This window comes from Pecten maximus, chromosome 5 (genome assembly GCF_902652985.1).
Source record: "Pecten maximus chromosome 5, xPecMax1.1, whole genome shotgun sequence".
In the NCBI taxonomy this organism is placed as follows: domain Eukaryota; kingdom Metazoa; phylum Mollusca; class Bivalvia; order Pectinida; family Pectinidae; genus Pecten; species Pecten maximus.
Window position 1 is genome coordinate 39,784,488 of NC_047019.1, and position 72,089 is coordinate 39,856,576.

General features: G+C 37.5%; 3 protein-coding genes across 3 annotated transcripts; 2 read left to right on the plus strand and 1 right to left on the minus strand.

The window, feature by feature from the left end:
* The first annotated feature begins 8,064 nt into the window (after window positions 1-8,064).
* Window positions 8,065-31,583, plus strand: LOC117328003 (inhibitor of Bruton tyrosine kinase-like). Its single transcript, XM_033885307.1, has 26 exons — window positions 8,065-8,200; window positions 9,208-9,356; window positions 9,506-9,856; window positions 10,286-10,382; window positions 10,503-10,627; window positions 11,101-11,211; window positions 11,519-11,604; window positions 11,768-11,858; window positions 12,045-12,162; window positions 13,269-13,440; window positions 14,135-14,258; window positions 14,474-14,675; window positions 15,067-15,256; window positions 16,213-16,318; window positions 16,623-17,086; window positions 17,327-17,416; window positions 18,438-18,558; window positions 19,015-19,111; window positions 19,662-19,763; window positions 20,713-20,830; window positions 21,421-21,805; window positions 23,019-23,380; window positions 23,903-24,061; window positions 24,237-24,383; window positions 26,205-26,427; window positions 28,124-31,583. Exons 3-26 carry the CDS (start codon window positions 9,536-9,538, stop codon window positions 28,244-28,246), a joined length of 4,134 nt encoding a protein of 1,377 aa, XP_033741198.1. The 5' UTR covers window positions 8,065-8,200; window positions 9,208-9,356; window positions 9,506-9,535; the 3' UTR covers window positions 28,247-31,583.
* A 14,019-nt stretch (window positions 31,584-45,602) lies between these two features.
* LOC117328004 (7-dehydrocholesterol reductase-like) lies at window positions 45,603-48,774 on the plus strand. The gene has a single exon (XM_033885308.1). The coding sequence runs from the start codon at window positions 45,657-45,659 to the stop codon at window positions 46,851-46,853; it is 1,197 nt and encodes a 398-aa protein (XP_033741199.1). The 5' UTR covers window positions 45,603-45,656; the 3' UTR covers window positions 46,854-48,774.
* A 513-nt stretch (window positions 48,775-49,287) lies between these two features.
* LOC117328005 (ufm1-specific protease 1-like) lies at window positions 49,288-57,532 on the minus strand. Its single transcript, XM_033885309.1, has 5 exons — window positions 57,387-57,532; window positions 53,346-53,561; window positions 53,070-53,166; window positions 50,581-50,651; window positions 49,288-50,282 (listed from the first exon to the last, which is right to left on the minus strand). Exons 1-5 carry the CDS (start codon window positions 57,504-57,506, stop codon window positions 50,148-50,150), a joined length of 639 nt encoding a protein of 212 aa, XP_033741200.1. The 5' UTR covers window positions 57,507-57,532; the 3' UTR covers window positions 49,288-50,147.
* Between the last annotated feature and the right edge of the window lie 14,557 nt (window positions 57,533-72,089).

Genomic DNA, 72,089 nt, shown 5'->3' on the forward strand with positions numbered 1-72,089 from the left:
CTGATGGTGACCTAGTCTTACACAGGTACATGACAGTCCTGATGGTGACCTAGTCTTACACAGGTACATGACAGTCCTGATGGTGACCTAGTCCTACACAGGTACAGGACAGTCCTAATGGTGACCTAGTCCTACACAGGTACAGGACAGTCCTAATGGTGTTCTATTCTAGTCGTGTAGCTATGTATCCAGTAAAACTACCAGATGACCTCCAATACTCAATATATTTTCATGGGCTCATAGCCCAGAATTCATAAGTTAACTGGAGATATTTTAAGCTTGGATATAATTCAGCAATCTGACCCAAACTTCTGCTTTACAGACATCTCTGTAGTAAAATGAAACATGCTAGAAAAATGTAATGTGTAGATCGTTTGTATCGTGCCATCTTGCTTACCTTTTCACAATTGCAGCTGGCATCTCTACTGCACCAAGATCCCAGCCTCTGTAGCTCCACACACAGTACCAGTGGATGTCTAATCACATTCCTCACAAACCCAACTGCAATTAACCAATAGGCACTTCATATGATACAAAGCATTTGAAAACCAAGGTGAAAAAATATCACGACGAATATTTCAGATATGGTTAGAATTACAGTGAGACAGTCAGTGTAAAGGATTCGTGGCCAGGGAGTACTTCCACCATGTGCCTATAACTGTCGTTGACACAGTGACATCCATCTCCGCAGTCTCGCTATTGATTTCCCTACTCCTGGTCTTCCAGAAGGACTAACAGACAAAAGCTAGCAATTAGCACAACTCCTTAGCTCTATTCCTATCTAAACCTCAAAACACAACTCAAGCAAAAGTTGTCACCCATTAATCAATGGAATTTATCACATATTCCAGTGTTTTTACTGTTCTCTGAAACCTTTTAGATTCAGTTTCTCTACAGGAATGCAACATGTGATATGCCATAGAGAAATGTTTTTCAAATGAAAACAATTGACTACACAGCTCTAATTCTGTCTGTATGGCAATAAACATCCTACTATGTTTTAGCTGAGTCGATCTTGACACAAGTGACCCTTACCATAAATCTAAACTGACAATAATGTATCATGTATGCTTGAACTAAAAATATTGTTTAATATCAAAGTTAAATATCAATAGTATTATAGTTCTTGTAGTTCTTAATAAGAAGACTGTACATCTGATCCCGTGAGAGTCAGTGGATAGAGGTGATTTACATCAGACTAGTAATCCAGCAAGCAATTGTGTATATTTGATGTTTACAAAATCAGTTAAAGACACATCTTGTGCTTCTTGATATACAGCAATGTACAAGGTAACAACTAATTACTGTCAAAATTAAAGATGAATCTACACGACATGGCCAACTTTGGGGCTGAAAACAGTACCTCATGACTATAATAATAAATAGTAATCAAGGCTATGAAGTTCACCATACTCTCAACTTTTAACTATCCCTTAGGCCTTTTACAAATCACTTAAAACTCCAACACAACATTTTTAGTTCTTCAGTCTTTTACATCTTATTTACTCTTGGAGTGGTCAATGGCACAAATTCTATGATATAAAGGAAAATGTCAAATATTTTGCCTACACTGGGGTTCAGCTATACTGATCTCTAACTCTGTAATTTGGACCCAATCACTGGAGGAAATTCACATCAACTGGAGCGACTGAACCAACAGGACATGTACTTTTTTCTGTTATCCATTTATCACCATTAAATCTTGTTATATTTCACTGGGTAACTGTTTCCTCTATAAAAGACTTTCAGCTGCATGCCAACAATTTGATAAACAAAGCTGATAACTTCTTAAACATAATCATACAAAACTTACTGTATTTTAGTCCATCTGTAATCACAGCTATCTCTGTACGTTGTATAGCTCCAAATTTTACAATGTGAACAACTTTAAATTATATAGTCTTCAAAAGTGTTCCTTGTACTTTGGTGTCATAAATGTATTTAAAGAATAATTTAAAGGACGAAACTGTTCATCTTTTTCCTGATTTGTTATGTTCACCATTTTGTAAAACGCTAAAAACTTTTTCTCCAAAGTTTTAAAATCTGTCTAAATATATTACATTATTTAGTGATTTAAAACAATTAAATAGTACAATAGTACAATAACAATATCTTCATTTCATCATTGTTAAGATTTAGCTAACTATATGCACCTACATAACATTCTGTAATTTATACAATAGAATCAGACAAAAGACATGTCTTCTGTCAAAACCTGGGCTTGGAGAAACTTCTGTGATTTAGCTGATGGACATAGAACAGGAATTTCTGTTGATGAAAGCTGTTATTTTAGAGACTATATTTAGCCATGAATCAAGATCAATACTTTCATTGAATGAAATACTCTGATTAATATAATTGAATCAATTAATCTTGCCTGGTTTTTCCCATGTTACCATGACAATTCATATCTTCAAATACACTTATGACAAATTGACAAAATTGACAATCAAGAGATGGCTTTTCCCCTATGTTATACATGTAAATGAATGGTCCATCAAAAAGATAAAAGGTTCCTTCATAAAACACTCTCTCCTCTGCCATACTTAAATCACAGCATCCAGTCATTTCCTGGGAATCAATACTCACAACTCTCATCATTTCCCCATGCAGTCCTCGTATAGCTTCCCTGTCATACCGACATATTAACAATTACAATGGACAAGAAAAAGTGCAATTCAATCAACGAAACACATTGATGATATGTAATTATCTGTTTATTAAGATCATAATATCAAAACTAAAACAATAATAAAAGTTATGAAATAGAACTAATTCACACAGGAGGAAATTAATTGATGGTTGTTTTTACATCATAGAATTGAAATTATCAATTATGTAAATCTATCAAAATACCGCAGTTATAATTGGGTTATATCTGTGGACCTGATAGTGGTTGGTACCTATCCTTCTGTCCTGTCTTGGTCTTGACAGTGGTTGGTAGGTATCCTACTATCCTAGCTGTCTTGGTCCTGACAGTGGTTGGCACCTATCCTTCTGTCCTGTCCTGGTCTTGACAGTGGTTGGTAGCTATCCTAATATCCTGTCTTGGTCCTGACAGTGATTGGTAGCTATCCTACTATCCTGTCTTGGTCCTGACAGTGATTGGTAGCTATCCTACTATCCTGTCTTGGTCCTGACAGTGTTTGGTAGCTCTATCCTATTATCCTGTCTTGGTCCTGACAGTGATTGGTAGCTATCCTATTATCCTGTCATGGTCCTGACAGTGTTTGGTAGCTATCCTATTATCCTGTCATGGTCCTGACAGTGTTTGGTAGCTCTATCCTATTATCCTGTCATGGTCCTGACAGTGATTGGTAGCTATCCTACTATCCTGTCTTGGTTCTGACAATAATTTGTAGCTATCCTACTGTCCTGTCTTGGTCCTGACAGTAATTAGTAGCTATCATATTATCCTGTCTTGGTCCTGACAATGATTAGTAGCTATCCTATTATCCTGCCTTGATTCTGACAGTGATTGGTAGCTATCCTACTATCCTGTCTTGGTCCTGACAGTGATTGGTAGCTATCCTATTATCCTGTCTTGGTCCTGACATTGATTAGTAGCTATCCTATTATCCTGTCTTGGTCCTGACAATGATTAGTAGCTATCCTATTATCCTGCCTTGATTCTGACAGTGATTGGTAGCTATCCTACTATCCTGTCTTGGTTCTGACAATAATTTGTAGCTATCCTACTATCCTGTCTTGGTCCTGACAGTGATTTGTAGCTATCCTATTATCCTGTCTTGGTCCTGACAATGATTAGTAGCTATCCTATTATCCTGCCTTGATTCTGACAGTGATTGGTAGCTATCCTACTATCCTGTCTTGGTCCTGACAGTGATTGGTAGCTATCCTATTATCCTGTCTTGGTCCTGACATTGATTAGTAGCTATCCTATTATCCTGTCTTGGTCCTGACAGTGGTTGGTAGCTATCCTATTATCCTGTCTTGGTCCTAACAGTGATTGGTAGCTATCATATTATCCTGTCTTGGTCCTGACAGTGATTGGTAGCTATCCTATTATCCTGTCTTGGTCCTGACAGTGATTGGTAGCTATCCTTTTATCCTGTCTTGGTCCTGACGGTGATTGGTAGCTATCCTTCTATCCTAACTTGGTCCTGACAGTAATTAGTAGCTATCCTACTATCCTATCTTGGTCCTGACAGTGATTGGTAGCTATCCTCCTATCCTGTCTTGGTCCTGACAGTGATTGGTAGCTATCCTCCTATCCTGTCATGGTCCTGACAGTGATTGGTAGCTATCCTAATATCCTGTCTTGGTCCTGACAGTAATTGGTAGCTATCCTATTATCCTGTCTTGGCCCTGACATTGATTGGTAGCTATCCTATTATCCTGTCTTGGTCCTGACAGTGATTGGTAGCTATCCTACTATCCTATCTTGGTCCTGACAGTAATTGGTAGCTATCCTACTATGCTATCTTGGTCCTGACGGTGATTTGTAGCTATCCTTCTATCCTAACTTGGTCCTGACAGTGATTGGTAGCTATCCTATTATCCTGTCTTGGTCCTGACATTGATTGGTAGCTATCCTACTATCCTGTCTTGGTCCTGACAGTGGTTGGTAGCTATCCTATTATCCTGTCTTGGTCCTGACAGTGGTTGGTAGCTATCATATTATCCTGTCTTGGTCCTGACAGTAATTGGTAGCTATCCTACTATCCTATCTTGGTCCTGACAGTAATTGGTAGCTATCCTACTATGCTATCTTGGCCCTGACAGTGATTGGTAGCTATCCTATTATCCTGTCTTGGTCCTAACAGTGATTGGTAGGTATCCTACTATCCTGTCTGAGACCTGACAGTAATTGGTAGCTATCCTACTATCCTATCTTGGTCCTGACAGTAATTAGTAGCTATCCTACTATCCTGTCTTGGTCCTGACAGTGGTTGGTAGCTATCCTATTATCCTGTCATGGTCCTGACACTGTTTGGTAGCTATCCTATTATCCTGTCTTGGTCCTGACAGTGGTTGGTAGCTATCCTATTATCCTGTCTTGGTCCTGACAGTGATTGGTAGCTATCCTATTATCCTGTCTTGGTCCTGACATTGATTGGTAGCTATCCTACTATCCTATCTTGGTCCTGACAGTGATTGGTAGCTATCCTACTATCCTGTCTCAGACCCGACACTGTTTGGTAGCTATCCTACTATCCTATCTTGGTCCTGACAGTGATTTGTAGCTATCCTACTATCCTGTCTCAGACCCGACACTGTTTGGTAGCTATCCTATTATCCTGTCTTGGTCCTGACAGTGGTTGGTAGCTATCCTATTATCCTGTCTTGGTCCTGACAGTGGTTGGTAACTATCCTATTATTCTGTCTTGGTCCTGACAGTAATTGGTAGCTATCCTATTATTCTGTCTTGGTCCTGACAGTGATTGGTAGCTATCCTATTATCCTGTCTTGGCCCTGACATTGATTGGTAGCTATCCTATTATCCTGTCTTGGTCCTGACAGTAATTGGTAGCTATCCTACTATCCTGTCCTGGTCCTGACAGTGGTTGGTAGCTATCCTACTATCCTATCTTGGTCCTGACAGTGATTGGTAGCTATCCTATTATCTTGCCTTGGTCCTGACAGTAATTGGTAGCTATCATATTATCCTGTCTTGGTCCTGACAGTGATTAGTAGCTATCCTATTATCCTGTCCTGGTCCTGACAGTGGTTGGTAGCTATCCTACTATCCTGTCTTGGTCCTGACAGTGGTTGGTAACTATCCTCCTATTCCTGTCTTGGTCCTGACAGTGATTGGTAGCTATCCTACTATCCTATCTTGGTCCTGACAGCGGTTGGTAGCTATCCTATTATCCTGCCTTGGTTCTGACAGTGGTTGGTAGCTATCCTATTATCCTGTCGTGGTCCTGACAGTGGTTGGTAGCTATCCTTCTATATTATTCTAGTTTTAGACCTGAAAGAAATCAGTGGCTATCCTACTATCCCCTTTTTCTTATATATGACTATTGTATCACTTCTATCTGTTTTACTCTTAAAGATTGCTCACTACTGAAAGTGATAAGAATATTGTTTTTTCCCCAACAGCACTTAAGAAACTCTTTTTTTCTCTAGAAATGAGGTCTTAATTGACCTCATTTTTACTCCATTTATAACAATAGATGTGGTTTAAGAGTTTCCCCAATAGTACATCATTGTACTTTGTTTTGAAAAATGGCATGCAAATATTTCTCATTCATATTTCCTCAAAAAAAAAAGAAGAAAAAAAGAGAACATCAGCTACAAGTTTATAAATACAGGAGCATTAATCATGCTATCATTTGGAAAAGGCAACTGGACAACAGAGGTGAATCCCCACTGTAAATAACTGCAGACTGATGAAGAGTATGGAAAAGGTTTATGTTGAAAATTATTGTCATTGAGAAATATTATTTTTTCTTGAAGTTACAGGCATTTGATGCTCACTGTGGATATGCAGGGTGGTTCACTTGTCACCTGGCATTTTGTGGATTTGACCTGTATTTACATTGTCGTCAGTAAAAGCAAAACACCTGGTGTTTCTCTCCTTGTACTTTAAAAGTCGAGCTAGCTCAAAAACTATTTTTTGTTCATATATTTAGCTCCATTTTATCGACTTTGAGTAATAACTATTCATATTTATGAGTGTTGTCTTGTTTATTTTTTTTTTTTTATTTTTTTTTTTTTTTTTTTTGGAGAATTCAAAACAAATGCAATAAGTTTTTTTCTCACACATTAAAATTCCTTGTCATCATAAAATCTGAACATGCATCAATTCCTTATTTTCTTACTTTCACAAGTTTTCCAACTCCAACAAAGTCATTCATTTTCTTACACTGTAGCTTCCACTTTGAGGGGTCAACCGCATCACTAAACCTAAATAGGAAAGATTGGAAATTATCTAGTCCATGCTGGTGTTCAATCTAGTAACACCTCAATTCTCTTAGCAAATGCCCACAATTCAGTCAAACTTTGAAAGGTAATCTGTATTTTTAACTTAGTCCTGTACCTCAAATCTGCATGGTTAACAGCACCAAACCAGAAAGGCAGTGTTATCCAACATAAGCCTGTACTCTTTTGAACTCCATAGTATATATATACCAGCAACAGATATCAAAAAAGGATGTTTCAAAAAAGTTTTTGATACTTACAACAATGTATGATATCTCAGACTGATAAGCCTATAATATCTCAGACTGATAAGCCTATTATTACCTAGAATGATCGGTGAAAGTTATATATAGATAACTTATACTTGTACATTGCACATGTATTCCAATGGATATCTTAGACTGATAATAACATTTATCACTTCTGTCCTGTATACACTTTGCTTTGAATATTGTCATTTATGCTTAATGTACTGCATCAAAAAAGTTATTTGGCCAGAGATCAATAGCTCTGATTTGTTCTAATAAGGGTTTTCCAGTAAATTTTACTGTAATACAACCATACACTGCTAGTTTAAATGGTATTACTACGTCTATGAATCGGAGAAAATTCTTTAAAAGCAATTTCGCAAGATTGATATTGCCTTCTCCTTCTGTCTTCATTTTTTACCAAATTGTTCCCTCCATCACAACTTTTTCTTCAATGCCATTATTCGTTTGTGATAAGTCATCGAAAAATGAAAGTAGACAGTAATAAAAATCACGATAACTTATGAGAACATTTTGATCCGGATTGCATTTTATGACAAGCAATTTTGCATAGAAGTATAAGTACAATAATTGCTTATTATTTATTTCCCATTATTGTAATTATTTACTTCGATAAATATGGCTACATGCTGGTACATTATACATAATTCATAAAACCAATCACCCATTTTCCTACATTTCCGGATATTTACTTACGGTTTTACAATTTGACTCATTTTTTACTATATTTTACTCTCTATGCTAAAACATAATTTGACAAATATCAGTGTAGCTCGAATATTTTTAATGGACTAACTATTTCGATTGGAAAAACATACTTAATTAATATAAAATGATATCAGATAACCGATTAATTTCTTAAATTTAGCCATCAATTTGCCTCCATCTATTTGGTTTGGAGGCTATAGGTCGTGTGGCATAAGATTGGAAAATTTTCACCTGTAGTCTAATAATTTGAACGTATTTAGGATGTCTTCCAAAGTTGTTATAATCGCAAGAAAATATGTTTGCTTCACTTTCTACGCATTTGAAGTTTAATCCAGGTAGCATCTTTAATATATGTTTACTGTAGATTTTACGATTGTTTACAAAACGATGTTGTTCCCAGTTTCCTGGCCCGATTTCTCATCTCTCTTTACTGTTACTGATGAGTCCTGTCAACTTTGTGAACATCATAATAAATTCAGCACTTATGATCACAAAAACAAAAACAAAAAGCAAAAATTCAGTGAATTGGTTGAGCATCTTTTCATCCGTCGTTTATCTGTTTATAATGTGACCAAGTAACCGATCGGTTGCCTAACATTGTGCAATCGAAATGATAAAAGTTCGCTCCTAAAGGGGGGTGTCGTTCTTTTGACATTAATGACTCGTCTTTTTCACTGAAACTAGGAAATCAGTAGGTATTCACCATCTGCAACTAGAATAGCAAAAATGTTAATGATGTATTATTGTGTATTCACAATGTAAATAATGTGCAATTCACACCGGTACACGTGTATATACATGTATGTTCCTTGGGTGCATTATAATCTAGTATACTTGAAACATTTTGGGCATTATTGTGTGTGATGTTACTCCTTTGTCTATTTTAGGGATTTCACGAGATGATAAAAGTATAAGGAAACGTTAATAAACAGTATTGAAATTATTGAGGTCCTCTGCCTCGTATTTATATACATGGACACCTAGTCCAGAAAACTGTGTTTCATAATTTAAGATTGAACTGTATCATTATAAGTCTTCTCCAGTCTACCATCGGACCACTACTTAAATTTCTGGAGAAAATAAAACAATTGAAATGTAAGATATTTTCAGTCGGTTTCAAAATAGGTAAAGATAATATTTTATGGATATATGTACACCTAAAATTGTAACTGCATGCATGGGTCATTTGATATTGATTTGAATGTACTTTTCTAGTACATGTAGCTTAATAACAAACAAACAAAATGTAATCTTTGCTTGTATATATACTTGCTTAACTGAGATATTTTCCAAGAAAACATCTTTATGTATCATGTTTATTTTAATTTATTACTAATTTCAGGTTCTATGAATGCAATTATGGCTGTTTGAGAAGGCATCTCAATATGGTTGCCCTATAATGGGCATCCATTAGTTTGGCTGGTATCCAGCTATCACATATCCAGGTTACCAGGTTGCTTGAAACCGTACTAGTGTTGGCAAGGTTACCTGGTAAGTGTTGTGCAGCATTAGGGAGGAAAAAACTTGAACGAAAGAAAAGGTGTCATGGTTGCAATGATAAGACTCTTTGCCATATTGATATGAAGAAGGGTAACACATGCATTATATTTAACTAAAACGAACATATCTGTTATATCAAGTTGAAAAGATTTTATGAAGACACCTGCAGAATGCCTGGATATGAACCCGAGTGTGGGCCAAAATGCCGGTCACGGAAGCATGCACTGGAGTTCCTCTGTGCAATTACGAAGGGTACCTTACAGGAGGTTCAGGCCTACAGTAAGATGTGTTACTCGGCCACTCAGTTTAGTGACAGTTACGGACGCTGGCCACTTCATGTTGCTGCAGCCTGTGGTAAAATGGACATTGTGGAATGGTTGTTAAATGAAAAACATGGAGACCTCACATCCAAGGACATGGAGTCGAGCTGGACAGCGTTACATAGGGCTGCATTTTATGGTCATCTCTCCACGATGCGACTCCTTATTCAGGTGATAAAGCACACTTCAGAGTGTTGATCAAATTTCACAAAAAATTCACACAAGTGGTTAATACTAAAAGATTAATTTAAAATTCTTGAGAATGGAAGAGAAAACCTGATAATTTATTTCCATGTATTGTAGGGAAATTCTGGCTGCAACATTACATGTTCCTTTGTTGAGAGAATTGTATAACATCATTTATTTATGATAAACAAATATTATAACAGATGTATTTGAAGTAGAACAAGCCATTTATGTGAGCGATAGCTATAGCTAATAAGTGTAGGTCGCATGACTTCTCAAAAACAATAATTTGAATGCATTTTAAAAAACGTATGGTTTGACATGTATGGAGTATACATATACATTAAATTTGCTATGATTTGAAATCTCTAATATAATGTATGATTGATGTATGTTTGTATTTTAATGTGACAGTACAACAGTGACATGTACACCAGAGATAATGAGGGACTAGGGCCTCTCGACCTGCTGTCTAAAGATCGACCAGATTATGTTTCCTTTTCATCGACAGGTATCTATTAAATGGTTTTAAATTTTCAACCTATAATTCTCAATTATATTTTGATAATCATACCAATTGCAATCTTAATAAAAATCTTTTTATTGAAAACTATATCAATTTATGTTTCAGATCCAACTGAAACTTTTACATGGGGAGATAACTCCAACATTACTCTCGGACATTCTAGTGAAAACCGTCGATCCTACCCAGAAGTTGTGGAAGTTTTCAGAAAGCAAAATATCACTATAAAAAATGTAAGATGTGTGGAATCAAACAGGCAAAATGTAAGATGTGTGGAATCAAACAGGCAGCAATGAGTTATTTTTATTTTTAATAGAAATGAAAATTTATGTATAAATTGATGCTTTTCTCGCCTCTTTAAGAACACCTCATTTCATGCCACATGATGATAACATAACCAGATAATTTGATAATCTGATGTCACAAAATGTATAAATTCAAAAAAACAATTGCCATTGTGACAAATTCGGAAGTTAAAATACTTTGTTAATCAAAAAGTATAATTTTTTCTGCACACATTCTCTATCCTTGATTCTCAGCTATACTTACTGTGGGAGCTCCCATAAGATAACAGAGGGGGTAAAACTCAATAGAGATTTATCCTTTTTCAAAGACAAGTCGGGTGAAATTTTTTTATACTTCATACCTGGACAGGAAAGAGCCTAAGAATATTTTGAAACTAATGTTACATATATGTGTGTTACAGGTGGTCCTATGTAAGTATCACACCATGTTCCTGTCATCAGTTGGTCTGGTCTACACATGTGGACACGGCCAGGGAGGCCGCCTCGGCCATGGTGATGAGGAGACTTGTGTTGTAAGTTTATATGTTGCTACGTGGATGTAACACTATGCCCAATTTCTACTTAAAAAAGAATAATTATGCTTTTGTATTAAAAGTATGCGCCTTCTCTCAAATTGGAGCAAGCTCTAGGAATATTCAATTTTGTATGGATTTGACACTTCTTAATGACTAGCTATGAAGTCTTGTATCTGTCAGCATGTTTAATTAGTGTTCACTGTGACTGTCTCTATACTGATGTGTTATATTCATTTGTTTTCAGATCCAAAGTAAGCATGGTTTTGATGAGATTGTAATGCAGGGTAGTTTCTTTGTATTGCAGGTGCCAAAACTTGTAGAAGCCATCAAGGATGAAGTTTGTATACAAGTAACAGCAGGGCAAGATCACAGTGTCTTCCTGATGCAAAGGTTTGGATATTATCATAATCCTTCATTAATTGATGGTAAATCAATATCCGGAAAATTCAATTCTTAAATCAAGTAAATTATTCTAAAAAATATTATCTGTGTCTGTCTGTTGTGTAGTGTGATAGAGTCTTATATTATAACATGATATGCTTTATGTTGACAGTGGTGTTGTGTACACTTGTGGAATGAATGATAGCCATCAGTTAGGACAGTTCCCCATGCCTTCAACAGGGAAAAGTTTGATTCCCAAGCAGGTTTGTTTCAGTTTTAAAAACCCTTGAAAGAGCAAATTTTTAAGGCAATATCAGTAAATCTAACATATTGTAACATCTAGCTACTAGAGAGAGGCATTATAACTTACCTGTAATTCAAACAGTTGTACATGATACATTTTAGCTCTGACCCAACAGTTATTGCAAAAGTAAACTATATCTTGACAGGTAACCACAAAGAGTCACAAAAGTAAGAAGGTACAGAGTGTTTGTGCCGGTCGCTTCCACACAGCCATGCTCACCTCAGATTCTGTCTTCACTTTTGGACTTAATGCTGGACAACTTGGTAAGTTGGCCATTCACTAACAAATACAATAATACCAGTAATCTACTGTTATGAATATTTTCCAGTAATAATTATAAAATATTGTTAGGGCCCTGCATCTAGACACCTATAGGAATGAGGTTACCTGTTTGTCTGTTTTCTGGTTTGGCTGTAGACTTTATCCAGTGCTTCCTTGATATAGATTTTCAGGCCCAGAGGTCAATGGTCAAGGTCACTGGTATGAGAAATGGAACTAAAAACATACTTAGTCTGTCAAAATACATCAAATGAATCCCTTACCGAACTTCAACTAGGCCAAATTTTCTCCCATGATGACATTGTGATAAGCAGATGTAGGGTTTATAAGGTTTGGGTGGGATTGGTTCAATGTTAGGGATGAAGGATCACACTTGACCACTTTTGAAATAAAACATTTGTTTACACGATAACCGATGAACCCGGGACCCCCCTCAGATGTTTTAGTTCAATATGCATTATATCATATAAAATGTAAAAATGAATATTAGGAGCATTTTAAGAAGTAATTCAGTATCGATCTAACATTCAGGTCAAACTCAGATTTAACACACAGACAATAATATTGCATTGACCTTTTTGGCCCCTGTTTCAAGATAATTCTTTAACTTTTCATAGGAAAGCATTAAATTTCCTGAACGTAAATTTTCCTAGTAGAAAGCATTGCAAAATTTAAGGAAATTTCCTTAACATCATTGTTTTTCTGAACTCGAATAATGTTTTCCAATGAAAACAAATTAAGTAAATTTGACAAAACCACAGCCTGATTATAGTCAGTATTCTAGGTGACTCTCATTACTGTTAATTCCAATACCATTCATGTCTTAGAAATCAATGTTTGCTTTTACAAAATGCTTGCTAATTTGGAGAGTTTGATATGTTTCAAAATGAGGAAGATGCTTTATTCCAAATTTGTCTTTTATGTGCATAATAGTTGTATATTATTGAAACATTATATGTTCACAACACCATGAAGTGTCGCAATGTGCATATAACATATAATTTGAATTACCAAAATAAAGACTCTTTGTCCAGAAATATCCTATTGATAATTATAGCAGTTTATAGTTTTGAAATCCATTTATTTGAAGGTCATTCCAAAGGCACAGAAAAGCAGAGCCAGCCCAGACAAGTGGCTGCCCTCAATCACAGTGACATGGTGATAAGCCTGGCAGCAAGTTCAGATGCTGCCATAGTTATTCTGACAGGCAAAGGGGACTTGTATGTCTTACACGAGTACCAGTGTAGGAAAATAGCATCAAAGTAAGTACAGTGGAACTTTTAAAACCGATCATGCACGGTATATGAATATTTGGCCAGTTTAGAGAGGGTTCAGTTTGGAGAAGTGATCATTTTGATTGGTCAGATCTGAAACTCCAGCTTTCTAGCTCTACTTGTTTTCTTAATGGTAAACAGATTGCACTGCTTCAATGGCATATGCATGGTGATTTGGCTTCCTCTAGACTGTTTTAATTAGTAAACAATTAAATTGTAATGCTCCCTAGTTGTAGGTGTTGGGTAACAATTCACCTACTACAGTATACAGGCATATGGCCCAAGAAAACCTTACAACAGGGTCAGTTGGCCAGGCACCTGTCATGATTGTTCAGGTTAGGTCGGTTTGCCGAAGTAATTTGAGGTATATTTTCACCATTCTTGACACAAAATTGGTTCGGTATTTGGAATTCAAAGAAATCAGTATTGGGAAGTTTTTTATTGCAATAATAAAGAATGGATCAATTTGTACATCATTATTTTAATCCATATCAAGAGGTGATCGGTTTTCAGAAGGATTTGTTCATGGAAGTTGCACTGATAGTATATCATTCTGCTAACACAGTGTAAGTGGGGTATACTGGAATTATCCATATTGGTTTCCATGCTAGTTTGGGAACCTTTGGAGTTTCCATGCTGTAGCTTGAAATCTAAGAATCTTTATTGTTTGTGCTATTTTTAGGTTACAGGAGGTCACAAAATTGTTGGTGTCCGGAGGAAACCTTGACCACAACACTGATTTAGACATCATCCATGAGAAAGGGGGATCAGAGTTGATGGTTGTTCTGCTTAGTGAATCTGGCTCAGTAAGTTCTAAAAACACATGGATACTGCTTTTGTAAGGACATGACACAGTTTGGCTGTGATGATCTTTAATATTAAGACTTATCTTGGTATCATTAACTGCAGTCAGTTTGCTACTGTTCTAATCAGCAGTTTCAAAAGTAGAAGATCGGGAAATTTGGTGAAAAACAGAGATCATAATTTCTACCAACAGATAATAATGTTTCTGCCTTGTTAGGTGATGATATGGCGCGCATCACTGCCCAAGCTGAGACAATGTCAGTGGTGTATACGTCGTCAACTCATCATTATGGACATGAGTCTCAGTAGATCTACAATAGGGATCATCACGGAGAAAGGCGAGGGTTTTCTGGGGACCATTGCCGCAGCAAAACCCAACAGTTCTAAAGATGCCAGCCATCAGCATACCAAAATTAAAGGTAAGTAATCTTTACTTTGTACAATGAATTAAGGGGTTGAGAATATACCAATATCTGTTTTCTATCTGTCCATCTCTGTAATATAACCCATTCCATAATTTAAAGTCTATTAATTTGTGTTAAAAAAAGTCATCACTATGCCAGCTACAATTTTGATTCACTTGAAAGAATTTGTTGTGAAGTTTTGAATGCTTCATGTGAGATAAATATATGTAGACAAATCATGAAAGGTTTATATATAATATACTCATATTTATAGATTTTTAAATAACTAAAGAAATTTATTTTATCAAATAAAAGATAAATAAAGTTCCACTTGTAGAATGTATTTATTTCAGTCATCCAGAATCTAATCATCATTGCAATGTAATATTTTGGTGGCTTGCTGTAGGTGAGCGAGGCCGTAGCCATGGTGACCACCGTCCTGATGAATTTGGCATGAGCCTTCTAGACCTGATGCTGAAAGATGGAGATGAGGAGGTCCAAGTCCACAGAATTCCTCACATTCATCGTGGCCTCACCATACAAAGTGACATCAAGGGACGTAACTACGCTGTACAGCAGGCACAAGTCAATCTATGGTATGACATTGTCCACAGTCCATAAAAGGTTAACAGAACTTACCAAGCCACTTTATATTAAACTGTGGCTGACTTAATCTGATTAAAGTCATCTGTTGATGGTATACTATGCTTGAATGTCTGGAAGCACCGCGGTCAGATGAGCTCTGAGCTCAAACAATCAGCCTAGGAAATTGTCAGTGTGGTTACATTCTTTGCAACTTAAGCCTCTGTAAAGATCCTGAGGTATTCTAAGGCAGATATGAACAAGGGTATGGCTCCCTGCATCAAAACAATGTTTCTAAAAGTTCTATAAATTGACCATTGTATGCTGCTTGTGTGCATTTTCCTTTCTTATACAAAAAGTTGACATCATGCAATAGCAACAACTTAGTTGAAAGAAATTGTTAGAATTAAACTTGAAATTCACAAATGACCTAATATCTTATTGGTCAATATTGATCTTGATTAAGGTCATCTGAATGTGACCCTGATTGTGTTGACTTCAGATGTTCAGACGTAGTATGTGATACTGTAATAAGTCCTAAACAAGTTAATCAGAGAGAAATTGAAATTCCTTTGTTTTCTTATTGTTTAAACAGGTCAACCATTTGTATTGTAATCACCCTGATAAGCTCTGTATTTACATGAACTACTTTTACACATAATTCTTTTGTGAAAAAAAATTAAGAAAGTTATATTTTTTATTTACATGTTAATCATCATTAATAGTTTTGATATCTAATCATTGTCAGGTCTCTATACACAGATCAATTCCGCTTTTCTTTTGGCATCTTCTCCTGAGACATTTGTGTAATTAATACAACCAAGGTTGTTTATGCTGATACTATAGATTACTGGTCAAGCACTCAAGGAAATTAAAGAGAATCTGTGTCTAATCAAACTCTTATCATAAACTAGTGACTATCGGGTAATGTCACCATGATAATATCCATAAATAGAACACTCAATTTCAGTATCACAGATGTCCCTTGTGTCAGCTCCTCAACATTTACCGAGGACTTTGCTCAACTTCTGGAGGAAGCAGATGAATATGATGTGATACACGACATTGTTATACAGGTAAACCCATCTATTTCACAGCAGTAATATATATAATATGTTACACTATCAATTTAAGACAAATAATTTAGCTGCAGGAATTTGAATATACAATATTTATTATAAATGTTGATCTGACATTCGGCAAATGACTGAGTTTTGCATCATAACATAATCAGAATGAATCTTGGCATAGAGTTTATAAAGAGATTCTAACTTAAAATACCAAGAATATATATTAAATCTTTGTCTGAGTTATAAGAAGTAAGACTTCAATTATTTTAGCATTTCTTCATGTTTTAAGATATTTTGATATTATTTGTAGGCTGGCGGACACACCTGGCCAGCTCATAAATACATCTTACTCAGCAGGAGTGATTACTTCAACAAGTTAATGGCCGAGTCCAAGAAGAAAGATTCACTGACTGACCATCAGGTCATTCAGATCCATGACATCCACCCTGAAATATTTGAGCAATTACTGAACTTCCTGTACACGGACACCTGTAGCCTCCTTATCCCCGGAACCAAGTTTGACCTGAGTCCATGGACTGCCCCACTCCAGGGTCAGGGGGATGGGTTTGATAAGAATGAGGTGGAGAATAGGAACAGTCCTGACATTTTCTTCTCCAAATCTGAGAAGGAGTTATCAGCATTTGAGGTTCACCAGAAGAGGAAAAGTGCCAGTAAGGAGATTAAAGATCATGGCAACAAAGCCAAAACAAAGAACCCAGTAAAAATGTTGATGGATGCTGCCAGGAAGTTTGGAGTCAAAGGATTGGGGAAGAGGTAATATCTAGTGTACTGAACTAGTGAAAATCGAAAAAATGAAAAATTAAATTTAGAATTTGAGAATTTTAATATTTTAAGAATAAAGAATTATTGAAGCCTACGAAAGTAAGAATTATTGAAACCAAAGAAATAATATGAAAGTTTGTGAAACATTCCTGTTTTCATTTTTGCTGATATGTGTAATATTTTAAGACCAGTATATATAACAGGTATTTTGTTTTATCCTTCTACACTAAGGCTGGAGACGGTGAAGTATGTGAATGGAGGAATTGAGCTAGCCAAGAAACATTCCACTATACCAAAGATGAAGTTTGACAGACACAAGCTGTAAGTTAACAGTTGAATGTCTCTTTATGTAAAACTTTCATGAGGATTCCAGTGAGGATATGTTTTTCTCTTACCCTGGACAGGGATATCCACAGTTTTACCGGGGTGAGATTTTCTTATCTCGCCCTAGGGAAAAGACAAGCTACACATGCTCTTTGAACGTGCTCTTGTTCTCGATAGGGTGACGTCACTATGACCTGACCCGGAACGTTTGAATAAACGTTAAATATCAATATTATTCACAAAAGAAATTGAAATAAGTATTAATTATCCGAGTTAACCGAGTGTTTGGTGTTCTTTTTGACAAGCTTACCGGAACTGTATTTTGTATGAAACAACATATCGTAAGGTGTAAAGCGTCTGCTTGCAGCCTTATCACAACAGTCATCCGCCATCCACGTGTTGTTGTTTACATATGTTTGGATTTGGTTCACACTACGATTGTAAAACAGGAGAAAAATAATCATTCACCCCTTTTTGGGATGAGATAGGGGATCTTAACCCTCAGGGGAGATTGTTAAGTTCCCAAACACTGAGGCAAGCCTCGTGTTTGGGAATTTAACCATCTCCCACCTCGTGTTGAGATCCCCCTATCTCACCCCAAAAGGAGTGAAAGATTCTATTAAACTTAGCTCTGCTGTTGCCATAAAGCATGTCTCAATATATACAAACAACCATCGTTTCCGTAAAGTGTCACACCAGGGAAATATTTCCCAGCATGTATTCTAGATTGTAGAATGGCAGATCAGAGATGCTGCTTCGGACAGTTCCAGCGAAATATCAACCCAACTGGAGGACGTCTCCATGCTTGTTAAACAAGAAGCACCAAAGAAGTGATTTGATTTTCTCCCACACTCTCTATGAATAGTATTTCTTTATTTCTCAAATACATTGGGATATACATATACATTTTACTCAATTAGCCCTTAAAATAAAAGTAACATGATTGCAGTGACATTTAAGACAACTTGGAAAATACCGACAGATATTTACATAGATACTTAATGGTTTTCATTGACAGGCGTGACCTGTATGATGTTGGGATCCAATCAGACAAAAATACAGTGATCCACTGTCACAAGTGTGTATTGGTAGCCCGACTGGAGTATTTCCACAGCATGCTTGGTAGTGGCTGGGTTGAGGTAAGATATAGTATGTAAATGTATGAACTCCTTCTGATCATTATTCCTGTGACCTTACTTCAACCAATCGACAAGCTTCCTTTAGAATTATTACAATTCTGCTATAAAGAGGTGTATATGATATTGCTTTTGTCCATCCATCTGTCATGGCTAAGAATTTTATCTCCCAAATTATTTTGAATATAAGCTATAAGATTTAAAGTGTTTCATTAACTTGGTTTAAGATTCTGTTTAACCACATTGCCATTATGAAATGACACTGATCTAGTTTACACATATCCTACTCAGGTATATGTGTTCAGTATAGATCTTTCTGTAACTTTTTAGTATCCCATAATAATTGCTGATTTTTGTTAGTATACCGTTGTACATTTCGCCTGGTATTAAACTATAATGTTTATTTTAATTGGTAATATTTAGTTAACATTGATGTGATGATGATAATTTGTGTTGTAGACATCCAACACATCTCCTCTCTCTCTACCTGTTCCTGGAAACATACTGGAGATCCTTATAGATTTCCTATACACAGACTCATCACTAGTAGTGGAAGGTGGGCGTGGCACTCATTATTTGCAAATATGCTTTGTATTCTCCCTTTATTAATGTTTTTAACATCTCTGACAGGTTTATTTTTAACCTGATATTCTATCACTTACTCTGTCATATAATAAAAGTGATACTGGAGTATTCTATAGTATATAATCTTACTCAGGAAAGTTAAATTAATCTGCCAATGATTTTATAGTCAAAAAGGACACAGAGGTTTGCATCACAATTGGAAATATCATTTTTGAAACTTTAAGACATAAATTTTGAATCAAAATATATTAAAAGTTTTGTACTATTGAACATTTGTTGACAGAAAATGAATGCAATGTATCAATTTAAAAAAAAAAGAGAAAAAATGTATATTTATATATGAATGTATATGTATGCATGGTATTGCAGTACACAGTACTCCAAACACAGGTCATAATTTTGGGTACTGTCTAACTTGGCCTTAACTCTTTATTGGGACACAATAGAACAATGCTGAAATGATAATATTATGTTGACCTTATCTCCCATGGAAATTAAACTCATTTACTCTCCACTTTCAGAGTGTGTAAATGCAGAGTTCCTGTGTAACATCCTGGTATCAGCTGACCAGCTGTTGATTACAAGACTAAAAGAGATGTGTGAGGTGTCCATTGCCACACTGGGTAAGGTTTGATCTCATTCTCTGGTCGTGTGAGGTGTCCATCGCCACACTGGGTAAGGTTTGATCTGATATCTCTGGTTGTGTGAGGTGTCCATCGCCACACTGGGTAAGGTTTGATCTGATATCTCAGGTTGTGTGAGGTGTCCATCGCCACACTGGGTAAGGTTTGATCTGATATCTCAGGTTGTGTGAGGTGTCCATCGCCACACTGGGTAAGGTTTGGTCTGATATCTCAGGTTGTGTGAGGTGTCCATCGCCACAATGGGTAAGGTTTGATCTGATATCTCTGGTTGTGTGAGGTGTCCATCGCCACACTGGGTAAGGTTTGATCTGATATCTCTGGTTGTGTGAGGTGTCCATCACTACACTGGGTAAGGTTTGATCTGATATCTCTGGTTGTGTGAGGTGTCCATCGCCACACTGGGTAAGGTTTGATCTGATATCTTTGGTTGTGTGAGGTGTCCATCGCCACACTGGGTAAGGTTTGATCTGATATCTCTGGTTGTGTGAGGTGTCCATCACCACAATGGGTAAAGTTTGATCTGATATCTCTGGTTGTGTGAGGTGTCCATCGCCACACTGGGTAAGGTTTGATCTGATATCTCTGGTTGTGTGAGGTGTCCATCGCCACAATGGGTAAGGTTTGATCTGATATCTCTGGTTGTGTGAGGTGTCCATCACTACACTGGGTAAGATTCGGTTTGATTTCTCTGGTTACGGTTTAAATGATTTGGTGGTGTATTTCATGAATAATTATTGTTTTTCCATTTTAACAAATGAGTGAATACTGGAAAAAAAGCAATAAAAATACCGATAGAAATACAAAAATTAAATAATATTGCCTGAGGTAGAATTCTAATTATGCAGATTTCATTTCTGATCCTCTGGCATTGTAATGGGAGACATAAAAGTGTAGAGGCAGGAGTAATATGAAATCCTTGCTGTTGTAGTTAACCTGAAGAACGTGTCAGAGATCCTGGAGTTTGCCTTTGTGTACAATGCTCAGCAGCTACAGTCTGCATGTCAGGAATTCATCGTCATCAACCTGGCAGCCATGTTTGAGGGCAGGTATGTTAAAGAGTTTAATAACTGCAATATCATTAACAAAAATGAAATTATGTTGGAAACATCTTTCACATTATATTAAAACTTCATATATTTATTGAGTATGAGAATTCCTTTTATGTGCTAGTTGGGTACCAGAGTCAACATTACTGTTGTTATTAAGGAAATATTTTTTTTATCTCTTGAATGAATTTCTTTCAACAAATGATTTTGATAAGAATTTATTCAGAAGTTAAGAAAAAGAATTTCATGAAAGAGTTTTGTTTCTTGTGAATTTCAGCAATTCAGAGCAAATGTCAGATCACTGTCTATTGGTTTGAAAAAATATTTGTTGCTACATTTTCTAAATTGTTTTGAAGAATTTATATATAAAGGTTTACATACAATTTGAAAATATACAGGCACTTGAAAATACATTATCTAAGATCTGTATTGTTTCAGCTAGGTTCTGCTGACAGGATTCTGGGCCCAGTAACAATTTGTTATTCATACAAGAAAATTCATCGTTTTCCTTGTAATGGTATGAAAAGATCAACATGTTGATAATATAATGTGTACCACTTCATAAACCTAAGTGTTTTGTTATACCTCAGACACCTTGATGTTCTCAGTGATGATGTATTGGCGCATCTCACCACCTACTACCATAACAAGACCAAGGCTATGTCCCGGCGAATCGTTACACCATACTTTGATGGCCCTAGTAAGGATTTCCTGGAAACCCTGGCAGCAGAAATGGACAGGGAAGGCCCTATACTGACTAGCGAGGGCAGTCAAAAGAAAAACAAGTCAAAAAAGAGAAGAAGCCGTCAGAAAAGCTTAAGTGAAGATTTGGAAAAGTCAGCACAGATCAGATCACAAAAACGTGACCGACAGATATCAGTGAGCTCAGATCATAGTGTAAAGTCAGAGGAAGAAAGCTTAGATAACATCCTCAACTTACTGGCCACCAGTCCTGGTAGTACTGAACCACTACAGGTAATTACCATCCTTATCTTACTGGACACCAGTCCTGGTATAACTGAACCTCTACAGGTAATTACCATCCTTAACTTACTGGCCACCAGTCCTGGTATAACTGAACCACTACCGGTAATTACCATCCTTAACTTACTGGCCACCAGTCCTGGTATAACTGAACCACTACAGGTAATTACCATCCTCAACTTACTGGCCACCAGTCCTGGTATAACTGAACCACTACAGGTAATTACCATCCTCAACTTACTGGCCACCAGTCCTGGTATAACTGAACCACTACAGGTAATTACTATCCTCAACTTACTGGCCACCAGTCCTGGTATAACTGAACCACTACAGGTAATTACCATCCTTAACTTACTGGCCACCAGTCCTGATATTACTGAACCACTACAGGTAAATTAACATCCTCAACTTACTGGCCACCAGTCCTGGTATTACTGAACCACTACAGGTAATTACCATCCTTAACTTACTGGCCACCAGTCCTAGTATAACTGAACCACTACAGGTAATTACCATCCTCAACTTACTGGCCACCAGTCCTAGTATAACTGAACCACTACAGGTAATTACCATCCTCAACTTACTGGCCACCAGTCTTAGTATAACTGAACCACTACAGGTAATTACTATCCTTAACTTACTGGCCACCAGTCCTGGTATAACTGAACCACTACAGGTAATTACCATCCTTAACTTACTGGCCACCAGTCCTGGTATAACTGAACCACTACAGGTAATTACCATCCTTAACTTACTGGCCACCAGTTCTGGTATTTATAACTGAAGTGCTATCAGTAATGTCATCTAATAAAAGATCTTAAGGAATAACTGTAAAAAAAAATAGAAATCACCTATTCAAAACAAATGCATTATTAGTCCCCCAAGTGTCTGTCTGTCCATCTGTCAGGCTGTCCACTCAGTTTGCTGCATTTTTCTAAGCCATGCTTCAAGGTATATTGGTGAAAGTTGGTATGTAACTTCACTATGAGTAGCTGCAGATCATGTTCAGGATTTTTGGGTCAAGGTCACATACTATTTTTAACGAGGGCCGGAAGGGGACATGAATTGCTTTAGCGATACTCTCGGAATGCTTGTTAATAATTTCATTTTTTATAGGCATAACAAATATGTTAATTTCTGGTGTAGAAAAAAATCATTAAACTTTTTAGGTGAGCTATAACATTTCACAAATTTAATGTTTCAGAGTCCAGTAGTCGAAAACCTTTCTGAAAAACAGGTGAATGAAATGAAATTACCAAATGATGATGTACCAAAACGGAAGAATAAATCCAAATTCAAGAGTACCCAGAAACCATTAACGATCAGTCTGACCTCAAGGTCACATGATCCCTCACCTGTGACCTCAACAACCTCTATGACTTCCCCTACGACAGAACATCCAGTGTCAGTTGCCTGGCAGAAATCTCCAACACCACAGAAATCTCCTGTTCCACAGAAATTCAGCAGCCCCACTATCCAGTCTGCTTCAACAGTGGATGTCTCAATCCCCAGGGTCCCCAGTTCAGCATTCAGTTTACGCGAAATAATGGAGGAAGAAAATAAGAGGTTTGGAAAATAAACTTTACAGTAACTGACTTTAGTTGATACCCAACTAGTTCAAACTGTTCCAAAATTTGAAATGAGAAAGACAGAAAATACTGGAGGGAAAAGGGTTAAATGTATGATTGTTTTTAGTAATTTTGTCAGTGACCAGCTAAATGTATCTGCCTAGACCTTCAAGGTCAATGTTTATGGTGTGCTTTTATAGGACATTGTGTAAATGTACAGTTATCAAATTGTATGTGAACTTTAAACAGTATTTTTATTATTCTAGCTTCTAAATAATGATTTTTTCTGATTTAGAAATAATGAAATGTTGGAATGTTTTTAAAATTTGGGCAGGCCATGATATCTCCAATATCGAATTGTACTGATAAAATCAGACGTGTTCTGTTGGTGGTGCTGATAACATAACAGTTTAATAGGTGTATACATGGAAGCTACAGTGAATTCTGTTTTACGTTGGAAGACTAATGCATTTCAGGAAAAAATACTTTGATTTTATGTCTTTATGCTTTAATGCCACAGGATTAAAAGTCCAATGAAGAGCAGTTCCAAGTTTTCCTGGAAGGAAGCCAAGAAACAGCAGAAAGCTGTAGCAGTTGGTCCTAGTAGTCAGTCAATAAAGGGAGATCACCCAACAGAGCTCACAACCTCACCAACACCCAACAAACCAACATGTCCATGGTGAGCCTCATTTACTCATGTCACACTCATAGTAAACATGAAAACATGGCTGAAGCAGCTTTAACAGTTGGAATGCACACCTGTCTACATTATTAAAATCTCATATTATAAAAATTTGCTATTTTTAATTATTAAAATATGTTATAAAAAACTGTTATGTCTTACTCATTTTCAGGGGTGATGTAAACACTACGGTAAAATCCTTCAGAGATTTAATGTCTGAGGACAGTTGTAATGCAGTTAAAAAGTCCTCAGCACCAAAGCAGACCATCCACACAACCCATGCAGTGCACAAAGGATCAAAACAAAAACCCACGGTCAGGTAAGGACAAGCTAGCTAGCTTTTACCCTGTAAGAGCTTATTGGTAACTTCATGTATACCCCTTCAACAAAATCAGGGAAATGTTCTGCAATCATGATGTCTATTTCAATGTGTTTATATACAAATCAGAAAGTAAAAACTGGACATGTTAACTACCCTTGGAATTTTTATCTTTCTTTTGTTAATGAAAAAAAAGGAATTCTGGAAAAAAATGACAGTACAATTTTCTGAAAACTGTAACTGATTAAATTGAAATATTTCAAGAGTCATTATTAAAGACAAATGACCTATATTTGCCTATACTTCGAACCTCTTGATGGTATAAGGCTAATGTTAATGCTTGACTAAATTTGGATTTTATCCTGCTTCTATATCCTAAGAACCTACAAGGCTAAAGATATTACATCATAACAGGTATATATATACTGGTACATCATAACTGGTATATTTATACTGGTACATCATTACCGGTATATTTATACTGGTACATCATAACAGGTGTATTTATACTGGTACATCATAACAGGTATATTTATACTGGTACATCATTACTGGTATATTTATACTGGTACATCATAACCGGTATATTTATACTGGTACATCATAACCGGTATATTTATACTGGTACATCATAACCGGTATATTTATACTGGTACATCATAACCGGTATATTTATACTGGTACATCATAACCGGTATATTTATACTGGTACATCATAACCGGTATATTTATACTGGTACATCATAACAGGTTTATTTATACTGGTACATCATAACCAGTATATTTATACTGGTACATCATTACCAGTATATTTATACTGGTACATCATTACCGGTATATTTATACTGGTACATCATAAGAGGTGTATTTATACTGGTACATCATTACCAGTATATTTATACTGGTACATCATTACCGGTATATTTATACTGGTACATCATTACCGGTATATTTATACTGGTACATCATTACCGGTATATTTATACTGGTACATCATAACAGGTTTATTTATACTGGTACATCATAACAGGTTTATTTATACTGGTACATCATAACAGGTGTATTTATACTGGTACATTATTACCAGTATATTTATACTAGTACATCATAACAGGTTTATTTATACTGGTACATCATAACAGGTATATTTATACTGGTACATCATTACCAGTATATTTATACAGGTACATCATAACAGGTATATTTATACTGGTACATCATAACAGGTATATTTATACTGGTACATCATTACCGGTATATTCATACTGGTACATCATTACCGGTATATTTATACAGGTACATCATAACAGGTATATTTATACTGGTACATCATAACAGGTGTATTTATACAGGTACATCATTACCGGTATATTTATGCTGGTACATCATTACCGGTATATTTATATGGGTATATCATAACCGGTGTATTTATACTGGTACATCATTACTGGTATATTTATACAGGTACATCATTACCGGTATATTTATATGGGTACATCATTACTGGTATATTTATACTGGCACATCATAGCCAGTATATTTATACTGGTACATCATTACCGGTATATTTATACTGGTACATCATTACCGGTATATTTATACTGGTACGTCATAACAGGTGTATTTATACTGGTACATCATTACCAGTATATTTATACTGGTACATCATTACCGGTATATTTATACGGGTATATCATAACCGGTATATTTATACTGGTACATCATTACCGGTATATTTATACTGGTACATCATTACCGGTATATTTATACGGGTATATCAAAACCGGTGTACCACCATCACAACTTGATTCTATATTGCAGTTGGGGAATACCAACAAGTCGTGTCCGAGATGAGGGTTCGCTGAGTGAGCCTACAGAGGAAGAGCCTCCGAGTCCCAGGAGCCAGGAAAACCCCTGGACTAAAAAGGTCATTGCCAGCCCCTCCCCCAAAGATTCTGTGAGTTTCACAGACATAGTCAAGGATGAGCAACAGAGAACTGAGACCCTGGCTAAGGCAGCAAAGAAGCCCCTCAGCTTAATCCAGGTAGGGAGAATTTGTTTTCTTTAGATTCAAACAAATTGATTTTTCTTGACTTTGAAAAATGGGACAATTTTTGGTCAACAGATTAACAAAGGCTGTCGATATCAGGTTCTGGTGTTGGTGACTTTTTATCATTTTTTTTCACATGATTAATTCATAAACTGGTTTCAGAAAAAATTGCTAAATTCATCCACATTTTATTTTATCCTTTACCTGAAGTTTGTAGAAGTAAATCTGCCCCTACAAACACTGGTACAGTAATTGGAATGTGTTTGATTTTATATTTAACCTTTCATTCCCTAAAAGAGCTTATTTAACAGGTAAAAAATATACAACATTGTGGAATTGCTTGTTTTACCACTTTTGTCAAAATTGGCAAGATTGTGAGGCTGCTTCATTACAAGATAAGTGGTGACTGGATAATGGGAAACCAACATTAGTGGTGACCTGATAATGGGAAAACAAGATTAGTGATGACTGGATAATTGGAAAACAGCATTAGTGGTGATTGGATAATTGGAAAACAGGATTAGTGGTGACTAGATAATTGGTAAACAGCATTAGTGGTGACTGGATAATGGGAAAACAGCATTAGTGGTGACTAGATAATTGGAAAACAGGATTAGTGGTGACTGGATAATTGGATAATTGGAAAACAGCATTAGTGGTGACTGGATAATTGGTAAACAGCATTAGTGGTGACTAGATAATTGGAAAACAGGATTAGTGGTGACTGGATAATTGGAAAACAGCATTAGTGGTGACTGGATAATTGGTAAACAGCATTAGTGGTGACTGGATAATTGGTAAACAGCATTAGTGGTGACTGGATAATTGGAAAAGGTTATAAGCGGTGACCTGATAATGGGAAAATGGGATTAGTGGTGACCTGATAATGGGAAAATGGGATTAGTGGTGACCTGATAATGGGAAAATGGGATTAGTGGTGACCTGATAATGGGAAAACGGGATTAGTGGTGACCTGATAATGGGAAAACAGCATTAGTGGTGACTGGATAATTGGAAAACAGTATTAGTGGTGACTGGATAATGGGAAAACAGCATTAATGGTGATTGGATAATTGGAAAACAGCATTAGTGGTGACTGGATAATTGGAAAACAGCATTAGTGGTGACTGGATAATTGGAAAACAGCATTAGTGGTGACTGGATAATTGGAAAACAGCATTAGTGGTGATTGGATAATTGGAAAACAGGATTAGTGGTGACCTGATAATGGGAAAACAGTATTAGTGGTGACTGGATATTGGGAAAACAGCATTAATGGTGACTGGATAATGGGAAAACAGCATTAGTGGTGACTGGATAATTGGAAGCATTAGTGGTGACTGGATAATAGGAAACAGGATTAGTGGTGACTGGATAATTGGAAAACAGCATTAGTGGTGACTGGATAATTGGAAGCATTAGTGGTGATTGGATAATGGGAAAACAGGATTAGTGGTGACCTGATAATGGGAAAACAGCATTAGTGGTGACTGGATAATAGGAAAACAGTATTAGTGGTGACATGATAATGGGAAAACAGGATTAGTGGTGACTAGATAATTGGAAAACAGGATTAGTGGTAACTAGATAATGGGAATCTTGATTGACATTGGCCAGAATAAGCCTGGTAGAATACATAATACCATAACCATTTATTTAAACTCTATGTTCCTCTTGTTTATGTTGCCAGATGGAGGAACAAGCCATACAGGAACTGTTAGTTTACTACAAAGCTGCTGACATCTTAGATGAACAGATTACAGTTGAAAGGGTTGTGCAGGAGATGGCAACACCTTTGTGGAAAAAGTCATAACAGCAATTATCTTAAATGTTTCATACTGCTTATCAGTGATATAAAAACTATCATAAGATAACCTTTAGCTATGTGACTAAACACAGGAACAGTTGAACTGGATAGACACTTCAGTCATGTTAAATGTACTGGTTAAAGACATAAATAAATACATGTGTATAATTACACCAATATATTGGAAAGGGTATATAGTTCCTGAGAGAGTTAAACTGGTGTAGGAATACATTGGGATATTGGGTTCATTGTGACATAAAGGATCACATATATTAATTGATCCATTCACATCGTGACAGCTTTGTGTAATTATAAGCCTTTGAATTAATCCTGATCTTAAAAAATATTGTGCAGAGAAAATTATTCCAATATGTTTTACATGCCTATGCTTGTATTTAAACCCTGTGTTCCCATGTATGTAGTAGGTACAGCAACAACTCACTCCATCCTTTGAGATCTGGTGCTTAATGGGGGTTTATTTGTCTGATGAAATGTAATACATCAATTAACTCGATTCCTGTTAATTTGTAATACTTATCTGTAGTTTGATTGGGTTTTAGATTATATAATTACTAGCTTTTATTTGTTGATGTGTTTTAGCATCATATGTGTGAGGATTCCTGTTCATGATGGTGTGTTGGTGTGAATGGATCCTTTTAGGAGATGTGTGTTGGTGTAAATGGATCTGTTTTTGATGGTGTGTGTTGGTGTAAATGGATCTGTTTTTGATGGTGTGTGTTGGTGTAAATGGATCTCTGTTTTTGATGGTGTGTTGGTGTAAATGGATCTGTTTTTGATGGTGTGTGTTGGTGTAAATGGATCTCTAGTGTAAATCGATCTGTTTTTGATGGTTTGTTGGTGTAAATGGATCTCTGTTTTTGATGGTGTGTTGGTGTAAATGGATCTCTGTTTTTGATGGTGTGTGTCTGTGTCATGTGTGTATGATGTTACCGGCTTTTAGAGTTGGGGATTTGTGAAGGGTAGGTATAACATGGAAGCCTATACAATGTATCTGTAGAGAAAGTGCTATGTATATAAGCTATACCTGCAGGTGTTCAATGCTGACCTAGTGCTATTGTAAAAAAAGTTGTACAAACTATTTAAAAATAATGTCATAACACTCATCTAAGTGGGTTCTGATACATTGTGAAATGTGAAATGTTGTTTAACATGTTTGTTTGTTTTTTTTGTTGATATTATTTTACACAATATTTACTGATTGAAAATGATGATTCAGACTTATTTATTATACATTTTCTTTGTTTGTATTGTTGTTTATGTTAGTGATTACCTCCCTTGTTTTGGATCATCGTCTCTTTGCGCATTCAATGGTGCTGTTGAAGACACATTTTATATGACAGGGTGATTAAATGTGGTGTTCGGACAGCTGAAGCTAGCCATCCGTTGGGTTCACTTACAGAACTTTAGAATTTATATGTTCCTAGTTTAACCACATATAAAGATTTAATAAGCTTAATTTGTCTGTATAAAATACATGAAGGGATGAAACTCTTTAATACTTGTGATAATAAGGGCTTGTTCATTTATGCGGACAAACCGGTTCATCAGTTTTTGAATGCAATATTTCAAACATATATCTTAACGAACCTGTAAATGTTAATATAGGCAATATAAGTCTTTGTCAGGGCTCGTCTGAAAACAATATAAAATCACCAGGTTCATGTTCATTTCATAAACGAGCAACACGTGTCCAGCTGGTCCAACCGCAAAAAAACCCCGAAAACGGCCCATGTTAAATTGATTGTTTCTTTTTAGTTATATACATACAGTCAGATAAAGAAATGAAAGGTGTGCACCATTGTCACCTCATGTTTAACACTCTAGTCTTACCAAAACAGATTAACCATCAAAGTCTGATAGCAGCCATTACTGTATATAAATGTTGTCGTGCTACAATAACTGTTTAATGCCGTCACCTATGAATATTCCTATAAATAGTAACAGTAAATGTTGAGCTATGAATATTCCTTTGTATCAACAGTAAATGTCAAGCTAAGATGAAATATAGGCAGGTGGTAATGAATGTTGAAAGACTAGGATAAAATGCAATTCATTATTAGTCCTATACAATGAAACCGGCAGGGAATATAGGTTTTCTCCCCGTCCATCAGTCTGTCCATCTCTGTCCATCTGTCGGTCAGTCCACTCAGTTTGCATTTTTCTCATCCATGCTTAAAGGCATGTTGGTGAAAGTTGGTATGTATCTTCAGGACGAGTAGCTACAGATGAAGTTACTGTCGCTGTTACTATTTTTAGCGGGGGTCGTTAGGGGACATCACTGTTACTATTTTTAGCGGGGGTCGTTAGGGGACATCACTGTTACTATTTTTAGCGGGGGTCAGTAGGGGGACATCACTGTTACTATTTTTAGCCAGGGTCGGTAGGGGGACATCACTGTTACTATTTTTAGCAGGAGTCGGTACATGTAGGCAATACCCAGTGTGCTTGTTACAATTTAAGATCCATGTTTACAATTTGTCATCAAGGTTAGGATTATTAATACATTTTAAAAGTTTGAATTAAATATTTGTTCCATATTTACTGTTGCTTTGTATTAAACGAGACATCCAGTTGACCCTTGATTTTTAGCAATATTAGAAGTCAAATCACTATTTCTGAGATCTGAAGGTCCAAACCAAAAGTCAGATAGAAATGTTGATTTTGGGAAATAAAGAACACTCTAGGCTCTACTCAGTGCCCTCTTAAGAAAAACTTTTATAAGTAAAGTGCTGGCTGTAGCAGGCCCAGTGGTGATTCCATTGTCCAACTCTACTTTGTTGATCTACCCGAGGACAGGCCTACTACAATGTGGCTGTTTACTTTTATGAAGCTGTTTGTGTTATGGTTTTGTCCTTTGTTATTCAGTCCTTCTGGTGTGATGTCTCTTAATATGTTGTTAGTACTTTTATATCTAATGCTGAACTGAGAAAGAAATACATTGAATTCCATGTAATAACATCCCTGTATAAATTAACCTCCATGCTCTCTCTATAGTGTAATTCACCACCACCAGCTCTCACTTGGTCACCCTCCTACAGAATCATTATAGGATTGTTTTACACTGTAATTAATTACTCTTCAATGATTGTTAAATATTTTCCTTTAATAGTATTATTTTTTCATTGTCTTTTATGTATATGTCATGGAAAAACTCTTGCAGGTGAAAACTGTTTCTAATAAAACATAATTGATTACTTTGCTGTTGAAGAAGTAATGAATTGTGTAAGTTATGAACATTTGTTGAAGCATTATATTCTTCCCCTCAAGTATACAATGTATACAGTCCTGTGATTTACTGATTAAAATATGATTAAACACCATATATGGTATTTTGTGTTGTCAATGCATGTTTTGCTGGGAGAACAGCACAGTGACAGACTTCCTGTTGATTACATGTATATTGATCAAAGTAAATAAGAAGTATACCCCAGTCCTTGGTAGTCACTACTGAAACTGACTCCAGAAGAGACATACACCATATTTTATAACCAACCTACATAAACTCACTATTTCATTTTCAACTGGAACTCAGCTGCTGTAAAGATTTTAATGAAATTTCATTGAAATGTTGAATACACAGTCCTGATCAAGTGTTAATGTTTCCCCGTTGTTCAAAGTTAATTAACCTTGTTAGCAGGCACATTTAAGTGTACATTGGTGGTTGTGGTAGTAAAATCACACTTCGTCTGTGGCTGGTCCTTTAAAAAATCTTTTATAGCATGATTTTCAACCCACCTTCCCAAAATGCAAGTGAGCTTATGCCCTGGTGGGATATCCATCCATCCAACCCTTTCTCAATAACCAAGAGGCCAAAGGTTGGCATATTTGGCATGTTTCATGCACTCGTGGCATGTCGCAATACGTATCTCTCTTCGCGTTTGCTGTCCGCCTTTGGGAATGGCATGCTGAGAAGTCACAAGTGAACTTGTTCGAAACTATTTCGACGGCGCTCTGTCCTGTTTTTGTGAAATTGAATGTTTCAAACTTGACTTGAAATTCAAAAGATGAGTTTCACGTGTTTGAAGTATGTATATCAACTTTCAACAGATCTGAAAATCATATTGCGTATTATTTCAATGAATACTAATTGGTTAGATATTTTAGAATTGTATAGTTTTAATAGGATGTTTCTGTTAATTGTATATAACTCATCAACGTTTTAGTTTTTTGTTGAAATCGAAATATTACATAGAAATTAGTTTTGCACTTGCGTTCCTTGCATACATCTTGTCACATCATCAGCACGTTTGCTGTGGGAGTGGAATCTTCTGTTCTCTACCAAATCAAAAGTACCGAGTTATGAATTCGTAACAAACATGAATACTCTTGTTTTTACTAATTTGCTGATAGACAATGCAATAGGTCTCCTGGGAACATCTACAGTGTGTATATTACAGAAAGCCTTGAAGGCCATCTCGAAAGTTGATACCAATAGATCTCCTGGGAACATCTATATTACAGAAAGCCTTGAAGGCCATCTCGAAAGTTGATACCAATAGATCTCCTGGGAACATCTATATTACAGAAAGCCTTGAAGGCCATCTCGAAAGTTTATACCAATAGATCTCCTGGCCCTGACAACATCTACCAGCGGCTAATGAAATAAAAGGAATCCTCGCTAATATCTTCAGTAAGGAAGGCTTTCGGACCCATGGGAAATGTGTGTCCTTTAAAAAAGGCTCAAGAAAAGCCTGGAAAATATAGACCTATCAGCCTGACCTCAGTCCAAAGTAAGATCCTACAGTCCAAAGTAAGATCCTACAGTCCAAAGTAAGATCCTACAGCGGATAGTTAGAGACGAAATAAACATATGGATGGAAATGATGTCTTTACAAAGGAGCAGCATGGATTACGACTTGCGCGATCCTGTGCCACTCAACTTCTCGAATTCTTAGATGACTGAATCGCTACAATGGACGAAGGCTGTAATATAGATTTAATTTACTTAGATTTCCGTAAAGCATTTGTCAATGTTCGCCATAGTCATCTACTTCACACTTTACAGAATTGAACAATATAGAACAAAACTGGGTCACGGACTTCTTGACTGCCATGATTCAAAGCGTTATTATGGACAGCGTTCAGTGCCCCAGTAACAAGCGATGTGTTCTCTCATCTACGTGAACGACATACCAGAAGTGTTATCCTGCCTAGTTAAACTTTTAGCAGATAACTCAAAGCTCTACCGGAAAACTACAAACCTCGATACAAACAAGAACTACAAAATGGTATAGGCAACATGGTAAACTGGTCAGAAAATTGGCTTATGAGACTGAACCTCACCAAATCAATATGGAAATCGGCAACAAAGCTAAATTATCTACATTGTAGCTATAACACCAAACGCGGTGATACTGATATCGGGATCCCAAAGTGAAACAGACCAGGGAATAGTGGTGGAAGACAGATAAAACCTGTCTGACCAGGCAAATTCTACAGCATCGACAGCAAACAAGACAATGAGGGTAATCTTCGATTCAGGACTTTCACCTACATTTTATGTATATTTTAAAAACCTCTACAAAACTTTGGTGTTACTACATCTGGAACATACGACCACTATTTGGTCCCTAGCTCTCATGAAGGATAAAACCATATTAGAAAAATGTCCAAAGAAGGGCCACAAAAAGGATGCAATCCCTCAGGGATCTACCTGAGGCTACGGGGCCTTTCTACGCTGGAGCATCGTCGCAAACGTTCTGATTTTATTCAACGCTACAAAATAACAAATAAGATTGATCAAATAGATTCAAGCAGAATATTCAGCAAACAATCTTACACAGCTACAAGAGGAAACGTCAAGAAACTTACAAGAAACAGTTCCTAATCAATAGTAGTAGGCTCCTAATCAATAGTAGTAGGTTCCGAATCAATAGTAGTAGGTTCCTAATCAATAGTAGTAGGTTCCTAATCAATAGTAGTAGGCTCCTAATCAATAGTAGTAGGTTCCGAATCAATAGTAGTAGGTTCCTAATCAATAGTAGTAGGTTCCTAATCAATAGTAGTAGGCTCCTAATCAATAGTAGTAGGTTCCGAATCAATAGTAGTAGGCTCCTAATCAATAGTAGTAGGCTCCTAATCAATAGTAGTAGGTTCCTAATCAATAGTAGTAGGCTCCTAATCAATAGTAGTAGGCTCCTAATCAATAGTAGTAGGTTCCTAATCAATAGTAGTAGGTTCCTAATCAATAGTAGTAGGCTCCTAATCAATAGTAGTAGGCTCCTAATCAATAGTAGTAGGTTCCTAATCAATAGTAGTAGGTTCCTAATCAATAGTAGTAGGCTCCTAATCAATAGTAGTAGGTTCCTAATCAATAGTAGTAGGCTCCTAATCAATAGTAGTAGGTTCCTAATCAATAGTAGTAGGTTCCTAATCAATAGTAGTAGGCTCCTAATCAATAGTAGTAGGTTCCTAATCAATAGTAGTAGGTTCCTAATCAGTAGTAGTAGGAATATCACACAGAGTCGTTAACCTTTGGAATGATCTGCCAAACGAGGCTGTTGCTGCTAAATCTATCAACAACTTTAAAACAAAACTCATCAAACATTGGGGAGCCAAAGGAATGAGTTCCCGACAGATGATACCAACTAATGGATGTTGAAATAGTTACAGGACTTCGCATACAACAGGTAACCGCTCTATTAATAATGAACGACTTTATTTGTTGACTGGCCATCATTAACCAATACTGGGGCACTGGTTTTGTGTCTCCTTGAAAAGGTGTTGACGGCGGAGTCGTCCGCACAATGGTTTCCGTGCAATAACTTGAGTTTCCTTTGGCCAATCAAACTCAAACTTCATACAGTGCTTCCTTACCAAAAGTGCTTGCTTGGGATTGCTTTTCAGGTTCAAAGGTCAAAGGCCAAGGTCACTGTTACTATTAATAGAAAATAGGTTTCCGTACAATAATTTGAGTTCCCTTTGGCCAGTCAAACACAAACTTCATACAGTGCTTCCTTACCAAAAGTGCTTGCTTGGGATTGCTTTTCAGGTTCAAAGGTCACAGGTCCTTGCTACAATAAATAGATAATATTTTTGTTTGCTTGCGATAACTTGAGATCCCTTGGGCCAATCAAACTCATTTGCATTGCTTTTTTATAGGAAGTGCTTGCTTGGGATTGCTTTAAGTTTCGATGTTCAAAGGTCAAGGTCACTGTTGCTATTAATAGAAACTTGGTTTCCATTTGATAATTCGAGTTCCCTTGGACCAATTAAACTCAAATTTTGTATAGTACTTCCTTATAAAAATGCTTGCTTGGTATTGTTTTTCAGGTTCGAAAGTCATGGTCACTGTAAATGAATAGAAAATCTGTCAAGCTCCCTTTGGGTCAATCAACCTAAAAAATCATATAGTGCTTTCTGGTTTCTGTATGAAAAACACTTAGATTTTGCATGAAACTTGTTTTGATTTGCAAAGCAGATCAGTTTTTTTTTTCAAGTTCTACAAATATTTGTACTGATCGGAAAGTTTTACTTAAAACCGACGGATCTATATATTTCCAATTTTTGTGTCCCCTTTTCTGAAAAAGGCGCCATATAGGTATTACTGTCATTCGTGAGTTCATTCATTGTTTGGGAATCCATCCGGCAAATCATACAAATTATACTTAGAATAGATACAATGAATATCCAAGCTATTGTTGTTGTTTTTTTATTCAAATCCTAGCTTGCTGTGAAGGTGACACATGCACTTCCGTGGAATTCTTGTTATATATATATATATATATATATATGAGTGTGGTTACAAGTTGTTGGGGATCGCTCCGATACTTGGAGGCATGTCTTTACTAACCATACAATTCAATAATATAGGATGTATAACATACTTAAACACTATAAATATGTTTAATAATAAGTACTTTTAAGATTGATAAGCTGTACAAGTTCATAAGTATCATTGATATGGATACATAAATCAACTTACTAATGTCACTGTAAATTAGTCGGGAAAATATCATTTGTATGAAACCGTGGCAACCGACTTATTAGTCGGTGTGTGGTGGTGGTGGTGGTGGTGGTGTGGTTTGTGTGTGTGTGGTGGTGGTGGGGGGGGGGGGGGGGGGGGGGGGGGTGTCCCCACTAGGTTGCACCGATATTTATGAAAAACCAAGATGACTACCAACAACATTCTAAACTTTGAACGAGGCCGAATACTGCGAATTACCAGCGAAGTATACCCATCTATAGATTGAGTAAAATTCTGTTTAAACGAGGAAAGGCGCAGAACACTTTGTAAGCTATATATGTTTATTCCTGCGGTATACTAAACGTTAAAACGACCATGATTTGGCTATGCTGTCACTGTCGTCTACGTGGTAGCGATATCCGGTTTATTTAGTTGTCACGCTGTATTATTTTTATTTCGTCGTTTAAGGTCTTTATGCCAAGATGTAAATCAAGTAATGATTTCTAATAGTACCATGTAAATTGTAATGTACCGTGCTAAACATATATAAAACGTGAGATTAGTTCCCTGGCATACAGGGTGTGACATCTACATCACATTGAGTACAATAGATTGTATAGTAAGACGACAATGATATTACATCTCTGGTTAATCACGTTTTACCACGGAATGAGAGTACGTAGGTGCGACATTTTACCTGTATAGATCACAGGGTTATATAGTAGTTATATAGTAACTAATAGCGTATACTGACCGGGCCTCGAACTCTAAGGTATCCAATTTATACGTTTCAATGGCGCAGTCGTGGTCGGCCCGCGATACCCTGACATGGTCATAGTGGAAGTCGTCTATTAGATGATATGAATACCTGGATCGCAATGTATTTACATACATGGATACGAATTGTACACATATTATAAATATTCATCACAGTACAATATTCATCACAGTACAATATTCATCACAGTACAATATTCATCTTGTACAACTACGACAGGAAAAGTTATGTTGCTATATATGTTATATATCAAATAATTAGCACAATGTATCATATGCACTATGTGTTGGTGATCCGTAGGTAAAGATTTGAATTTCCTGGCGTAGTTGTACTGTGATGAATATTTATGATATGTGTACAATTCGCATCCATTTATGTAAACATATTGAGATCCAGGTATTCATATCATCTATATCATACAGCTGCATCATACAGCTGGTTTGTCTATCTCGAACTTGTCAGTGATGGTAGGGACATCATACAGCTGGTTTGTCTATCTCGAACTTGTCAGTGATGGTAGAGATATCATACAGCTGTTTTGTCTATCTCGAACTTGTCAGTGATGGTAGGGACATCATACAGTTGTTTTGTCTATCTCGAACTTGTCAGTGATGGTAGAGATATCATACAACTGTTTTGTCTATCTCGAACTTGTCAGTGATGGTAGGGACATCATACAGTTGTTTTGTCCTTCTCGAACTTGTCATTGATGGTAGGGACCTCATACAGCTGTTTTATCTATCTCGAACTTGTCAGTGATGGTAGGGACATCATACAGCTGTTTTGTCCTTCTCGAACTTGTAATTGATGGTTGGGACCTCATACAGCTGTTTTGTCCTTCTCGAACACCTCAATAATGTCAGGGACATCATATAGCTGTTTTGTTTTTCTGGAACTTGCTTGTGACGTTAGGGACATCATAACCAGTTTTGCTTTTCTCGAACTCGCCAGTGATGACAGGGACATCGTACAGTTGTTTTGACCTCGAACTCGCCAGTGATGGTAGGGACATCATACAGCTGGTTTGTCTATCTCGAACTTGTCAGTGATGGTAGAGATATCATACAGCTGTTTTGTCTATCTCGAACTTGTCAGTGATGGTAGGGACCTCATACAGTTGTTTTGTCTATCTCGAACTTGTCAGTGATGGTAGAGATATCATACAACTGTTTTGTCTATCTCGAACTTGTCAGTGATGGTAGGGACATCATACAGTTGTTTTGTCCTTCTCGAACTTGTCATTGATGGTAGGGACCTCATACAGCTGTTTTATCTATCTCGAACTTGTCAGTGATGGTAGGGACATCATACAGCTGTTTTGTCCTTCTCGAACTTGTCATTGATGGTTGGGACCTCATACAGCTGTTTTGTCCTTCTCGAACACCTCAATAATGTCAGGGACATCATATAGCTGTTTTGTTTTTCTGGAACTTGCTAGTGACGTTAGGGACATCATAACCAGTTTTGCTTTTCTCGAACTCGCCAGTGATGACAGGGACATCGTACAGTTGTTTTGACCTCGAACTCGCCAGTGATGACAGGGACATCGTACAGTTGTTTTGTCCTTCTCCAACTCAGAGATAAGTCAAACATTGTGGAAAACCTGAATAAGAGGTTAGATTATTTTTTTGTATGGTGTACGTTTATAAGGCAAAGTAGTAATTCTAACAGTGTGGACAATGAAAAATGTCAAGTTTTCCAGGCAATCCGCCCTTTTATCAAGACAAAGAGAATACAAATACAATCACATGATATATAAACAGTACTAGAAAATACAATAAGATACAGTAAGAGTAATATGTTTGGTAGTAGATGAAATAACTACCATGAACCCTTCAGCTGGCGTGGACCGAAGCCAGAGACTAGTGTGACATGTCCAGAGCTATAGATACTAACCAGATTAAAGGTCTAAAGTGAAGTAGTGTTAATTAAGGGAGACATTAAGAAGAATAAAATTTCTAGAAAGAAGAGAAAAGATAAACATCCCAAATCTAGTAACCTCTAATGATCATGTAGTGGGTGCAGCAGGTATAATTATTAAGCCCTACCGGTAACGCCAAAGAAAGTGAATCAAAATGAATCTAAAAAGTATTTGGTATTACCGACATATTTGGCAGATGAATTACTATTACTATCTATAATTGATCGGGTTCACATAAAACGGGGGCAAAAAAACCTCGTTGTTTGTGCCACTGATACCACCGGGACGACTATCTCCCCATTTATCTAGGTCTACAATACAACCATTCTAACCTGTCTGGGTGATGGTGTGGAAAATGGAGGACACCCGTCATAGATGGTTAGCCAACCGTTGAAATACATATGACACTCGATACAATAAAATACAAATATTTATGAGGCCACGTTTTTATCTATCCTCGAAGGCAATGTTACCCGAGTCGACAGGATTTCTCATAAAACGTAGCTTTAAACGTGTCTCTAGCAATTAAAGTGTGTTGTTTCTCCCTCACTAACCTCGCTAGACCGACGGGTACTGATCCACCAGTACATGCGTACCAGGGCCTTTAGTTGTTATGTTCAAATTTGACAAAATATGTGCTAAGAAGAATTGGTATTGTTCCAGAAATGTAATAAAACATTGAATGCCTTATATATAAAGAAACCTACCCCTGGTACCAAATTTCGTTAACAAAAAGCAATGCATCAAACGGTACTGTTGCGAGGTCTAAATGTGTGTATTTATATTTACGAGTACTGATGTTGGGAATTAACTGTCCCCCAAAACAGCTATTAGCAGTGTGTACAAGTACATGTCTCGAGAATAACATTCCTGTAAATTCTATCTTTGCTGTACCGTAAATATAATGTTACACTCTGGACTTGGTAGGGTGCAGCTACAGTACTAAGTATAACATATAGTTTAGTATTGGTGAAATTAACATGAACTTGTAGACCTGAGTACCTGACAATTGTATAGCCAGATGATCATATCTTTGTTAAATAGTGTAACGTGGGTCGTGCGTTGGATAAATGTTACCCCGAAAATGAGAACACAAATACGCGATTACAAAATATAAATTAATATACAACATAAACAACAACAAGCAACCATCAACTATTAATAATTAGTATATAAACCCAAACTCACACATATTCACACCAGAGACATATATACAGTCTGTATATATGTCTCTGATTATAATAGGCCCTCGGCGAATTAATTATCGACCGAGGGGATCGTTTTCACAACATAACGATATTTATTGTTGTTTAAACCCACTATATTTGTGTAACTGTTCCATGTTCTATGTCTATATGTGATCGTATGTAATTTACCTGTGTCTTGATAAAGGGACAGATTGCCTCGAAAATACGACAATTTACTTGTCTGTACTTTCGTTATTACTACTTGACAAATTATATAAAAATATTTATCTCCACGTTTTTAAAATGGGATTTCCCCCTAATTTTTTCTTGACACCGTTTTTTTTCTCAGAGAATGGCCGTTGCTGAAAGGTGGATAAATTTGATAGATAATTTGGAGTTAGCTGTATCCACCTTTGTTTATGAACTGTTCATTTATTTATTTTCTGTTCCCAGGCTAGCAAACACCCGTTTTGTAGATTGTCTGTAAAGATAATCACATCTTGTCAGACATCAGAAGTACTCGTACTTAATTAGTCGTCATGACTTCATCTTTATGATACAGGGGTGAGTTATAAAAAAAGAACTTAGACGTTTCTAGGTTATGATGTTCAGGTCCGATACACCGGCATTGCCCTTTGTACCTCAGTGTGTGCCGGTCCGGCGTGGCAGAAGGTACGTATATGTTTTAACGCCGGTCATACTTTGGAATACATGAGCGCGCGATGTTGTGATACTGTACTATATTAACAATACGTTGTGAACGCAGGTCATTTGTTTGAACTAAATATCATACATATATCTGATTGCAAAAGGAGGTTCTAGAAAAAGTTGACAATGACACTAATAATTTTTGGTGACATTTAAAATTATTGCCCAGATTTATCGATACTAATTAATATGATATATAAACTGACATACAATTATCAATTAATGTGTGTGTAGCTAGATGATATTGTAATACCATTACAAATCACACGTAATGTGTACATGTAGGTATATAGATTGTAGTTGAATATTCTGTAAGGTGTGTGAGTGTATATTATTCTGTAAGATGTAGGTGTACCAATGTATATTCTGTAAGGTGTGGGTGTATATTCTGTAAAGTGTAGGTATATATTCTGTAAAGTGTAGGTGTATATTCTGTAAGATGTAGGTGTATATTCTGTAAAGTGTGGGTGTATATTCTGTAAGATGTAGATGTATATTCTGTAAAGTGTGTGTGTATATTCTGTAAAGTGTGGGTATATATTCTGTAAGATGTAGATGTATATTCTGTAAAGTGTGGGTATATATTCTGTAAAGTGTGGGTATATATTCTGTAAAGTGTGGGTGTATATTCTGTAAGGTGTAGGTGTATATTCTGTAAAGTGCGGGTGTATATTCTGTAAAGTGTAGGTGTATATTCTGTAAAGTTTATGTGTATATTCGGTAAAGTGTAGGTATATATTCTGTAAAGTGTAGGTGTATATTCTGTAAGATGTAGGTGTATATTCTGTAAAGTGTAGGTATATATTCTGTAAAGTGTGGGTGTATATTCTGTAAAGTTTATGTGTATATTCGGTAAAGTGTGGGTGTATATTCTGTAAAGTGTGGGTGTATATTCTGTAAGATGTAGGTGTATATTCTGTAAGATGTAGGTATATATTCTGTAAAGTGTGGGTATATATTCTGTAAAGTGTAGGTGTATATTCTGTAAGATGTAGGTATATATTCTGTAAAGTGTGGGTATATATTCTGTAAAGTGTGGGTATATATTCTGTAAAGTGTGGGTGTATATTCTGTAAAGTGTGGGTGTATATTCTGTAAAGTGTAGGTATATATTCTGTAAGATGTAGGTGTATATTCTGTAAGATGTAGGTGTATATTCTGTAAAGTGTAGGTATATATTCTGTAAGATGTAGGTGTATATTCTGTAAGATGTAGGTGTATATTCTGTAAAGTGTGGTTGTATATTCTGTAAAGTGTGGGTATATATTCTGTAAAGTGTGGGTGTATATTCTGTAAAGTGTGGGTGTATATTCTGTAAAGTGTAGGTATATATTCTGTAAGATGTAGGTGTATATTCTGTAAGATGTAGGTGTATATTCTGTAAAGTGTAGGTATATATTCTGTAAAGTGTAGGTATATATTCTGTAAAGTGTGGTATATATTCTGTAAAGTGTGGGTGTATATTCTGTAAAGTGTAGGTATATATTCTGTAAAGTGTGGGTGTATATTCTGTAAGATGTAGGTGTATATTCTGTAAAGTGTAGGTATATATTCTGTAAAGTGTAGGTATATATTCTGTAAGATGTAGGTATATATTCTGTAAAGTGTAGGTGTATATTCTGTAAAGTGTAGGTGTATATTCTGTAAAGTGTAGGTGTATATTCTGTAAAGTGTAGGTGTATATTCTGTAAAGTGTAGGTGTATATTCTGTAAATTGTGGTATATATTCTGTAAGGTGTGGGTATATATTCTGTAAAGTGTAGGTGTATATTCTGTAAAGTGTGGTATATATTCTGTAAAGTGTAGGTATATATTCTGTAAGATGTAGGTGTATATTCTGTAAAGTGTAGGTGTATATTCTGTAAAGTGTGGGTGTATATTCTGTAAAGTGTGGGTGTATATTCTGTAAAGTGTAGGTATATATTCTGTAAAGTGTGGTATATATTCTGTAAGGTGTAGGTGTATATTCTGTAAAGTGTAGGTGTATATTCTGTAAAGTGTGGGTGTATATTCTGTAAAGTGTGGTATATATTCTGTAAGTTGTTGGTGTATATTCTGTAAAGTGTAGGTGTATATTCTGTAAAGTGTAGGGGTATATTCTGTAAAGTGTAGGTGTATATTCTGTAAAGTGTAGGTGTATATTCTGTAAAGTGTAGGTGTATATTCTGTAAAGTGTGGGTGTATATTCTGTAAAGTGTGGGTGTATATTCTGTAAGATTTAGGTATATATTCTGTAAAGTGTAAGATATATATTTTGTAAAGTTTATGTGTATATTCGGTAAAGTGTGGGTGTATATTCTGTAAAGTGTGGGTGTATATTCTGTAAAGTATGGGTGTATATTCTGTAAAGTGTGGGTATATATTCTGTAAAGTGTGGGTGTATATTCTGTAAGATTTAGGTATATATTCTGTAAAGTGTAAGATATATATTCTGTAAAGTTTATGTGTATATTCGGTAAAGTGTGGGTGTATATTCTGTAAAGTGTGGGTGTATATTCTGTAAAGTGTGGGGGTATATTCTGTAAAGTATGGGTGTATATTCTGTAAAGTGTGGGTGTATATTCTGTAAAGTGTGGGTGTATATTCTGTAAGATTTAGATATATATTCTGTAAAGTTTATGTGTATATTCGGTAAAGTGTGGGTGTATATTCTGTAAGATTTAGATATATATTCTGTAAAGTTTATGTGTATATTCGGTAAAGTGTGGGTGTATATTCTGTAAATTGTAGGTGTATATTCTATAAGATGTAGGCATACAATCTGTAAATTGTACACCATATTCCGTAAGATGTAGGTATATATTCCGTAAGATGTAGGTATATATTCTGTAAAGTGTGGGTATATATTCTGTAAGGTTATAAGTGCATATTCTGTTAAAAGTGTAGGTATATACATTCTGCAAGGTGTATGTGTATATTCTGTGAGGTTTAAGTGTAAATTAAGTGTCGTTGTATATATGTTATGTGTTATATCTGTTGAAATGATATGGCTAGTCCTCGTTAGTATGTAAAGTTTAACGAGGTCTGTAAATAAAATATTATGTTTTGATAGAAAGGATAGATAATATCAAATGATCTTGTAGAGCATTCCACCAGGACCAATTGTATATGTTCAGTCGGCTTTGTAGACCATTCCACCATGACCAATTGTATATGTTCAGTTGGCTTTGTAGAGCATTCCACCAGGACAAATTGTATATGTTCAGTTGGCTTTGTAGACCATTCCATCAGGACCAATTGTATATGTTCAGTTGGCTTTGTAGACCATTCTACCTAGACCAATAGTATATGTTCAGTCGGCTTTGTAGAGCATTCCAACAGGACCAATTGTATATGTTCAGTTGGCTTTGTAGAGCATTCCACCAGGACCAATTGTATATGTTCAGTCGGCTTTGTAGAGCATTCCATCAGGACCAATTGTATATGTTCAGTTGGCTTTGTAGACCATTCTACCTAGACCAATAGTATATGTTCAGTCGGCTTTGTAGAGCATTCCAACAGGACCAATTGTATATGTTCAGTTGGCTTTGTAGAGCATTCCACCAGGACCAATTGTATATGTTCAGTTGGCTTTGTAGAGCATTCCACCAGGACCAATTGTATATGTTCAGTCGGCTTTGTAGAGCATTCCAACAGGACCAATTGTATATGTTCAGTTGGCTTTGTAGAGCATTGCACCAGGACCAATTGTATATGTTCAGTCGGCTTTGTAGAGCATTCCATCAGGACCAATTGTATATGTTTAGTTGGCTTTGTAGACCATTCTACCTAGACCAATAGCATATGTTCAGTCGGCTTTGTAGAGCATTCCAACAGGACCAATTGTATATGTTCAGTTGGCTTTGTAGAGCATTCCACCAGGACCAATTGTATATGCTCAGTTGGCTTTGTAGAGCATTCCATCAGGTCCAATTGTATATGTTCAGTCGGCTTTGTAGAGCATTCCACCAGGACCAATTGTATATGTTCAGTTGGCTTTGTAGAGCATTCCACCAGGACCAATTGTATATGTTCAGTTGGCTTTGTAGACCATTCTACCTAGACCAATAGTATATGTTCAGTCGGCTTTGTAGAGCATTCCAACAGGACCAATTGTATATGTTCAGTTGGCTTTGTAGAGCATTCCACCAGGACCAATTGTATATGCTCAGTTGGCTTTGTAGAGCATTCCATCAGGTCCAATTGTATATGTTCAGTCGGCTTTGTAGAGCATTCCACCAGGACCAATTGTATATGTTCAGTCGGCTTTGTAGAGCATTCCACCAGGACCAATTGTATATGTTCAGTCGGCTTTGTAGAGCATTCCACCAGGACAAATTGTATATGTTCAGTCGGCTTTGTAGAGCATTTCACCAGGACCAATTGTATATGTTCAGTCGGCTTTTTAGGGCATTCCACCAGGACCAATTGTATATGTTCAGTCGGCTTTTTAGGGCATTCCACCAGGACCAATTGTATATGTTCAGTCGGCTTTTTAGGGCATTCCACCAGGACCAATTGTATATGTTCAGTCGAATTTAACAAAGAGACATATGCATCTTTATAATACTAACTGAACAGAAGCTATGAATTGAAACTACATTGTGCATTATTGTCATTCTATTTTCCAGTAAGCAATCATGGAAAAATCTAACAAGTCGGTCCGTTCCAGGAAGGAACAATCGGATAACACAACTGCATCAATGACAGACAAAGGCACCAACAACCAACCATCTTCAAGTGAATTGTTTAAAACAGATAAAGGACAAGTGACAAATGATAAATACGCCAAGTCACCGACTGATACTATTTGGTATAAATTCCTCAACGAAGTCATCTTACCTTTACTGGTTATTATTTCAACGCCGAACTTCGGTATTTGGTTGTGGTACGCAACGGAGAAGCATGACGGGAGCATGGCGGAAATGTACCATGCCATGGGAGGAAAGTCATTTCTGGGCGGAACCCTGGAAATGTGGTGGTCAAGCCGACCAAAGGATAGTCTCGTCCCATGTGTGGTGCTGGGGTATATGGCATTTGCGCTTGTGTTGATGGTACTACTCCCAGGAAAGCGTTTTGAAGGACCTGTAACCGCGAACGGTAATATCCCTGTGTATGAAGACAACGGCTTCCTGTGTTATGTTGTCACAATGGCGACGTTTGTTGTGTTGACTGTAATATTAAAGGCGTACGGACTGACACCTACTGTCATCTACGATCGATTCGACGAAGTCATCTTCTTCCTGAACGCGTTCAGTCTGGTGTTCTGTCTATTTCTGTACTTGAAGGGTGTGTATTGGCCATCATCAAGCGACGGTGGCATTTCGGGTAACCCTATCTTCGATTACTACTGGGGAACGGAGCTCTATCCACGTGTCTTTGGTGTCGACATCAAAGTCTTCACAAACTGTCGATTTGCATTGACTGTGTGGCCTATTCTGGTTGTCCTCTATAACCTTAAGAGTTATGAGCTTCATGGATTCGTAAATAACATATTCATATCATCCGTTCTTCAGTTAGTATACACCACAAAGTTCTTTTGGTGGGAGGCAGGCTACATGTATACCCTCGATATCATTTTGGACCGTGCTGGATTTTACATATGTTGGGGTTGTTTGGTTTTAGTGCCCTCTTTTTACGCATCGGTGAGCATGTACTTGGTGAAGCATCCAGTCCACCTTGAACCAATCATCGCCTTCCTTATATTAAGCTGTGGGTTAGCCAGTATATGTATCAATTACTGGGCTGACCTACAGAAACAGAGGGCAAGGGAAACACAAGGAAACTGCCTCATATGGGGACGTAAACCAAAGATAATAAAGGCCAGATATACACTGCATACTGGTGAAGAAAAGGAAAGTTTGCTTCTTGTGTCAGGCTGGTGGAGAGTCGCACGACATTTTAACTACTTCGCTGAATTGTTACTGGCGTTTTGTTGGACAGTTCCGTGCATGACCTTGAACTTTGCGCCATATGCGTACTTTGTATTTCTCACAATACTCCTTGTTCACCGCAGTTTCCGGGATGAGCAGAAATGCAGTCGTAAGTACGGGCATTACTGGAGAGAGTACTGTCATGAGGTTCCCTTTAGGATAGTGCCATATTTATTATAACTGATACAACTACTATAGAACTAGCCATACCATTCTACGATGATGGGTCCATGTCATTGCTGTATCATATACATGTATTACGTTTATCGTATGAAACGTAGTCTTAAATATACCAGCCGAAAAAAGAAATGAAAGTTTGTTTTCGTTATTTATAACTTCACATGATTCTTTGATGATGTGTGCATGGTGTGGGTTTCTCGATTATTTCATCATTTCTGAATATATTTGGATGATTTTTGTTGTCCTATCACAGACGGTGGTTGCGTGAATACCATTAAAACATGCATGGGTACCCTTCACCAAATCAGTAGCGTGTGTGCCTATCCCTCGCATGAGTCGCTGCTCTTACTCTCCGTAACATTGACTCCATCAAGGTGTTAATTGCCCTTTGATGGATATTATTCCACTCTTGATTAAGGGCTTGCGTGAATTGAGGGACGATCTTTGGGACATTCGCGCGCTTCCTAACCCTCCTGTCTAGCTCGTCGGACAAATTCTTGATTTGGGACATACCTTGTCTGTATGGTGGACAATCAAGAACTGGAACGTTGTTTTGAGCCAGAAAGTCACGACAAACCCTTGCAACAGGTGGCCACGTGTTGTCCTGCTGCAACGCAAGGTTACGTTGATGGATAAGGACGTGTTGTCTAATGACCTGATCCCGACATCTTACTGCTGTAAGATTACCTTGGATGACCAGCGATAGGTGTTTTCACGCCTTGAGATATCCTTACCCATTCCATAACAGACCCTTTCCCGAATATGTTGCTTTACGTTACGCAAGCGTCAGAATGTCGCTCACCACGACGTCGATAGACACGTTGCCATCCATCTGACCTGTAAAGTGTAAAACGCGACTTGTCTGTGAACAACACGGGTTTCCAATGGGCCAAACGAAACCGAATATGTGCATGTACAAGCAGCCACTGGATTTGATGCTGGCGTCGCCTCTGTGTAAGCGGCGGACAAGCACAGGGACATTGTGGCCTTTTAAAAATACAACCGATTCCTAACCGTTCTTGTACAACCTGGTCGACTAAGAGTGCCTACAACTGTACGTGCTGTCGCCGTCGCCGTCTGTTACGGAGGTGAGAGAGATGTATGCCTTTATCTAATGTAGCGACTTAATGCGTGGTTATCCGCTCCTGGGACGATCGCCTAATCTCCCTGTGGCTCTGAGACTAAACGGGATAGTTGTCTCATGTACGCCATACCGCCGGGCTACAAGACGATGGGAATGCCCCTACATTATCAGAGCATTAGCTCTTTCCCAATCGACTTCACTCAATCGCGGCATCTCGCTGTACATCCGCTTCGAAAAGAAATGTTGCGTAACTAATTTGTACTGTTCCAACGTTCGATTTGTAATTATTCACAAGCACATATTGTGCAAGAGTACCCCGGATACACACTTTCTTGAAAAATTTGCTGTGTCGAGCGGGATTGTTAACTGAACAACATTTTCATAGTGCACGGATAGCTCGGTGTGAAATTTAATTGAATGTATACCACGTGTCGAATAGTTATATTAGAAACACCGAACTTGCGTTTCTTTTTTCCGCTGGTTATTTATTGTATACGTTAGGAGCTATAGACAGGCTGGACAGTGACAATTTGGTGACATAAAGAAAAAAGTAAAATATGTATTTGTTATACAATGTGTTTTTCGACTTTTCTATAAATAATATGAATTAATATGCTTCTCAACAACTTCTTGGTCTTGAAGACCTTAGTCGAAATGCCCAAACATGATATGCTCTCCTTTACCAAACAATATTCGCACAAAGTCAGTAGTATATAGGGTAACAAGGTCTAGAGTTACAGATACAGGACACAATTATGTGTATACAATATACAATGTACAATGGGATACATCATAGCCTACAGACAATGACCACACAGGACTATTGAAATAAACGTCACTGCTTCTTATTGTTAGCATAGGGGTCTAGATCGTATATAGGGTAGCCAGTGTTAATACATTTTGTAGTTTGTGAATATATGTGGAATGATTACTGTAGAGACATAGCTATGGACACCTTAGCCGACTTGGTTCTAAATGGACGTAACTAGGGGACACCATTCACCCTCCGTTCAATGCCAGTATGAAAAAGTTATAAAATTGGTAGAATGAGATCATGGCATCTTAAAATATAGAAATCTGGCCTCTAATTTCAGACTTTATTTTATTTCTACATTTTCATTGCATGCAATTCTAAACGTTGTGTTGAGTTTTGGATTTTGAGAGTTTTTTATCATGCTGTGTGTAGTTGCTTTAGATGTTGACAGTCTTTCAGCATGTTATTGTATGTAAATGCTGTAAATTGTTCACATTTGGTTAAGTTCGAATGACTCCATTATGATATTGATGGTGCCATGATTTACATAATGGACATTATAGCTGTTGGGCAAGATTCATAGTAAAATACAAATAGATGATAATAGATTATATTTAATCGTGACATGGTCCAGATATTGTGTTGTGATAATATACAACGTGTTGTTCTCAGACATTTGATGAATTTCACATGTAAATCAACATAACATTTAAGATGGGCAGTATGATACATGGATAAAAGGGCAATAACTCTTTCTAATTTATGTTCCAAATTGGCAGATCTATCCATATCTAACAGAGTTTCAATAAAACACCAGATTTAAAGAAACTCAAAAACTGAATAAGAAATACAGAGAAAAAAACACACTGAAAAAGTTAATTAATATACAAAGATTGTCTAATCAATCGTTCAATTAGATGATGGAGCCTTCGTGAAAAAATGACGAAAGACTATCGTAAATAATACTAAATTATGAGGTCCTGGAAAACGAGCATATAAACATATTTAAGATAGTTGTATGTTTAAAAATCATCTTATTTCCAGATATTAAGAATTTTTCAAAACACTTCAATGAAAAGATTCAATGTATCAAGGTGGGGCCAATCATACAGTATGAGCCAATCACATAACACTAAGATGTCCGCCTTTCTGCCTTCCGTCCATTCTGTTATGCCATCACTTAAGCATTGAACTGCTTTCAGTTGGAAGTTATGGGCTGATGAATGCCAACTGGACAAAGGCAAATTTAATGAAGCGCGCATTATGCAGTTTGTATGCAAAGCTCTGTCATTTATATCGAACAGAGATGCCATATCAAGACAGTTTAATGCTTAAATATTAGTTGTTACACACGTGGGGTTATGGCACGATTCGCCATAATTGGTATTAGCCTCCTCCACCAGAGAAGGCCCATTGCCTTTACCTAACATAACACGACAAAGTTCCCGTTTGGATGTCACGACTGTGGATACTGTGGTAAACACAAATTATAGAAGGAATCTGTCATGAAGGTATCCAGGGGGCGCCAGGAGACCATGCCTCGGTCGTACAGGTCGGACAGCGACTTTATCTGGCCGTGGTGATGGGGGTCCTGGAACAGATGGTCATGGGTATTAACGTAGTGCCGAGATTATCACGTGGGTCTCACAATATGATATATATGGGATTCTCACAACACGTGTATCACTTTTACAGAAATTTTAATACGTGTGTCACTATTACAACACGGTGTATCACTGTATAGCTCAAAAGTGCATCTATACACAGAAATTTAAACACCATTTATTTGTTTGGGTTTTCTTTCATCTCAATATTTTGATCATCAAACGGATTTGTTTTTTATTTTAGATTGTTTATCGGACAAAGCGTGTATCTTAATTGTTACCTACCAGGATAAGAAGTGATGGCGAATCACAGCACACACCCAGGATACCTTTAGACGCATTGTCACCGTCTCCACCTGTTGGTATTCACGAGTATGGACAAATAACTAAATCTAAATCTCGTTATTGGTGAAATATAGATATACATGTATGTATCCACTTTACAGATAAAACAAGAGGCCCATGGGGCCTTTATCGCTCACCTGGTTGGATTTGACCAAATGTCAAAATAATGTTCATGTTCAATTCGTTTTATTTGTCAATCTCATTAAATGCTATAGATGGTTAAAGTGTGGGGATACCAACTGCTTTGAAGAAATAACGAAGTCCAAACTCTCTACTGATCTGAAGGACCTCAAGGATGGTTTTTACAACATTCATTCATAACTTTATGACTAGTACCGATTTAAAGGAATTACCTTTATTTCTCCTATGGGGCCCCACCCCTTTGGCCCATTGGGGGTCAAAATCATCATTAATGCAAAATCTGTTTCGCTTCCCCTAAGGATGTTTATCTGGCCAAATTGGGTTCAAATCCATTCATAACTTAATAACTAGTAGCGATTTAAAGGAATAACCTCTATTTCCCCTATTGGGCTCCGCCCCTTTGGCCCCTCGGGGATCAGAGTCACCACTTATGCAAAATCTGATCCCCTTCCCCCAAGGATGTTTCTGACCAAATTGGGTTCAAATCCATTGATTACTTTACGACTAGTAGCGATTTAAAGGAATTATCTCTATTTCCCCTATTGGGCCCCGCCCCTTGGGGGTCAGAGTCACCATTTATGCAAAATCTGATCCCCTTCCCATTTCCCCAAGGATGTTTCTGACTAAATAAATTTCAAATTCATTCATAACTTTATTACTAGTAGCAATTTAAAGGAATTGTCTCAATTTCCCATATTGGGTCCCGCCCCTTGGGCCCCTTGGGGGTCAGAGTTACCATTTATGCAAAATCTGATCCCCTTCCCATTTCCCCAAGGATGTTTCTGACTAAATTAATTTCAAATGCATTCATAACTTTATTACTAGTAGCAATTTAAAGTCCTGAATTACCTCTTTTTCCCCTATTGGACCCCGCCCCTTTTGCCCCCCGAGGGTCAGAGTCACCATTTATGTAAAATATATTCCCCTTCGCCCAAGGATGTTTCTGACCACATTGGGTTCAAATCCATTCATTACTTTACGACTAGTAGCGATTTAAAGGAATGATCTCTATTTCCCCTATTGGGCCCCGCCCCTTGGGGGTCAGAGTCACCATTTATGCAAAATCTGATCCCCTTCCACCAAGGATGTTTCTGACCAAATTTGGTCAATATCCAATAAGAACTTTTTGACTAGTAGTGATTTGAAGCAAATGTATACGGACGGACGACGGAAGGACGACGGACGTCGCGCCATGGCATAAGTTCACCGGACATTCGGTCCAGGTGAGCTAAAAAAAAAAACACAATATATTTAAAATAAGATATGGCAATATAAAATCATAGTTATAGATACCGACCAGATTCTACATTTATCACTCATCTTAATACCCACAGCCAGCGGTCTCTTCAACCAGTTATTGGTAAAATTAAAGTCTGACTAAAATTTTACTAAAGACCAGACGAAGGGGGAGCAAATATCAGGATGATGTTGATGACATATATATGTAATAACAATGCCATTAGCATATCATGAACTTGTTAAGGTCAAACCTGTCCTCTGATAATCTACAGCTGATACTAGGCTCCCTCCATTAAACAGTACCTTGAACTGATACGGAACAACTAAAAAGATCAACCTTTATGTTTTAAGCAAATTGTATTTGACTTGTTACAGAGGACATCTGGCATGTCCAGGGACTACCCTGAAGGTGTCATGCTTTTGCATGTGTCTATCTACGAAATGGTTACGTTGTTTTAAAGAAAACATGGTACTTCGTGGGAGTTTTATGGTTCTTTTAAATGTTTATGGAAACATCCATTATATCATACACATTGAGTTTATCCTCAGGACAAAAGATGAAACAGTAAATGAATAATATCACACTAATCTCACCCCTACTATAGAGTATTAATACCAGCCCAATAACATTAACAGAAAACAGAGCTCCAATGTAACCCTGTCTTATACTTTATATTGTAGGTACTATAGGGTATTAACACCAGCCCAATAACATTAACAGAAAACAGAGCTCCAATGTTACCCTGCCTTATACTTTATATTGTAGGTACTATAGGGTATTAACACCAGCCCAATAACATTAACAGAAAACAGAGCTCCAATGTAACCCTGTCTTATACTTTATATTGTAGGTACTATAGGGTATCAACGTACAAAGTGGAGTCGTCCAATATCACATTAACGGGACTTCCGTTCTATAACAGACTAGTACGATAGTAACACGACTTGTTTTCTAATGAATATAAGATTTTGATCTGATTTATTATAATCTGAAAACACTAATAGACTTTCTATATGAGAGATCAACAGGTAAGTCAGTTTGTCCTTACCCATCATCACTGGAGCTCCAATAACATCGAAATGCTTCTTCAGCGTCTCCATGTGTTCACATAGCAAAGAACCGGAAGTGACGTGTATTATCTTACACTGGTACCTGGAAATAAATGTTCCTTGTCAAATCAAGCCTGGGAAACAATTAATGTGTTCTAAATATAGATAAATAGAATCCGTATTCGTTCATTCCATTTGGAATTCCATGGGCCGTAGATGTTTCAATAGTTTCGACGTTTCATTGACCAATGCTGTAACTGCTCAATATCTGTCGCATTTACCTCCATAAAATAATCCATACATATCGAAACTTCGAAGCTGCCTATCCAGTCTCTAGACTCCACAAAACTGGCCGGTTTGTCGCCCATTGTCACGAGGGCTTCCTGTATGTTCTTTAGAGATGGTACGGACATTTCCTCGCCAGTGTGTCCCCGTTTGTTGATGACCCAAGCGCACATCGTCTGTAGCGTTCTGTAGCCGCATCCCCAGCCCTGACAGAAGCATTCAATAATGTTATTAAAATAATGGAGTCATGTTAAAATTATATAATCTTGTTATATCTGTTATAATCAAGAAGTTTACCTTTACCACCGAAATATACTTTCACACCTATAAGCTTCACATATAATAAGCGTTAATATTGATATTCCCCTACTTTTTCATTTCAAAGATAGTAACATGATATTATGCACATGCTTTCCAATATCACGATTTCAAGATAGAAATCGGTTGCTGATGAAAAAAAAATCATACAACACGGGGTTTCTAAATTGTCAGTTGATGATGATTGCAGAAAGTATTTTGGCCATTATCATGATATTATGGGTAAATATTCATTTGTTTTTACGATTTGTAAATTGACACAAATTGTGTTAACATTACTGGTCGTTCCGTTATCACTAGCATTATATGGCGTGTGTCGCCGACGATTCGGAAGACGCTCATCCTTCCGGAATATATGTACGTTATCTTCCTGTACTGTTCAGGTGGTCCGTCTGTGATGAATGTTATAAAACTACCAAGCAAAAAATCGCGGGGACTATCGTATGTAGATATCAACATAAATGCGATATTTGTGAAGTACTTTTACATGTTGCTCGTAATAATTCATTTCTACGCAAGTAACTATATAACTTACATGTACGACACAGTATTAGTGTACACAAGGAAAGAGTATCACAATACAACAGTGGAATAGTCGAACATTTTGATCACGTGAAATTCGGATGGTGGTCGTCTAAATAACGTAAGTTTGTGTTGAAAACTTTCGGATATAAAACAAGGTGAAAATCCGAAAAAAAACGATATTTGATTTTTTCATTCGACTGCTTCAAAACAACAGACAGTGTTAAACACTATGGAAGAGTTTGCACAATCACTCAAAACAAATACGTAACGTCAACGCCTGACATAATGACCTAGAAATGTTTGTTTTTGAACTAGGCCTATCTGTAAATGTGTTTTTTGTAACCGAACTGACGATCGGCTAGATCATGTGAATGATTAGCGGTCAACGAGTACATAATTGCTGATATGATCTGGGATCTGCACATCAGACACTGCACTCGAGCCAGGGTATACATACTCTTTAAATACAGTTCAGTTCACTGGCGTTAAATGATACATGCATGTATTAATGTAACAATAATAAATCTAACACCAATACTTAAACCAAATATCTTTAATGGAAGATAATGCAGCAGTTTTATTTGACCTACACTGTACGTACGTATTGAAAGCCCAAATAACAACGACAAGCCCGCTAATCGTTGCCAATGATTCGTCTTAATAATAGCTTAGTATGAGAGGAAAAGATTCTTACAAAGCAGTGTGTTAGCAGTCAGTTAGATGTACTACACATGGAGTTTGTTCAAGTAAGTTATGTTTACGGAATCCTACTTCTATACGCTATAAGCTGTATTTCTGGCTAGGCGATTAAGTGCCGTAGATCATGAGTTCGAGACCGGTCATAGAACTTTAAAAAAAAACCCGTTTGAATGGTTTGGTTTGGTTTGGTTTATTTTGTTTAACGTCCTATTAACAGCTAAGGTCATTTAAGGACGGCCTCCCATGCGTGCGACATGAACGCGTGTGGCGAGTGCGTATGCATGTTTTGGGAGGCTGCGGTATGTTCGTGTTAAGTCTCCTTGTGATAGGCCGGAACTTTTGCCGATTTATAGTGCTACCTCACTGAAGCATACTGCCGAAGACATCCAGCAGCACACCCCACCCGGTCACATTATACTGACAACGGGCGAACCAGTCGTCCCACTCCAAATATGCTGAGCGCTAAGCAGGAGTAGCAACTACCATTTAAAAAGGCTTTGGTATGTCTCGGCTAGGGGACAGAACCCAAAACCTTCCTCACAGAGGCGAACGCTCAACTAGAGGCCAAAAGTGAGGCATTGTCAAGGGAGACATTAGGAAGAAGAAAGTTGTAAAGCAAGAAGAGAAAAGATAAGATCCCAAGTTTAGTCGCCTCTTATGATCATGCAATGGGGGCAGCAGGTACAATTATTACGCCCTACCTGCAGGGTAACCGTTTGAATGGCGCAGTCATGATCGGCCCGATACCCGGAGAAGATCTATTACACAATATGGATACTTGAATAGCAATGTATATATACATACATGGATGCGAATTGTACACATATCACATATCTTCAACACAGTACAACTACGACAGGGAACATATTTACCTTCGAATCAACAACACATAGTGCATATATATTATATACATAGCATAGTTACACCAATGAGGAAGGAAGACAATTCTATGACATCTGTATGACTAGTAACACGAAACCTGTTTTAGAAATATCTAAATATACATGCTGCCCGTTTTCTATGTTCATAATCCGTATCGTGACCCTACATGTAGTTGAAATACAGTATAACAATGCATATGGTCTACCATCTTCGCTAGCCAAGGCTTCTGATTACGTTACACTCCACGAACCCTTGGCAGATATAGGCGTCAGTTCTGGCCCTCTAGCGGTGATTCGAAATTACCACCCTTCATGCATGAAATTTTTGACTAATCAAAACAAGCGTTACCGATTTACTTCATCGGTGATGTTTACAAACACACATCGAGGTTTGGTGTCATTTCGATGAGATATGTGATCAATGACTTATATGAATTGATCAAACACTGCGAATGTTCCCCCAAAGATTGCGATTTTTGTATTTAGGTAAAATGCCATGACATAGTCGGCAATGTAGCTCTGTACTGGGTGCCGCATTTTTTGTTTACTGCGAAACCAAGCCAGAATGTAAAACGCGATTTGATTGGGTGCCCTGAAATTCCAGGGCGCGACGGTTTGAACACGACTATATCCGCCAAGGGTTCGTGGAGTGTAACGTAATCAGAAGCCTTGGCTAGCGAAGATGATGGTCTACTGAAAAGGAAGTTAGCCAGCACAGAATTTAGATTGCTAATTGAAACTATATTTCCTTTTTATAGTGCTTATTTTAGAAGGCCAAACTATGAACGAAACTGAATCCATTGCCTAGCTTTCATTTTTGAAAGAAAGATGTGCATTGTGGACGCACATCCGTTAAAATGTCTAATGTCTGGTGCAGGGTCAGATGAAACTCGGCTACTGTACGCTTATACGTGTAAATATTCAGCGACGACACGTCACGGAAGAGAGTGTGTGGGATCACCAGGGGACAGACGGGGGTTTGTGGGTCACAGACCCCACACACCAGGGGACAGACGAGGGTTTGTGGGTCACAGACCCCACACACCAGGTGACAGACGGGGGTTTGTGGGTCACAGACCCCACACACCAAGGGACAGACGAGGGTTTGCGGGTCACAGACCCCACACACCAGGGGACAGACGGGGGTTTGTGGGTCACAGACCCCACACACCAGGGGACAGACGAGGGTTTGCGGGTCACAGACCCCACACACCAGGGGACAGACGAGGGTTTGCGGGTCACAGACCCCACACACCAGGTGACAGACGGTGGTTTGCGGGTCACAGACCCCACACACTAGGGGACAGACGGGGGTTTGCGGGTCACAGACCCCACACACCAGGGGACAGACGAGGGTTTGTGGGTCACAGACCCCATACACCAGGGGATAGACGGGGGTTTTGTGGGTCACAGACTATGTTGACACGATATTTCATTATTACATTATGTTAGGAGGACCTGCAGTAAGTTCTTCGCACATGCAGAGCAAATTAATTGTCAACGAACGACTGTACTTTACACTTTACAGTACAATAATCAGCTGATAATAGGTGGTCTTGATTCAGTCAGATTAGCAGTGTTTTAGAGGCAGATCATACGAGTTCTTACCCTATCGTCTATTCCGTCACATCCATAATGGTAGTAAGTCACATCTCCTTTCACCTGTCGGACCTCTGACCCAGGAGGGGACAGATCATGGTGTACATTTGTCCACAACCCCACATTCATCTGGCACCTGTACACGTGGTTCTGTTTACAGTGAAGATCTATGACAAGGGAGGTAACACTGCTAGCTTCACACTTAGTATCTCGGAATATATTTGTGTCATTCCAGACGTCACCAGGATGAACAGTGTCTGCATATTATTCCAAAAAATGCAATAAAAAAGAAACATATTAAAATTCTACCATTCAGTCAACTTTATTAATAAAATTCTACCAATCAGTCAACTTTATTAATAAAATTCTACCATTCAGTCAACTTTATTAATAAAATTCTACCATTCAGTCAACTTTATTAATAAAATTCTACCATTCAGTCAATTTTATTGACAAAATTCTATCAATCAGTCAACTTTATTAACAAAATTCTACCAATCAGTAAAATTTATTGATAAAATTCTACCAATCAGTAAAATTTATTGATAAAATGCTACCAATCAGTCAACTTTATTAACAAAATTCTACCAATCAGTCAACTTTATTAATATAATTCCACCAATCAGTCAACATCATTAACAAAATTCCACCAATCAGTCAACATTATTAACAAAATTCCACCAATCAGTAAAATTTATTGATAAAATTCTACCAATCAGTAAAATTTATTGATAAAATGCTACCAATCAGTCAACTTTATTAACAAAATTCTACCAATCAGTCAACTTTATTAATATAATTCCACCAATCAGTCAACATTATTAACAAAATTCCACCAATCAGTCAACATTATTAACAAAATTCCACCAATCAGTCAACTCAATTGCATTCTTTCATCCATAAAAATGATCCATAACAAAAAATTACCTTACAAAGCATAGTATTAATACGTATTTAAACAATTTAAACAAAAATCATCTAGGCCTAATACAATGTATGTAGCCTAGTCATTCTGCAAGCCTATTTTTCTCATTTCACTTGACTTATCAATAAAAAGGTCGATGTCAAATAATTGTTGGGGTCATTAGTCATTAGACAATAAAGTAATTATAATTGAAGTATTTCAAGAAAAACTGTCCTTATAGTAGAATTTTTCATATTCAAGATGAATTTATTATAAACTTCATTTCGTTTCATATACTGCATGACAAGACAGAATACAACAAATATCATTTCAGGACTAAACAGGATATGGAAACAAGCCATAAAGCTTATGTTAAACTACGTCCCTTCAATCGAAATTCATAATATTGGCATGGACAAGATCAGCAATATATATATATATATATATAAAAGAAAGTTTATACATATACAGGAGCTAGGGGGGGGGGGGGGGGGGGGGTGCAGGGAAGAAGTGACAGTTGAGTGTGCTGTGAGCTTACCAGATTGATTGGTTATGGGTGGTTTAAACCTAATCAAACAAAGCTTTCATGTTATACATGTCTTTAAAATTAAAAAAAAACGGGATAAAAATGATTGTATCCTCCAAAGTGATGTTAGTATTAGACATGAGATCAGAAACGTTAAGTAGCTATGATAAGCTTTTGAACAAAGCTGAACAGTTCAGTTTTCCTCGGGAGAAAGAATAGATGAAATTAACTCCATCTACCGGAGTATTACAAAGATAACAGAGACGGAGTTGTCGAGGAATCGTCTTAACCACTTTAACCTTCACCATATGGTTGCTTAATCCTAGACTTTGTGCCATTTTTTTTCTATATTCAAACTGCGGCTGAACATTCAAAATCTGAATGTCGTATGTCGTATGTTGAGCCGCTGAACATTCAAAAGTTACCTCGTTGGCTGGTAAAAACACAAGATATGAAGTTTTGAATGTCGTATGTCGTATGTTCAGCGGTTGAACATTCAAAATCTGAATGTCGTATGTCGTATGTTCAGCGGTTGAACATTCAAAATCTAAATGTCGTATGTCGTATGTTCAGCGGCTGAACATTCAAAATATGAATGTCGTATGTCGTATGTTCAGCGGCTGAACATTCAAAATTTGAATGTCGTATGTCGTATGTTCAGCGGCTGAACATTCAAAATCTGAATGTCGTATGTCGTATGTTCAGCCGCTGAACATTCAAAAGTTACCTCGTTGGCTGGTAAAATTACAAGATATGAAGTTTTGAATGTCGTATGTCGTATGTTGAGCTAACTTCACACAGCCAAATATTCTACTCTTTTGATCCAAACCTTGAGTTTACTGTTTATAAATGTTTTACTATTTTGGTCGAAACCATGTTTTTCCTGTAAACAACTGTTTATATTTATCTTAACACTGAGTTAACTGCATACAATTTCTTACTCTGTTGATTTAAACATTGAGTTTACTGTACACACACGCTTTACTATTTTGATCTAAACCTTGATATAAACCTAGCATTTAGCCACAAAAAAGTCATTTTCAAGTCTTGTCTGTATTCAATTTTTGAAATATTGTTCCTATCTTCCCTTCTTATTTTTCCAGGTGGTGTTTATGTCTTGCCTCGTGACCTGTGACCCTTTCTTTTAAACCATTCCACCCTTACCTCTGTGTTGGCCATGTGAGTTACCTGTCCATGGTCCATTTTCCCTTTTCACGTTTTCACGAGCTGTTACAGAGCTGCCAAGTGGACACTGACTACGGTCTGTCAGACGAACCCAGCAATAGGTGGGGTCAATCATGTAGGCAATAAACCAGTAACTAACTATAAAATGTCAACTGGTTGTGAGCTCGATCAGCAGGTAGGATGTTATCTATTAACAGTTTATCCAATAGAATGTGTACTTCTAACTAATGAATATTGTCGTAAATTACTTGCTGCAGTTGTTCTTCTACTTCTACCATATACTACCCTACTTCTACAAATTACAAACCCGCTTCTACAAAATACAAACCTACTTCTACAAAATACAAACCCACTTCTACAAAATACAAACCTACTTCTACAAAATACAAACCTACTTCTACAATATACAAATCTACTTCTACCATATACTAACCCACTTCTACCATATACTAACCCACTTCTACCATATACAACCCTACTTCTACCATATACAAATCTACTTCTACAATATACTAACCTACTTCTACCATATACAAACCCTACTTCTACCATATACTACCCTACTTCTACCATATACTACCCTACTTCTACCATATACTAACCCTACTTCTACCATATACTACCCTACTTCTACCATATACTACCCTACTTCTACCATATACTACCCTACTTCTACCATATACAAACCTACTTCTACCATATACAAACCTACTTCTACCATATACAAACCTACTTCTACCATATACTACCTACTTCTACCATATACTAACCCACTTCTACCATATACTACCCTACTTCTACCATATACTACCCTACTTCTACCATATACTACCCTACTTCTACCATATACTACCCTACTTCTACCATATACTACCCTACTTCTACCATATACTACCCTACTTCTACCATATACAAACCTACTTCTACCATATACTACCCTACTTCTACCATATACTACCCTACTTCTACCATATACTACCCTACTTCTACAAAATACAAACCTACTTCTTCCATATACTAACCCACTTCTACCATATACTACCCTACTTCTACCATATACTACCCTACTTTTACAGAATACAAACCTACTTCTACAAAATACAAACCTACTTCTAAGATGTATGTACAGGGTACTAAGATGTATGTACAGGGTACTAAGATGTATGTACAGGATACTAAGATGTTCGTACAGGGTACTAAGATGTATGTACAGGATACTAAGATGTATGTACAGGATACTAAGATGTATGTACAGGATACTAAGATGTTCGTACAGGGTACTAAGATGTATGTACAGGATACTAAGATGTATGTACAGGATACTAAGATGTTCGTACAGGGTACTAAGATGTATGTACAGGGTACTAAGATGTATGTACAGGATACTAAGATGTATGTACAGGGTACTAAGATGTATGTACAGGATACTAAGATGTACGTACAGGGTACTAAGATGTACGTACAGGATACTAAGATGTTCGTACAGGGTACTAAGATGTACGTACAGGGTACTAAGATGTACGTACAGGGTACTAAGATGTATGTACAGGATACTAAGATGTATGTACAGGATACTAAGATGTATGTACAGGGTACTAAGATGTATGTACAGGGTACTAAGATGCATGTACAGGGTACTAAGATGTATGTACAGGGTACTAAGATGTATGTACAGGGTACTAAGATGTATGTACAGGATACTAAGATGTATGTACAGGGTACTAAGATGTATGTACAGGGTACTAAGATGTATGTACAGGGTACTAAGATGTATGTACAGGGTACTAAGATGTACACGTATGTACAGGATACTAAGATGTATGTACAGGATACTAAGATGTATGTACAGGGTACTAAGATGTATGTACAGGGTACTAAGATGTATGTACAGGGTACTAAGATGTATGTACAGGGTACTAAGATGTATGTACAGGATACTAAGATGTTCGTACAGGGTACTAAGATGTATGTACAGGGTACTAAGATGTATGTACAGGGTACTAAGATGTACGTACAGGATACTAAGATGTATGTACAGGGTACTAAGATGTATGTACAGGGTACTAAGATGTACGTACAGGGTACTAAGATGTATGTACAGGATACTAAGATGTATGTACAGGATACAAATATGTTCGTACATGGTACTAAGATGTATGTACAGGGTACTAAGATGTATGTACAGGATACTAAGATGTATCTACAGGATACTAAGATGTTCGTATAGGATACTAAGATGTTCGTACAGGGTACTAAGATGTACGTACAGGGTACTAAGATGTATGTACAGGGTACTAAGATGTATGTACAGGATACTAGGATGTATGTACAGGGTACTAAGATGTATGTACAGGGTACTAAGATGTATGTACAGGGTACTAAGATGTATGTACAGGATACTAGGATGTATGTACAGGGTACTAAGATATACGTACAGGATACTAAGATGTACGTACAGGGTACTAAGATGTACGTACAGGATACTAAGATGTTCGTACAGGGTACTAAGATGTACGTACAGGATACTAAGATGTACGTACAGGATACTTAGATGTATATACAGGATACTAAGATGTATGTACAGGGTACTAAGATGTATATACAGGATACTAAGATGTATGTACAGGGTACTAAGATGTACAATGTATGTACAGGATACTAAGATGTATGTACAGGGTACTAAGATGTATGTACAGGGTACTAAGATGTATGTACAGGGTACTAAGATGTATGTACAGGGTACTAAGATGTACAATGTATGTACAGGATACAAAGATGTATGTACAGGGTACTAAGATGTATGTACAGGATAATATGATGTATGTACAGGATACTAAGATGTATGTACAGGGTACTAAGATGTTCGTACAGGATACTAAGATGTATGTACAGGGTACTAAGATGTATGTACAGGGTACTAAGATGTATGTACAGGGTACTAAGATGTATGTACAGGATACTAAGATGTTCGTACAGGATACTAAGATGTACGTACAGGGTACTAAGATGTATGTACAGGGTACTAAGATGTATGTACAGGGTACTAAGATGTATGTACAGGGTACTAAGATGTATGTACAGGGTACTAAGATGTTTTTCCATCTTCTCGTGTTCGTGTAACCACGGTCCATATAATATTTACATAGAGTTTTTAATGTCTCCTGAAAGTTCAAAACATAAACGTCACTCCAAACCTCTCACAGAATAACTCTTCTAGATGAAACTCGCTTGTATTTGTTGTTATTGATGACGGTTACTAAGACAGTGCCAAGAAGTCGGACACTTCCCCACGAAAACGACTGTTCTCTGTCCGACGTCACTCCCAGGTAAAACACATGAGAAAATGTGGTTTTTGAATTATGGCATGCTTAAACACATAAAACTAAAACTAATCATAATGTACAAGGAATGAGTTTTATTTTTTCAACATTCATAAAGTCATAACAACAATATTTACCATAAATCGCTAAAGTGAAAATGGATATATATCATGTTTCATGATTACTGGTCTCTTAACATTCAAAGCTGCAATAACTATCTTGTATTAATACATGCCATTTAGAAAATTAGTTACGTCATATGTCAAAAGTTGAAAAAAAAAATCTCCGTGAAGCCAATCAATACAATACATATAGTTCCCGGTAATCGAATCAGGTATGTATTGCGCAGTTGGTTTATGTTCGTACACGTAAAACTTATCTTGAATAAACACGATAAAAACAATTAGTTGTACAAGATTCGAAATTGTATGTATAGCATACTAAGATATGTGTTAATGATACAAATATGTATATACATGTACATGATACTAAAATGTATTGACTGTCCGTTTTTTCTAGTAAAATGTTGTAATGGTTCAACTCTTCCGGTCTCTTATTGTAGTAATTTCCTGTCCGTTCAACCTCTCTTTATGAAACTTCTCTTAACATTGGATTCGTTTATGCTTATTTTGGTTTTGGTTTGCTTTTCCATGATTCATTATCATTTGATATTTGTTTCCTTGTATGTTCCAATCTTTAAATCTACAGCCCTGAATTAGGCATGTGATTATCTGTCATTTGGCAATATGTTCCTAATGACATAAGTAACTATACTATAAAAACTTTAAAGTACATGTTTACCGCATTGCGTCAGACAACGACCAATCAACATGCGGTAATTTTTAACTCGTCGTTAGGCGAACTGGATTACTCGGAAGAAAAGCGCAGTAGAGACTGCTATCTTGCGGTAATCAGCAAATCAAGGTGTATACAGTTGTCACTGCACGTCATTATTCTGATACAATGCATAGATTAACTATGAATAATGGACAAATGTAAATGAACCTGGCGCAATATTACAACATTACTGTGCACAGTAAAAATGATAATACTATTTATTCAGGCAAAACATTCAGTAGAGTATATATTATCCCGTAAAGGTTACACACTATTTTCAACATTTTCTTAATAAATAATGGGAAATAATTAATAAATAGTATCACATAAATGTTGTTGTGTTATACACAATTTTTATTTTATTATGTTCGAATACAATTAATTTTAGGATTTACTTAGGATCGTCCATAAAAGCCGGAGTGCAGCTTATTTCCAATGGGTTCCTCGAGTAAAAATAATCTAATTTAAAACAGTTGTATTCATTTAATAGTTTACTAAATTATAGCCACAAATTGTCCCCTTTCAGTACCTGAATACCTGTGGTATTATATGATGGTAAAAATACTTACACACTTACGAACTAAAAACTAGAAAAAAAGAAAGAGTGTAAGTATCAAGTACACTTGACATATTAGATGGTTACAGTAGTGCAGGTTGAGTTTTCCAAGGGTTAGGGAACCCCTACTAGCGAGGTCTACCCCTACTAGCGAGGTCTACCCCTACCAGCGAGGTCTACCCCTACCAGCGAGGTCTAACCCTACCAGCGAGGTATATCCTTACCAGCGAGGTCTACCCCTACCAGCGAGGTCTACCCATACCAGCGAGGTCTACCCCTACCAGCGAGGTCTATCCCTACCAGCGAGGTATACCCTTAACAGCGAGGTCTACCCCTACCAGCGAGGTCTACCCCTACCAGCGAGGTCTACCCCTACCAGCGAGGTATATCCTTACCAGCGAGGTCTACCCCTACCAGCGAGGTCTACCCCTACCAGCGAGGTCTACCCCTACCAGCGAGGTCTACCCCTACCAGCGAGGTCTACCCCTACCAGCGAGGTCTACCCCTACCAGCGAGGTCTACCCCTACTAGCGAGGTATATCCTTACCAGCGAGGTATATCCTTACCAGCGAGGTCTACCCCTACCAGCGAGGTCTACCCCTACCAGCGAGGTATATCCTTACCAGCGAGGTCTACCCCTACCAGCGAGGTCTACCCATACCAGCGAGGTCTACCCCTACCAGCGAGGTCTACCCCTACCAGCGAGGTCTACCCCTACCAGCGAGGTCTACCCCTACTAGCGAGGTCTACCCCTACCAGCGAGGTCTATCCCTACCAGCGAGGTATACCCTTAACAGCGAGGTCTACCCTTAACAGCGAGGTCTACCTTTACCAGCGAGGTCTATCCCTACCAGCGAGGTATACCCTTAACAGCGAGGTCTACCCTTAACAGCGAGGTCTACCCTTAACAGCGAGGTCTACCCTTACCAGCGAGGTCTACCCATACCAGTGAGGTCTACCCCTACTAGCGAGGTCTACCCTTAACAGCGAGGTCTACCCATACCAGCGAGGTCTACCTTTACCGGCAAGGTATACCCTTAACAGCGAGGTATACCCTTAACAGCGAGGTCTACCCATACCAGCGAGGTCTACCCTTAACAGCGAGGTCTACCCTTAACAGCGAGGTATACCCTTAACAGCGAGGTCTACCCATACCAGCGAGGTCTACCCTTACCAGCGAGGTCTACCCATACCAGCGAGGTCTACCCTTACCAGCGAGGTCTACCCCTACCAGAGAGGTCTAACCCTACCAGCGAGGTCTACCCTTAACAGCGTGGTCTACCCCATACCAGCGAGGTCTACCCATACCAGCGAGGTCTATCCATACCAGCGAGGTCTACCTTTATCAGCGAAATATACCCTTAACAGCGAGGTCTACCTCTACCAGCGAGGTCTACCCCTACCAGCGAGGTCTACCCCTACCAGCGAGGTATATCCTTACCAGCGAGGTCTACCCCTACCAGCGAGGTCTACCCATACCAGCGAGGTCTACCCTTACCAGCGAGGTCTACCCTTAACAGCGAGGTTTACCCCTACCAGCGAGGTATACCCTTAACAGCGAGGTCTACCCATACCAGCGAGGTCTACCCTTACCAGCGAGGTCTACCCCTACCAGTGAGGTCTACCCCTACTAGCGAGGTCTACCCTTAACAGCGAGGTCTACCCATACCAGCGAGGTATACCTTTACCGGCAAGGTATACCCTTAACAGCGAGGTATACCCTTAACAGCGAGGTCTACCCATACCAGCGAGGTCTACCCTTAACAGCGAGGCCTACCCATACCAGCGAGGTATACCCATACCAGCGAGGTCTACCTTTACCGGCAAGGTATACCCTTAACAGCGAGGTATACCCTTAACAGCGAGGTCTACCCATACCAGCGAGGTCTACCCCTACCAGCGAGGTCTACCCCTACCAGCGAGGTCTACCCTTACCAGCGAGGTCTACCCTTAACAGCGAGGTCTACCCCTACCAGCGAGGTCTACCCTTACCAGCGAGGTCTACCCCTACTAGCGAGGTCTACCCTTAACAGCGAGGTCTACCCTTACCAGCGAGGTCTACCCATACCAGCGAGGTCTACCCTTAACAGCGAGGTCTGCCCTTACCAGCGAGGTATACCCTTTAAGAGCGAGTTCTACTCCTACCAGCGAGGTCTACCTTTAACAGCGAGGTCTATCCTTACCAGCGAGGTCTATCCATACGAGGTCTACCCTTACCAGCGAGGTCTACCCATACCTGCGAGGTCTACCCATACCAGCGAGGTCTATCCATACCAGCGAGGTCTACCTTTACCAGCGAAATATACCTTTAACAGCGAGGTCTACCCATACCAGCGAGGTCTATCCTTACCAGCGCGGTCTACTCCTACCAGCGAGGTCTACCCCTACCAGCGAGGTCTACCCTTACCAGCGAGGTCTACCCCTACTAGCGAGGTCTACCCCTACCAGGGAGGTCTAAAGAATCACAGAGAAACAACATTATAGGTATTATTATACATTTCCTTATTTTACAGTATATAACAAGTAGACAAAAGAGATGCGATTTGAACCACATCCTCCAAAAATGCTATGAACCAGGTTAAAAGTCAAAAGTGCTATTTACCCGGAATGAGCGAATTCACATTTTCGCCCTTTTCCCCCAATAATCTGGATGAAGAAGTGCTGGAGAGGATTTTTTTTCTGAAAAAGACAGCGCTAACACACAACGAGTAATTAAAACGCCTGTTAGCATGCTGAAAGACTATCTTCGGGGAAAATCATTAGGATTAGTGGAGGATATGAACACAGTTTTGAGAGAAAAACATGGAATGATTTAAATGCTTGTATAATAAAACAGGTATGTTATGGGTATTCCTGGAAACAGCACTTTTATTGTCCCCCTTGACATTAACTTTTTCACTCGGCTTCGCCTCGGAAAATAGTTCACGTATCGGGGGACAATACAAGTGATATTCCCCTCACACCCATACAATAACTATACTTTTGCACGGCTAAAATGACTTGCACGGTCACGTGCGAACTATTGAACACCTGTAACGTTTCGGAATTCTGTCACGTGCGAACTATTGAACACCTGTGATGTTTTGAAATTTAGTCCTACTCTTTCAAGCGTCTAAGTCACTTAGATGTTAACACTGCCAGGCGGAAGCCATGGCGACTTCTAGGCCTACAGGAAAGTCGAGATTTCAGTGACTCTATGTGTGTTTTAGTGATTATGTAATGAAACAAGTATAGCATGGGTGTATGTGGAATAGTCAAGAATATTTGACCCTCGGTATTGGTAATTGACAGATGTTCTATTGCACGAGGCCGAAGGCCGAGTGAATAGAACATCGGTCGATTTTCGGGAATTTTTTTTTTACAGGAATATGGAAAATCCAACGACTTTGAATCATACGAACAATTTATAATGAACAACTGCAGAGTTAAATGATCAGCCAAATATTTATAAAGCACCCATTTTGACAAGGTATCAAGTAAACCTCTTAGAAATTGCTTATGTTGACCAAAAATCGTGGTAGTACTTTTTTCTAACAATAAGTAGAATGGTGTTCCTATATATACTTTACCAAAGCCAAGAAAAATAAGGCATGTTTATCATGGATAGTCCAGTCTAATAGACCGATTAGTCCGGTATCATTATTACATAAAAAGGAGTAAGCTGTGTTCAAAATACAATTGTTCGTGTTCATTAGTTTAAACTAGTATTTAATCATTCGGTATTTCTAATAAATTCCAATGGATATCGCCCAAGTTCAATATACAGCATTGCAATACAAGTAAAATTTTTAACTTGAAGATATTTTTTATTACAAAACAATAAATGCACCTCCTCAATGTCCATCGCTTTCGCATCTTCGCTAGCCAAGGCTTCTGATTACGTAATACTCCACGTGGAGTGTAACGTAATCTGTAGCCTTGGCTTGCGAAGATGTCGCTTTCGATGACCCCTAAACTTCCCATGCGTAATTCGTTATACTACAACCATAAACAGAGAAAATATCAAACAGGTGCAATAAGGTTGTACAATTAAAACTTATATTAGAACAACTGGAAATAAGTGCAAATATGGCCTTTCTGTCTTGATCAGCTATTAGTTTCTGTATATCATTGAATTTCTTATTACACTTCAGCTCCAAATTAGCTAAAACAAATCAACAATTACCCCTACTTCACCATTATATGTCCAAGTCTTCTATCTTTTTAAGGGGCCCCCATTTCCAAAGACTAAAATCGTTCTTTCTGTATTTACAATTACTATCCACCTGTTTGAATAATAACTAAGACTATCTAGAAGACTTTGTAGACCATCCACTTATTCAGAATATTCAGAAAACATAACAAGAACAACTGCGTACAAAATGATGAATACACTGGAATCATAAGCTGTAGCACAACTCTCAATAAAACAAGTTTCAAAAACGGCTACGAAAAGTGAAAAATAGAGGTTATAAAATTCCCCTTGCGTTAATCCGACAATGTTTTTGAAAAAATAAGAACATTTACCATAAAGCGAAACACAAGATTTGCCCGATTTGTAAAGCGATTTAATAATACAGTCAAACTTCGATGTTTCGAAGTTCAAGGGACTAACAGAAAAAACTTCGAAACAGCGGGACTTCGAATTATTTATGGTTGACAATAGATCGATGTTTTCTTGATAATGACCATATCTGTTAACGTTACATGTCCTCGGTGTCTTCGTTATGATCGTCGCCTGCCAGGCTCAAAAGTTAATTTATACCTCAAACACAACAAAATCAAAATACTTTTCATTAATTATACCTAAGCATTTTATTAATTAAACAAACTATGTAACGGTTACAAAACACTTATATTGCGTTTAACAGATAAAGCAAAAGAAGTACAATGCACACTTACGTAAGTCGTTAGGCTTTTCTGCTAAAGACACGTGCGGTTACGTTATGTGCATATAAAATACGGAATGCCGATCGGTTGGAGAATGCATGATTGAATGACAAATAATCGATTTACTTGGATATTTATGTATAAGTTTGCAATATGACACTTATGAGTGAATTGTTTGTGTTTAAAATTGGTCCGCTTGTTTTATAGTTCCGTAAAATTTACTCACCAACCGCTGATTTCAATGGCGGCGAAGATTATCAGAGACGACTACCGAAATGTTTTACCGGAGTGATTAAATGTCATGGCTTCTAAATGCACCTTTTATCTATCAATTTGGTCTGATTATTAATTAACCCCATGATCGGGAGTGACAACACACGTATACATAACACTGTATGTAAAATTGTACCTCGAATACCAAGACTATCCTATACTTACGCCATTGCCCGATTCATAAAGCGTCTTAATTACAGGCCAAGAGGGCCTGTATCGCTCACCTGGTCTATTTGAGCAAACATCGAAATAATGTTCATGTTATATTTGCTAATGTATAACAATGCTATATGTATGATAATTGGGTGGAGATCTCAACCGCTTTAAAGATGTAACCCAGAAACGAAGTCAAGACTCAACATGATTGTGTTTAAAGAAACCTAAAGTCCCTTAGGGTGGGGAAAGACCCCTGGGCTTATTTTCATATCAAGACTGTGTTCATATCTTGATACTCAGTAAGCGGCATATCATTAACCTAGTGCTAACAAGGGATGATCACTCGCTGTCCGATATTGATTATCAAAGTCCACTCGGCAAGAGTGACCGCTGCGTCCTATTGTTTGAAGTTAAATGTAATGTAAAAGGAAAGCTACGCACTAAAAAGAAAATTTGCTACAATAACACTGATAACGACTTAATCAACAGCGAACTAAAGATAAAATGGAATGAAAAGATAATCAATTCAATAAGCGTTAATGAAAATAGGAAAACATTTCTAAGAAAATAGAAAAAGGAAATAGAAGATAAATATGTACCGATAAAAATAATCAAAACAATCACAGTTGACAGGAAAACATGCACAGCTTTCCAACAGACCAGGTCACGTTGGACGCAATACAAAATAAACACTCATTGTTTAGAAAACTTCAAGAAGCAAGAACATTGAAGTAAGAAATCAATATAATAAGGCAAGAAACAAATTAAGAAAAATACAAACAAGGACAGAGTAAGAACACGGCGTTGCAGTTAAAGCCAAAACATACCCTAAAACCGTTTGGAATTATATAAAATCTAAATCAACATCAAAGTTAGACATCGGAGATATTTATTCAAATCCAAAAGATGAAGACTCACCGAAAGTTTCGACGGATATAAAAAAAAGCTTATGTACTCTGAAAGGTTTTCAGTAGCGTGTTTGTGAAGGAACAGACAGGGGAAACACCTCAACAAAAAACAACAGGAGATAACCGAGGAATGTCAATGCTTAATGTCAACGCGTGGTGCTGTTTAAATTGCATACTAGCCTGAAATCAGAAAAGTCACCTGGATTGGACGAACTCCATCCAATGTTTCTCAAAAACACTGCGGCATCATTATCAAATCCATTAACCATTAGATTCAACAAATCACTCTGAACAGGAACACTACCAGACGGTTGGACGAAAGTTCGAGTCTCTGCTATCTTAAAGAAGGGAGATAAAAGTAAAGCTGACAACTATAGGCTAGTTAGCATAACGTCTGTGGTATGTTAAGTTCTGAAATCTTTAGTAAGGGAGCATATAGCTAAATTCATTAGAAATATCAAATCCTTCTCGGACAAGCATTACGGTTTTATATTAGGGATATCAACATATCTACAGCTATTAGAAGCACAGGCGCTTGCATAGAAAATGTGATTTTCAATTGTTTTTGATATGACAGTGATATGTGAACTGTGTAAAGTACAAGGTTGACAACTCCGCCACGAGCGAAACGGCACACCACCACAATTCAATCGACTAAAAACCACATTTATTCAAACGGACACGGCGCATACTACATACTACCGCCATCTAGAAACATTTATCTTTAACCTACAGTGTAACTCAATACGAATTGCTACATCCAAAACACAATAATCCGTGAAAACATCGCCGAATTCCTCCAACAAAACACCATTTTTCAAACTGCTCCCTCAGCCTGTCAAGATTCCTCATTTACATACGGGGTTGAAAGGTCATGCGTTTATATAATCGACTGTCACCAGGTGCACTTTGTTGGGTCATCTCGGCATACTTTATTTTACAGGTGCATATACATGCATGACGTCGCTTGTGAGATAACGGACTAATTAGATAGCATGTTTTAATGCCAGTGATGAGATCGTCCTTTCCTTTTCTTCAACTGCATCATTTCGGTAGTTGTGAAAACTTCGTTTTGAAATCGAAAGATTGCATGTAACGGTGCTCAATAACTTGTTCAAGACAGGGTCGGGGCATTATACGTAAATACCATGAACTAGCAGTATCAGTTGAAATTTTTC

Excerpts from the sequence above, each read along its gene's own strand:
- LOC117328003 (XM_033885307.1), top strand. The coding sequence starts at position 9,536 with ATGCCTGGATATGAACCCGAGTGTGGGCCAAAATGCCGGTCACGGAAG. Across the intron at positions 14,259-14,473 it reads TGCTTAGTGAATCTGGCTCA|GTGATGATATGGCGCGCATC; the intron begins GTAAGTTCTAAA and ends CTGCCTTGTTAG. Across the intron at positions 21,806-23,018 it reads GTAGTACTGAACCACTACAG|AGTCCAGTAGTCGAAAACCT; the intron begins GTAATTACCATC and ends TTAATGTTTCAG.
- LOC117328004 (XM_033885308.1), top strand. The coding sequence starts at position 45,657 with ATGGCGGAAATGTACCATGCCATGGGAGGAAAGTCATTTCTGGGCGGA.
- LOC117328005 (XM_033885309.1), bottom strand. The coding sequence starts at position 57,506 with ATGAATGTGGGGTTGTGGACAAATGTACACCATGATCTGTCCCCTCCT. Across the intron at positions 53,167-53,345 it reads ATTATTTTATGGAGGTAAAT|TGTAAGATAATACACGTCAC; the intron begins GCGACAGATATT and ends TCCAGGTACCAG. Across the intron at positions 50,652-53,069 it reads TGGAGCTCCAGTGATGATGG|GTGGAGACGGTGACAATGCG; the intron begins GTAAGGACAAAC and ends GAATACCAACAG.